This window comes from Salvia hispanica, chromosome 4 (assembly GCF_023119035.1).
Source record: "Salvia hispanica cultivar TCC Black 2014 chromosome 4, UniMelb_Shisp_WGS_1.0, whole genome shotgun sequence".
Classification (NCBI taxonomy): Eukaryota; Viridiplantae; Streptophyta; class Magnoliopsida; order Lamiales; family Lamiaceae; genus Salvia; species Salvia hispanica.
In genome coordinates, this window is record NC_062968.1 from 15,639,613 (window position 1) to 15,711,150 (window position 71,538).

A 71,538-nucleotide genomic window follows, 5' to 3' on the forward strand; every position below is an offset into this window, starting at 1 on the left:
GGAATTTATTAAAAATGTTTTTCTACCATACATTATTTAGATCCCAATTTTAAGTTTGATTATAATACCGATTATTTTTGGGAGCTATTAAATGATCAACCTATTTTTAAGGAAAACTAAATCGACGTTAGTGGTGCATTATGAATGTGTAAAATATATAATATTTTTACAACTAGAATTGTGAGAATTTCCATATAGTATTGAACCGATTTTTCATTGGAACCATTATTTGGAAATTAAATTCACGTAGATACAATGCATATAATTCCAAAATCAACCGTTTCAATCTCATTGATTGGCCTTCTGAAACGGCTGAAAATCAGCAGACTATGGCGTATGGTGTTGACCATCTCAGCCACTGCATTAACATGACCAATATCTACCCGCTTTTGTCGTGTTTAAGAAGATGGTAGTCTTGTTGCAATGTTGTGGCTAATCAAATCTTTTTGGATAGATAGTAACAAGTGTGGTAGAGAGGTGTTATATAGGCGTTGCAAAATCAAACGAGTTCATCGAAATATCACTGAAATCTTCAAACTCCTTTAATTTATGGGCAACAACGGAACCATTGATTACCTCCGCCTGCCTTCATTCACGAAAAAGTTTTCCGAAGATACTAGTTTGAATGAGTTGGTAAAGTGTTGTGGTGTCCTGCTTTGTTTTTTTTTACTCGACTTGTTTGAGACTGACTTAAGTGCTTAATCAATGTATTTGTAGCGCATTCCACCAGAATTTGTGGCTCTTCATGGAGCGGATCTCCCTTTCGATTGTCGTCTAATCACGCCGCGAGGAAGGAGGGGTTGGCCAGTTCGTCTGTTGAAGATTGTGAGTGGCTGCCATTTCCACGCTAGCTGGTCCGACTTTCGTATTATCAACGACATTGTACACGATGATGTGCTAATATTCACTATGGTCGACGCGGGCATTTTCCATGTGAAGCGCTATAATCAAATATATTATTGAATTAATGGAAAAAAATCTCTTATTCTGAAAAATTCGCATGTCTCGATCCCATATTTTGAAAGGTCAGCGAATTAAATGTCAAATTTCAAAAGGTCAGCAAAATTAATCCTTTTTTCTGAAATTTCTCGACGTGTTCCTATGGTATCGAAATCGACGTCATGGATGAGTGGAGAGAGAGAGTCTCTTCTCATTTAGAATTTGATTTTTACAAAAAATACCAAAATTTCTCAACGTGTTCCTATGGTATCGAAATCGGCGTCAAGGATGAGTGGAGAGAGAGAGAGTCTCTTCTCATTTAGAATTTGATTTTTACAAAAAATACGCTCCGTGAGTTAGTGGGATATCCATAAATGATTCAAATCAAATCAAAATGGATTGTCGGATACACCCTTAGCACGCAATATCTAATACATTAACATGCAATCCGTACTCTATTTCTACAAATCAATCTGATCAATGGCGGACGCAGGTGGGGTCGGGCGGGGTTGGCCGACCCCATCGTCGGTCTGTGAGTACTGCTTGGGAAGCTCTATAATAATCCGCCAACCCACGGCAGTTCTGCCTCCCGACCCCACGTACGACAACTCCACTTCTACGAAAAACTAGAGAATAAATGAGAAAAGAGTAGAGAAATGTAGAGAAACATTATTGTTGATTATAATAGGAAGGAAATTTAGAGAAGAAAATAAATTTAAAGATACTGTAAAAATTTTGTATAGAGGAAGCTCTATTGATGAATTTTGAAGTTGATGAATTTTGAATTTGAAAGAAAACTATAAACTAAGAGGGGGCGGCTATTTAGTAAATCTAGGAATATTTTCTTTATTTTTTTATTTTTATTTCATTATCTTTTAGTTTTATGCTATAAACTACTAGTAATCAATATATTTGACACTGTGTACTTGTTTATTTTGTGTAGCTAATTTAGCTTTAGTAGATCATATAAGTATGTTAAATATTAAAAAAATGTTAATTAGCATAGTTAATTGATTTAATTCTAAGTTTTACAAATTTTGTTTTCGATGGTAACAAAACGTAATATGGATAACAAAATAATAAAATTAATTATTTAATATATTTTTTAATTATTATTTAAATATTATATACTAATATTAAATTTTCGGTCCGACCCCACGAGCTATACTTTCTGGGTCTGTGATTGAATCTGATGCGTCTATATAGAGATCCAACGGATGTAATTGGTGGTACATTGTCACTATAACTATGGTAGCACTCAGAACTATAGAGATCAATTACTAACTAATTTACAATAAAAAAAATAAGAACAATTCTTAGCCATTTGATTAAGAGATTTAATGGTTAAAATAATGACAAGTGTATTATATTTTAAATTTAAATAATTAATAAATAAGTTTAAAGGGTATTAATGTCAATTCTCTCTCATCAAAATCATCTCCAAACTTTAAATTTACGTAACTCTCTCGATTTAAATTATTTTTTTTGTAAAAAATATATCAAATTAAAGGTAACTTTATTAGGATTCCAACTAGATATGAATTGCATATCTTCCGACGATTTTCGGATGATGAAATTTGATAATTTATATTTCAATTTTCGTACATGTTGATAAACAAATTTTATCAATAAATGCAAAAAAAAATCTCAATATAGTGTGTGTAAAATATCAATAAAACTGTGTTAATATTTTCGTACTTGTATTGATATCTCCATGTCATATTGATGATATTTGTAATACACTATATTGATTTTAAAAAAAAAACCACGAAAATTATCATATGATAACATAGTGACGGTATTACCCTTTTGTTGATATTTTGTGTACTATTTATTGAAATTTGTGAGCTATAATCTCATCTACTCATTTTAAAAATCTATAGGGGTAGATTTAGTCTTAGTTTTGGATTAAGGTGTTAGAGCACTCCCAATGGGGGTGGCGAAAATCCGGCGAAAAATCGCCGAACATCGCCGGATTATCGCCGGCCGTTGTGGTGAAATCGGCGATAATTCGGCGATAATCTTACCGTTATTTCGCCAAGCGGCGTTTTTTCGCCGGATTATCGCCGAGCGATCGCCGGCCACTGTGGGCGACGCTCGGCGATAAATCGGCGATATTTAAATTTTTTTTTTTTTTTTTTTGGCCCAACGGCTATTTTACATTCCACCCCTATAAATATTTCCTCCACTTCCTCCATTCATCACCCACAATCTTCATTCTCTCCATTTTCAATCTCTTCTCCCAATCTTCAATCTTCATCAATCTTCCAAAAATTATGAGCTTTTGGAAGAAAAATTCCCGCTCGGGTAAGGGTAAGGGTAAGGGGAAAGAGTCGAGTTCACAAATTCCCAACACGGATGAAGCAAACGAGCAGTGGATGCACTCGTTGTTGGCGATGGGTTCTCCTCCCGGCCAACTTCCATACGCGGGTCCGTCTCCTTTGCAGACTCCTCCGGCGCGGAGACTTTCTCCGTACTTCAACTCTGCCGGCAGAATGCCCTCTCCAGCCGCTTGGGGATAGATAGAATATTTTTGTAGTTAATGAAAATAATAGTTTCATATATGTTTCCAAATAAAAAAACCACGTTCGACTGGATTCATATCTATACAATATATAAAAGGGGAGTTTTGGAAAAAATTACAAGATTGTCATTTAATTTAAAAAATTATATTAAATTAAATATATATAATTTAAAGGCCAATAAATGTGTGATTGAGTGGAGTGAGTGTTGTGATAAGTGGAGTGAGTGAGAGGTTTTACTATATCATTTAAATTTGGTTTAAACGTTAATACGTTATGCTTCACAGGTAACCTTTGCCAACACGATACTACCTTTGGCAGAATTAGAAGCACAACAATTTCCTCTAATACAGTCTTGTGCCTTCCCAAAATTGGTGTCTTCTTCGGAAGATATTCGTAAAGCAATGATTGAAGCTGAGCGAAGGATTGATGCCCCATATTTCCGTATGCAGGTTTCACTTTCTGGGCCGTTGAAAATATTGTGATATATATAAAGAAGTTTTAAAAATGATGAGTAATTATTCATTGTGTTTAATATTGTGATAGATTTTTATCTTCCTCCTCCATGATTTAATGTTTAAATATTATTATTATTTGATTTGTTTCAAATTTATTATGCCTCAATGTTAATTTGTGTGGATTTTTTATTCGCATACAAGTTAAATTGTTGCTCATATTGTTCATTGTTCATATTGATTTTAATTTTATTTAATTAATTTAAAATTACAAATTAATGTGTTAATAGGAATAAGGGGAGTGATCAATTGCTAACTCATCACTTAATTGCTAACTACAACTAATTTAAGGCCATATGATTTTAGAAAACGTGTGGTCTACAATTTGCCACGTGTAATTTTCGTTTTTATTACTAAAATAAAAAAAGATGAAAAAAAACTGTCAAATTAGGGTTTTAGATGAAAATGTCAATATAGTGTTTCGGAAATATCAACACAATGCTTTGAGAATGTCAACACAATGCTTTAAGAATGTTAACTCATTGCTTATATTGACATTCTACATGTATTATATTGACATATTTTATATAGTATGTTGACATTTCTGCTTTACGAAAAACTTGAAAAAATTTTGAAATTTTTTTCAAATTTTGACGTCGGAACATATGCATGTATGATATCGTTGGAATCCTTATAAAATTATCTTTAATTTGATATATGTTATATGAATTTAACATTTTGAGATTTCTTTTAAAAGTTAGTTATAACTAAACATGTAGTTAATAGACATTAATACCCCTATTGATATTTTATGGAATTAATCCTATGACTTTATTGATGTTTTTTGTTGATCGTATTGACATTTCGTGGTTGATGATCTAGGCCCTTAATTTAAATATCTAATGGATATTATTTAGTTATAGTTAGCAATTAGATATTGAGTTAACAATATAACACTTCCATTAATACGTGCATAGCACCCATGATTCTAGTTTTAATTAAAGAATCACATTCCTAGAAATAATAAAACTCAGATATAAGAATGACTAATGTAGATAGATATTCATCTCTCCTTCTACCCAAAGGCCCGTGTTATATCTTAATTTAATATTATAATATGGATTCATAGAAATCCATCAAATTCACAGATCTAACTCGCGTATCTTTACTTTTTGTTATATTAAATTTAATGCAATTTTATATTTTTCTTTCTTTTGTTTTTCTAAATATTCTAATGCATTCGAAACTTACACAATTCGCAAATAAACGTATTTTTTTTAGTTTTTTTGAAATCTTTTAAAAGTATGGATGATACATCACTTAGGCTTCGCCTCTCCTCTAACTCCACACGTTTGTTGATAAAAAAGTCACCTTGAGTAATTATATAAAACAATAATTAGTTAATTAACTAATAAAAACTATATTCTATTACTCGAACGTAACCAAAACTTAAAATAATATGAATAGAACTAAAACGACAAATATATCCGAAAACTAAAAGCAATTTGAATGAAGTTAAACAGAACGAGAGGAAAAAACAAAACAAAATTCAACTAATCCTCGAACCCTCACCGGAGCCATCCAGAAGAAAATCCGCCACCACCTTCACTGGCGTTGCATTCCGACACTTTTCAATCTCCCTAGTGTTGTTTGAATCACGGCAATATTGTCTGTATATAAAGCTGGTGGTCATCTCAACCTTCAACTCCACCGTTGACCCTTCGGCAAGCCTCCGTCGTGCGTCGTCCCATGACTGCCCATGCGGTACCACAACCGCCTCTCGATGCGCCGTTATGAAGCCATCGTTGAATCCTGGAATGACGCAATTCCCGATGGGGGAGAAGCTTTGGTAAGAGGAGGCACCATACAAAGTAATGTTGAGATCGTTAGAATCGAGAGGATATTTGAATTTGAGGTCAATAACAATGGAGGTATTAGGGTACGAAGAGCTACTGAAATCTTCTCGAACGTGTACTTGTTGTATGTAGATATGCGATACCATGAACTCAGAAACTAAGATGTATATAATTATTCCAAATATGACACCACAAACACACATAATACATCTCCGTCCACACTTGCCACGACGATCCTTGTCAGTCATCGACGTGTCACAACTATCCTTATCAGTCATCGATTTGTCACAAAGATGCGTAGGAGGAATATCAAAAAATATGTCACAAAGAATGCGTAGACGAACCTCAAAAATTATACTCAAAGGAAGATCTAATACTATGCCAAATAAAATATGCACTGGAACGCTGACACAGCGTTATGAAACACTAAGGGCTATTTATAGGCAGAATAAGTCCCAGTCTTAATCCTATTTGGAAAAGATAACATAAATATACACCCAATTAAATCGAGTTATACTTTGATTCATACTAACCAACAAACAAATTAAATGATATTTACAAATTAAATAAGGATTGTTTTACGTATGGGGCTTGTTAATTTTTTAAATTTAATTTATACAATATGAGATGTAATCAGTTGCTAACTAATTATCAATTCAAAATTGAGACCAATTTTTAACAATTAGATTTGTGGTTAATATAATGCCAAGTGTAATATATTTTAAATTTAAATAATTATTAGTTAAATTAAAAGGGTATTAATGTCAGATCCTATACGTAGTAATTATACCTAAGTACTTTCTCTCTCCTCAATCATCTCAAATTTTTAAATTTATGTAACTCTCTCGATTTAAATTATTTTTTCGCAAAAAATATATCAAATTAAAGATAATTTAATAAGGATTCCAACGAGATCTCAATTGCATATGTTCCGACGATGTTCGGGTGATGAAATTTGATAAATTATATTTCAATTTTCGTACATGTTGATAAGCAGCTTTTATCAACAAATGCAACAAAAAATCTCAATATATTGTAGGCAAAATCTCAATATTATGCATGTCCAATCTCAATAAAAATGTGTTGATATTTTCTTGTCCTTATTGATATTCTAATGTCATATTCTTGATATTTGTAATACACAATGTTGATATAAAAAAAACATCCACGAAAATTATCATATGATAACATAATGACGATATTACCCTTTTGTTGATATTTTGTCTACTATTTATTGAGATTTGTGAGCTTTAATCTCATCCACTCATTTTAAAATCAAAGGATGGAGATTTAGTCTTGATTTTGGATTAGGGTGCTATAAGCATTAGAATAAGACCCCATATACTATACAATATATATATATATATATATATATATATATATATATATATATATAGGGGTGCGTTAGGCTCCTTTGCACCTTAAGTGTCCTATTTCCTTCTTAATCTCAGCCCTTGGATCCTTGAATTGGATGGTTGCGATCAATGCATTATTAGTCTATAATGTTGCATTATTAGTCTATAATGTTGCGATCAATGCATATACATATATATATATATATATATATATATAACGTACATCCAATTTTAAAGTTATAAATGAATTTCAACTAATTTTAAAGTTACAACGTACATCCAATTTGGTGTTGTCATGTGGCACAAAAAATGCAATATTGTAAACACTATAATGCAATATATAATTGTAGAAGCTATAAATGAATTTCGGCAGATTGCATTTTTGTTATATGCAGATTGCATTTTTTATTGTTGAGTTTTGCATTTTAGATATTGATTTTTTAATTTGCATTTTATATCTAGACGGATTGCATTTATATATGTGAAAATGCAATACTTAACAATATAAAATGCAATTTATGTGAAAATGCAAAACTCAACACTATAAAATGCAATTTACCTACAACTAAAATGCAATCTATGGAAATGCATATACAACTAGATTGCATTTTTGTGTTTAAAATATTGCATGTTTTGTGCCACATGGCAGCACCAGATTGGATGTACGTTGTGACTCTAAATAAAGGGGCACCCTAGTGCTCTCATATATATATATATATATATATATATATATATATATATATATATGGATGTACTAAGATAACAACCCTCTTTATTGTAACACCATACCACCATTTTAGGCCATTGGATCTGAAAATCGTGTGCTTGTCATGCTGCCACGTGTAAAAACACGGAGGGGTAAAATAGGAAATTTCTAATTTTACGTTACCAGATTGCAGTGTTGTTCATTGAATATTGCAGTCTTACCACAACAATATTGCAGTTTACCACGACTGCAATATCTAATACAGTAGACTGCAATATCTAATACAGTAGACTGCAAACCCGTGTTTTTTCACGAAACTTAATCCTAGGCGTCCATAGATGAGATCTAACGGACTATATTGGTGGTATGATGTTATTTTAACTATGGTGGCACCCTAGTGCACCCCTATATATATATATATATATATATATATATATATGGATGTATTCAAATCCTTTTCATATCTTTTGTCATTTTTCCTTCTTAATCCTAGCCCCACGATTTTGTCATCTGACGGTTAGATTAATGCCACGTGTCATTTAATAATGCACATCGGCTAATAATGCAACATTATAGACTAATAATGCACATTTTCATTCTAATAATGCACAACGGCTAATAATGCAACATTATAGATTAATAATGCATTGATCACAACCATCCAATTTAAGGATCCAAGGGCTGAGATTAAGAAGGAAATAGGACACTTAGGGTGCAAAGGAGCCTAACGCACCCCTATATATATATATATATATATATATATATGAGTGTGTTATATTGCTAACTCACACTTAAATTGCTAACTACAAATAATGTATAGACATTATATCTTCAAATTAAGGGTCTCAACAATGAGTATCAATATAGGGAATAAAAAATATCAATTAGGGTATTTATGTCAATTAACAACAATCTTAACTAATTAAAAGTTAAAACATTAAAAAAAACACCTTGATACTAAATTACTAATAAAAATTTATATTCTGACTGCAGGTAGTAAAATTAAAAATTTAAAATTATAAAATATTAATATAAATATCAGGTATTTCAGAATTAACATGTATACCCGGAAGGGTATGGGTATAATATAGGGTATTTTGAGATTAACGGGTATCGGGCCAAAATATGAAAACCCGACCCTTCCCAATTCCGTCGGGCAGCAGATACCCGATACTCGTCGACTATCGGGTCGGGTTGAGAATCACCCGTTACCCACTGCCCATTTCGACAACCCCTAAGTCAAAGTATAATGATGTTTTTGTCAAAAACAATATGATTGACATGAAGTCAACAAAATATTATTTTAAAATGACAAGTAACCCATTAATTTATCTATAACACTCATTATGAACTTAATCATAAAGCAATTAGAAAAACAATAAAAGCACTTGAGAATTTGTTATCTCTATGTCGTCTGTGAGAGACTACTTCCAAAGGTTATTAGTATAAAATATAATGCAATAAAATATTAAAAGGACAGTATTTATAAGAAAATAAAAATCAATCATAATCTAATTATAATTTGTTGAAGCCCAAAGTTCTTATCCGATTTAAATTTCTGGCATCACATCATCAATAAAAAAGAACTCAGTAATCTAGATAGCTTAGTGAAACATGATTTATACAACATTATATTGCCTATCTTATAAGCAAATGTTCGTTGAGAAGAAATAAAAAAAATTAATTAAGAAGAATAAATCTTACTATGATTTTTTGTCACACTTCAGCATCTATCCAATGTAGCTATAATTTTTTGTGTAGATCTACCAGGAGGATTGCTCGGATGAGCAGCAAACTCCGGTCTTTCGAGTTGTCAACTGCAGTCAGTTTTCCATCTGTCCATTACCTCCACAAGTCAGACTGTTATCTTTGCTGCATACATATATAGAACATGTCAGATGATTTTTCTATTCATAAGATGGCCTTTGGAGCTCCGAGGTTGCTAGTACGAAGGAAGAGCTGTCGAGGGATATCAAACTTGTGCAGATTTGATACTGCATCTTGTTGTATTGATCCACTCAAGGCTATCAAGGGTTCTATCCGAAAAGTTTGGCTTTCATTTTTCCGCTCCTTTTCTCTTCTCATTTCTTCAAGTATTGCTTTAGTAGTATCGATACCTGCTCAGTATAAAAGTCTCTTCACATTATATTTTTAAGACAGTTTTAATGATTAGAGTTTGTAGAGTTGGCATAACTTCTCGCACCTGAAAGGTAGCCTCCATGCACGTAACCAGAGAACTTTTCACTGGTATGCTCACCGGTGAAAAATATCCGTCCCACTGGAGCCTGGAGGTAAAAGGCGAACATCAAAATATTGTAAGTTAAATTACAGGGACATAGAGGGATCTTATTAATCTCTGTTTAGAATCAAGATGAATGAACCTTGATGTCGTCTACAAGCTGATGATTGGTGAAAATCGGGTAGTTACTATAGCTGCCACGCTGGAAACGGTTATTCCACCATCGTGGTACTAGTATGTCCATAGCATCTGGGATATCATGCCCAAACATGTTTCGTAGGACTTCCATTGCTTCTACAAGAGTTTCTTGATCTGATTGTGCTTCTATTCTTTTTGATTCTCCATTTGTCAAAGTTACTACTAGGATATTGGACCCCGGGTACGCATTCTCCATGTGCTGATGGTTATAGAGCAACAGCCAAAATCAGTTTTATAATCAATCACAATGAATCTCTCCCCTAATGTAACATCACATTCTGATAAAACTTTCTAGCACTATATGGAAGTTCTGGATGTGAATTTTGACTATTACAGGTGTCTAACATCACATAATTCTCTAATGTTTAAGAACTAGTTAGCTGGACAAGAGATCAAGAAACATAGAGGATTATAATTAGTTTCTGTTGATTGGTGTGATAGTTTTGTCACTTATTGGTAATAATGTACCAAAGCATGTTGCAATCAACTGATATGACCACCATTTTTTACGCCAGAAAATCCATGAGGGTGGCTAGTGTGTATTATTATGTGTTAGAAAATGACACAATTGCAGTTTATTCCATATAATTAAACTAATAATGGATAGATCCATTGCACATTTTGAAGGATATATCCGTCATCCTATTGTAATTTGTTTTATCAGGTAGTTTATTCATCAATCTTATTCCAATTTGTTTTATCAGGAAACTACGATAAACTAGCATGATACTAAATTTAACACTAAATAAACTAACGCACCAACTTAAAGGTATGCAGCAGAATTTCATTAGTTGCTCTAGATTTAAAATTAACTGCAATGATCAGAGCAGATTGCGAAAATACGAAACTTATACATTTAGCATGAAAATCAGTTCAATGCAAGAACTAGTCCACAAGCGAAAGCAGCAACATATTACATATGTAATCTATGAGTTGAAAGAGTATGAAAGGAAAAAAATAATACTCCATGAAATATCGGCTTTAGCATCATTAAGTGATGAAATAATTAATTTAATGTAACCTGCCAAAATGTGTAGTAGCCTCTTCGCTCGTGGGCGTAGACAAAAAACTCTTTTTCAGGACCACATGGCCAAAATTTGCGCGGAAACTTTAAGAAGACCTTTGTGTACACCATAATGTCACAGTTGGAGATAGCCTCAGTTTTCCATCTCTGTTGAATTGTTTATATGTAGTATTAGTACTTAATGCACAATGGTATTATTTCATGGCGCCAATACATCATTCTTTTGTCAAGGTACCACAAAAATAAACATGCAAGAATCACTTTTTCTTGAGTCAAATTGCCAGGTACGAGCTTATATGCTAGCAGCCAAGCCAACCATGAACCAACAGACGAGGTCCGGTCATATTTGCCTCCCCCAACTCAAATGGAAAAAAAAAGAAAAGAAAGGAAAGTGTATCTTGCCTGGTGACTGTTTCATTCATCCCTATCACTAATTCGAACAAATCACACATGAATCTTATGTTATGTACCTAATATGCTACAATAAAGCATGATGGACTAACTATTGCCTAACAAAACAAAATGAAGCACTCCCAAGTATGCCTCAAAATTCCTACACCCTACACTTGGCATGATCAGTAAATCCTGATACATGAGGCCAGAATTAAAATACTGTGGATTGATAACAAGCTAAGTTGCCCACTGTATTTGGATTCGAATATAATAAAGTGAAAAACAGCACAGGTCTACATGTTAGGGTCAATCAATAAATAAAACAAGCACATTTAATATGGTTGCTCACTGTCCATAATTAATTGTGATCTCCTTAAACTATTCTTATTTAATATCAGGTCCAGAATCTGCTCTTGGATGCTTGTTGTGCAGGTGAACCAATTAGGTAATCCTACTCTAAAATGGGACCCCATGTCCTGCTATTCACTTTGGAGAGAAAAGGAAATAGAAAGCCCAAATTCGAGTAATAATAAGTGGACCCACACTGTATCATATCCACATAATTATGGTCATATCATACCAACTCACGTAACATGGAGAAATAATTAAGATAATAATCACTAGATAAAAAAGTAAAGTACTGCCATGATTCAACACCCAAACATGTAAATAGCCGGCTGCGGTATGATGTCTTAGCAATCAGCACATTATCGTTGTTATGATGTTTCTGCAGTCTATAGGGATCCCACTTCAAAGTTACTACTATCACTTACTACCACTATTCTTATTGGTCATATTTTAACATAAAAGAATAAAAAAATAGAAACTTGACAAATGAAGGAAAGAGGGAAAAAGAGGAGACTTACGGGCAACGGTGGTGAGAAGGAGATGAGGTGGCTTTGAAGAACGCCAATGGAAACAGACAAAATAACGTAATGGGCATCGAAAACGGAGCCATCCTCCGTTTTCACCGATACGCCGTTTCTCGAGTGCTGCAATTCCCGAACAACCTGCCCCCAAATTTTCATGAAAACAACCATTCATCAAATCTGCATTTAATATTCGGATGCATCAATATCTATTCACCAACACAATGTTCTAGGCTCATAAAATTTCCATGTTCTCTTTTTTTACTTTGTCATGGGTAATCAAAACAAGAAAATTTGAGAAAATATACTCCTACCCCACAAAAGTTTTTCACTGTCACAGCATTTCCATGTTTTAACTGTTTCAAACTGTTGCCGAGTGGGGTCTTGAAAAATCTTGGAAAAAGTTGCTAACACGATGAATTAACCATCATAACCCCACCAAGTCACCAACACACTTTTGATGTTTTCTGTTCAAAGTATTCAAATTGAAGAACTGGAAAAAAAAGATACTAGAAGAAATCCCATATTCCATCTTCATCAGAATAAACCAATCTACAGTTGCCACAATCAATTCACCAGCTACTATCATAAATAGGTTTGACTAGAATTGGCCAGACAACAAAGCTAATAATTCCATATTTCAAGATTCAAGAATTTTCAAGAACTATACTCCTAAACAGTTTCTCAACCACTCCAGTACATAACACAGCACACAACTATTCATTAGATAAAATACTTGTACTAATATTTACATGACTGCTTTAGCCTTTATGTTAGTTAGTGTTAGACTGAATTAATTTTGTTTATATTTCAATATGGATCTTGACTAATACTCAGTTGATTGAACTATTACTTCATAGTTCATACCATTACCAGCCATTCATTGACAAGATGTCCTTTTCCACAAACTCAACAGCAAACAAACAAATAGAAAAAGGGAAGGTGAGCAGCATTACATGAACGTACTATTATAATCACTTTCTGTTATATTTCCTGCCCCCTCCAATTTCTGTCCTTTTCCCAAATTAAAAACATTTCTCAATTTTATTAGCATTTGATGGTTTAAATCATAAAAGACAAAATGTTAAATCAGAAGAAATCGTACACGGGACCAGAAATTATTAATCAAGAATCAGTTGTGTTCGTACTGAAAAATTATTTCTTAGCTTTTTTACCTTGTTGAGTTTTAACCTCGAGTCAGAGATTTCACCATCTTCAGTTGTAAAAAGAAAAGTCTCGGCCATTTTATACAGCAAATGCTCGTACCCTCTCTCATCTGCAACTAGAAACTCCCTATCACCGAAGTCCACGTAAGTCGATATTGGTTCCACCTCTGTAAAATACAAACAAAAAATTCCCTTTTATCCTCGGTCAAAAATCGAAATCGGAACAGAGAGTAGAAAGGAACAAAAATTAAAAAAATTACCTGCCATTTCAAAATCATGGAGAATAAAGTCAATTGCCAGCTCAATTGGAGTCTTCGGAGCTCTGAACGGCGATAAAAATAGGTAGAAAATTAGGAAAAAGGCGAATAAAGAATTCAAGTTGGAAGGAGGGAAGGAAGATGCACAGTACGACGCCGTTTCCGAGAGAAGCGATGCATCGACATCTGGACTAGTCTCCTGCTTCCGCAGCTTCTGAATTGCGGACTCCACCGCCTTCTGGTAGGACTGCGCCGCTACGCCGCTCGGGAATATCTTCCCACTTTTCAAATAAAAAATTAGTAAAAAATTGAATAATTAAGAAAGGAAATCGGTAATGGAGTGTCGTTATCAGGAAAGAGCATTACCTAATCCGATAAATTAAGAATGCAATTAACGCCGGAGAGGCAAGAACATGAATTCTATGTGCTTTCGATTTTTGTGTGTGGTAAATTAGAAACACGGAAAATAATATATTCATCCATGATATAAAGCTAAATCCTATAAAGGAAAAGCTAAAGAGAAAAGGTATGCATTAAAGCCCAATTGACTCGATTTTAACCGATAAATCATTGCTCACTACCCCACACCAAACGTCTCCATCTCTCAATTCATCAACCGATCAATTAAGCTGACTAATTAGAAACCGAATTACTCAGGTGTTTGATTGATTACCGCGGTCAATGATGAATTTCATTTCACCGAATAAATTTTGAAGATCGCCGCGTAAAATCAAACGGATACCTCACGCAATAAGCATGAACGTGTGTGTGGAGATTTGAAATTTTGGAGATGGAAACCTGTGATCGTAGATGTTGTAACGAGCGTTGCTGTAGTCGGAGAGGCAGGTGCGGAGATCGGAGTGTCGAGCGAGCTCCCAGACAGGATTGGACTGCTTGCCGCCAACACCGGCGATCCAGCCGGCGCCGAGCTCCACCGTGACGCCGCCGAAGTCCTCCTTCCTAATCCGGCCACCGATCCTGTCCGCCGCCTCCAATATGAGGACGTCGTCCACGCCATTCTCAGCCAGAATCTTCGCCGCCGTTATACCTACACAGAGCCATTCATTTTCGCAAACCATTAACCACTTATCACTCTACGCTCTCCATTTGGCATTTCATTTGCAATTTGCATACAACGAGAGAGAATAGACAGTGCCTGAGATGCCAGCTCCAACAATGATAACAGAGCATTTAGGCGGAATCTCCATTGAAATGATTGAAAACGAAAAGAAGAAACACAGAGAGAGTGAGTTGATTTGTTTGTAAAATTAGTGAGTGTGTTTTTGGGCGAGAGAGGCAGAAATAGCGGGAGTCTGTGTACACGTAGGGTGGGGCCCACTCTTCTCTAATCTGAATAACAATAGAATCAGTGCTCTAATTATTTCACTGACGTTTCAATCACAAATTTATTTTTCTATATTCATTCACTATTTCACTACACTAAGCAATGTACGTACCACAAAGTTTAATTGTGGAATCAATTTACTTTTTTTCATTTCACTTTTTTTATTATTCTTGACTTTCTTACATTCATTTAAATGTTACTTAATATTTACTGTATAAAATTAAAATAATTACTAAAATAATTGCATTAATAAAATATAAAATATTAAAAATAAATTTGGAATGAAATTGACTTTTATTATAGAGTTTTGAATCTAAAAGGAAAAAAATCATTCCCACCCAACCCCAATGCGTGGGGCACATGCTCTCAATGGACGCCCACACCGCTCCCCGCCGCCGCCCGTCGCTCCTTCCTCAGCGGCAATGGAGGGCGGCGCCCGCCAATATGCAAGGCGGCACAACACTTCTCCATTCCCCTGTTGAGGAAGAAAAAAGAAGGAAAATATATTATTTTCAGCGTCTAAAAAATAGTCTCATATTTCTATTTCCACACATCAATCCAAATTTTTCATATTAAAACTAAAAAGTTTCTCCTAAAATTAAAATGTTTCTCCTAATTTATTCCTCACTTTTTTATCTTTCTCATTTCTGCATTATCTATATTTTCTTTTTCTCCCTCTCACTTTACACTTTATCTTTCTTTCGCATCCTTTACTAATCTCATGTGTGTTAAAACTCTGTCGATCACTATTGAAACTATCTTTTGTGCTTGAATTGAGTATAGTACTTTAAAAGTGCAAAATCGTCTTAAATATACAAAGTACAAAACGAATGCAAAAAAGAAGCGTCTCGCTTGGGGAGAGACAAATGAAACAATATTTAAGTTTAACTGAACGATATCTAGAATATTTTGATAAATAACTTTAATATGAAAGTGGTTATCACATAATAAATTATACCCTCTCGGTTCCTTCGCCCCATATTAAGTGATAGATTTCTCTACGGTACGTGTTTGGGAAAATTATACTCCCTCCATTCCATAGTAGTAGAGACATTTCTTTTGGCCACAGAGATTAAGAAAAAAGTGTGTTAAGTGAGTTAAATAAAATAAAAATAAAGTAGGAAAAGGAAAAAGGTAGAGAGATGAAGAGAGAATAGAGTAAGAGAGAGTAAAGTAAGTGAAAAGAAATGTATTTGACTTTTACTAAAAAATGAAATGACTCAACTACTATGAAACGTACCAAAATGACAAAATAACTCCACTACTATAGAACGGAGAGAGTAATAAATAGTTAAAAGTGGAGAGAAAGTAAAATAAGTAAGCTCGTATCTACATTATTTTCTTACTTACTTTATTTTGTCTCCACTTTAACTACTCCTTATTATCATCTTTGCAAAACAATGGCCAAAAAGAAATCAATCACTTGAGTTGGGATGGAGGTGTATGAAAAATGAATTAGAACTTTGAATGGGATCAAATGCAAGTTTAGTGCGTATAATGGATTATTAGTTTAAAAATATAATGTGAGTGAGATTAGTCAGTGGAATGTGAGATCCATTATCAGAAGTACTAAAAAAATTAAATGAAAAGTTTATTGGTGGATGAACAAAAATTGTAAAATGAGAGTTTATTGGTGGACGGATGGAGTATAATAACCTAAGATAAATCTCAACCATTAGATCAAAAATGAATGGGATTAAGTGAAGCGGGCCGCTAGGTTGGACTCTCACATTAAGTTGGGCCGAAACCAATTATTAGATTGGGCCAAATATTTCATATATATATAATTTCATTTAAATTTTATATTAATTGTTTAATTGAATAATTGCTCTCGATACAGTGTATCTATATATGAAAGGTAGGGACTGTTGTCTGCTCTCCATGACTGTATATTTGATCAAATTGGTTTGTGCTTAGTGTGATAAAAAAATATTTTGCATAAAGTGGCTGGTAAAGTTTATAAAAGGAATATATATGGCTACTAATACCTAATTCCTTTTCTCTCAAAAAGTGATAAAAATCTGTGATTAGTTATTAGTTAATGTAAGTAGGTCTGTCGATAAAATTGTTAAATCTCTTTGCTGGTGTCCCCCCCGCCCTCAGTTTGGTCTACATATTGAAATGGGCAATCTAAAGTTAGTTGGTTTCCATTAAAGCTTAATTTATTATGTATAACTAATCACAATAAGAAAAGTTTCCTATTGGCCATTGTTGCTTTCAAATCAAGAACTTCGTCCCACTTTTAGAATCCCAATTAAAATATTTCATAAATGGTAATATACCTCACATTTCATTATCTTTTTTTCCATATAAAACTAATAGAAATATAAATTTAGGACATAAATTTCACTATCTTTTTTCACTAACTTTCATTTACATTTTTTAAAACTCGTGCCGAACTCAGATGGGACTTCTAGTGAGGCGGAGAGAATATTTCAAATTGTAAATTATTTGTTAATAAATTAAAAAACTAAGTCTAGATTAGTTCATAATATCTACCGGCAATATTTAATTTTTGTACCACACACACATACTCAGATTAAAGTAATGGTTATATATAAAAAGGAATTTTTAGTTTTGTTAATATTGCAGTTATATTCACAATACTGCCACGTACGGTTCCAGATCAAATTAATTATATTTTATTTTATGTTATGGTGTACTATATAATATTATATGGTATTCATATGAAAGTAAGGTGCACTTAAAGGATTAACAATTCCTTGATAGAGGTCATGAATACGACTTCACCAAAGTAGCATATTAATTTTTTATTTAGTGGATAATAACTAACAAATATCGTTGCTTCATGTTCCACTCAACCGTATTAAAAAAAATTAATTGCGTTGGTTAAGATAATGACGACAACATATTAATAACGATTTCGGATGATCTAAGCCAAAATCTTAAGAGTTAGAACTAGGTCATTATCATAAGTTACTAATTATACTATATATATGTGATGTACAAATAAAGGTTTATATAAATGATTTCCAAATAAAGGTTCGATGATGTAGCGTATTTATGTCGTCCAATTATGAATCAATTAGGTTAGGTACAATAGTTCTATATTAAGTTACTACCTTGATCCTCAAATTAAAAATATTTATTTTTATTCTGGTATATTCATAAACTTTGTTAATTTTTATTTTTTGAAAATATATACATAGTATTACATAATTATAACATTTAGTTATTACTAATACTACAACTAAGATAATTATTTTTCTACTCATAATACTTCAATAATTTTATTATTTGTTTTTTTCTGGTAATGTGTGAGTATTATTTATAAATATTTCTGTCCTTCAACGATGATCTAAGAAGTTCGTATCAATATTAAAATTTTTAATTTAACTAGAGGAGTGTTAAAATGGGCAAAATCTATCTTGGTTACTTGTATATATATAATTGGCCCATTTGGCAAATGGAAACTGGTTGAACTTTCTTTATTTGTGAGTGCAGCGTAGCACATAACATTATTATTTATCTTAGGTATTTTCCTATATATTACTGTTAAACTTTCCCTAAATTTTGATTTTTGATATCATTTGTAAAACTGCATGCATGTTAGTTATTGATTTTTTAATTTGATTTAATTTAGCAACTAGCTAATGTTTCAATGAATATTTATTGACACGGTTAACTTGAAGTCGCATTAATTATACTAACAATTAACAAAGCAACATTGTTTTAGGCTTTAGCCATAATTAGCAAGCATGTCAATACTATTATCTGTTGGAATCTTGACCAATTGTAAAATAAGAGCAATTCAATAATTAAACAATTAGCATAAATTTTAATATTGGCATATAACATCATAATTTGTAGAGTTAAGGAATTTATACTCATTTTTTTATTTCTATTTTTGTTTTGAGTTGTGAATGGCATCAGCACTAGTAGAAATTGATGAGCGTCACATATATAATGGTAATTAAAAAGCATGTGAAATTGGATCTGGTATATCGACAAGAATCTAGTGGTCAAATAAATTGTATAGTATATATAATTCTAAAATGCAGATTAATATTTTTTCTACTAAGATAATTAAGTGGGAACCAGCCATATATAGATACGCGGCTTACCAAAGTCAGTGGTTGGCTGAGTGAAGTAGAGCAAAGTAATTTGTCTAACCCTTAAAGCTAAACATAAATATAATATCGTACAATAAAGTTAATGCTCATATTATTTGTACTTTTGTAGTAATAACATGATAGCATGATGAGAATATAAAAGAGGCTAAATTATCGAAAAAATTTACAAAGTTTGATTAAGTTTTTGTCAGTCACAACTTTTAAAAAATCACTAATTCTATAATAATTTTAACATGTTTTTTCAATTGTCCCATTTATTTATATTTGGAATAAATTGTGTATGATGCGGAAAAAGGAAATCTATTACTATTTTTTTGCAAATTTATATATCACTCATATCAATGGGATGATTGAAAAATATTACTATAATTTACGATATACATGGTTGTTTATTTAAAGTTGTGATATTGACTAAAATTTAATTAAACTTTGTATAATATTTATGACAATTTACTCTTATAAAAATGATAAATATCAATAAATCTCGTATTCACTTATAATAAAAATATTTGTAGGATTTCTTTTTTAACAGTAATTAAGAAAAACTCACGATAACTATTCAATTAAATGAAATTAATCATATTATCTTGTACGTATAAAACAATTTAATAGAGTGGTCAAGCTTAGGCCTGAAAATTTAATCCGCGGTTTCGGGTATTCTTGACCCAATCTCAATATCCGACGGGTTTTGGGTATCGAAACCCGAAATTATGGGTTTCGTGTGCCTTACTTTTTCAAGTTTCCTTCATGCCGCTGCTGCTGCTCTCTTTTTTCCGTTTGCTCTCTTCTTCACATTCGTGTTCGGTTCATGTCGCATTATTTATGTTCTTACTTGTTATCTTTTGAAAATACTATATAGTTAAGGGGAGTGTTATATTGCTAACTCAATACCTAATTGCTAACTACAACTAAATAATAGTCATTAGATATTCAAATTAAGGGCCTAGATCATCAACCACGAAATGTCAATACGATCAACAAAAAACGTCAATAAAGCCATAGGATTAATTCCATAAAATATCAATAGTGGTATTAATGCCAATTAACTACATGTTTAGTTATAACTACATTTTAAAAGAAATCTCAAAACTTTAAATTCATATAACATATATCAAATTAAAGATAATTTTATAAGGATTCCAACGATATCATACATGCATATGTTCCGACGTCAAAATTTGAAAAAAAAAAATCAAAAAATTTTCAATTTTTTCGTAAAGCAGAAATGTCAACATACTATATAAAATATGTCAATGTAATACATGTAGAATGTCAATATAAGCAATGGGTTAACATTCTTAAAGCATTGTGTTGACATTCTCAAAGCATTGTGTTGATATTTTCGAAACACTATATTGACATTTTCATCTAAAACCCTAATTTGACGTTTTTTTTTTTATCTTTTTTGATTCTATTAATATTAACGAAAATTACACGTGGCAAATTATAGACCACACGTTTTCTAAAATCCTATGGCCTTAAATTAGTTGTAGTTAGCAATTAAATGATGAGTTAGCAATTGATCACTTCCCATATAGTTAATTAGTTATGCTTTCTCCATTTTATTTATATGTTGATTTCTGTCTTAAAAAAATATTTTAATCTCTTTTATGTTTCAATTTATATCAAAAAAATTTATTTTAAAATTAAGTAGTGTCTATCGTCTAATGTCTATTTTATATAATATAGAATTATAGTCAATAAATAGTATAAGTATTGTATAATTTTTAATAAATTCTATTCTCGTCACAATTTAATTTATATAAAAGAATAAATTTTAAATATAATAATTCCGGGTTTATGGGTACCCGATTAGTTGGGTTCGGGTACCCGCATCAGGTATTAGGATACCCGAATTCACATACGGGTCGGATATTGGGTATGATATTTTTGAGATTTCGAGTTCGGGTATCTGAATTTTCGGGTTTGATACCCACAGGTACCCGAATTTACGCCCCTAGTCAAGCTTGTAAACACCGGCATTATACTTCACTAATCAGTAATCATCAACTGATTAAACTCATCCCGATTTAATCCGGAAAGTTAAAACGCATGATACTATTTTTTTATGTCATATCTTATTTTATTTTCTTTACCTATATAAATGAAATCATCCTTAAATTACAAGTGGTAACTGGTACGTGCACGTCTGTTTCTACTTTGTAGCACTTGAAATAGGACTTTCACCTTGGAAATAAGTGACAAGTCAATTGGAATAATCTGTGTTCATATATGTCCAAAACATGAATTTCTTCACATCAAATAAGCATTAGAAATTTCATGCTTGCAAAGTCATGTTTTAGCTTTTATATTTCCAAAAATCATTGACTTCGGCATGCTACTAATGATTGTATCTTGTAAATTCTTGGTTGGTGTTTTGTAGAAGCTAAGTTTGCCACATTTTATCAACGGAAGATTGGAAAGGGCTTCGCCCACTCAAATTTAGATGCCTTCTTCATATGATTTTAATTTGTTTCTAGACTTGGTAAATGATAGTAGTATATTATTCAAGCTAACCACACAAAAAAGTCTGCCATGCACTTCCTTAACTTCAAAGATCCGTTTGATCTGAATATAATTCTAAATATTTTTTTTGAAACATATAAATTCCAAATATAGAAAATTAGATATGCCAGGTATGGTGAGGGATATTATTAATATAGTGGGTTAAATTAATTTGAATGAATTTAAGATTTTTGTATTATGACCCATAAAATGAGTTAGTTAAGTCCAAAAAAAATTTTCTGCTTATTGACTTTTAATTAGTTTGGGTCATAATAGTAAGTAACTAGTACGTGATTATCCCCTATTTACTCATATTTATCCCCCATTTAAAATAACAATTAAAAATAAATATTAGCGTTTAAATAAGATTTGTAGAAGGGGTTTTTTATTAGGCTAAATAAAGTCAAATCCACCTCCATTGTCTTCTCAACATCAATCTAACCTTAGGGTAGATTCTCCTGAATTTTTTATGTCGCAATTTACTTTAAATTTTATTTCGACTAATTTATCTCTCTTTGTAGATTTAAAAAATGAATCCAAGACAGTTGTTAATGTAATGGAGAAGATAACCTCTGAACCAATGTTTTAAAATTCGGACCGGCCGGCGAATCGGCATCGTTACTGGTTCACTGGTTCAACTGGTTCACTGCGAACCGAAATATTATTATAAACATATATAATTAAATATATAATATATAAAATATATATTAAATAATGAATGATAAATGTAATTAATAATTTATCATTAAAACACATTTAACATTATGTATACTTATATAAAAATATATTACACAGATAATGGTAGTAAAATATATTGAATATTAAATTTATACGAATATTTTTTAAAATAAAATATATTTTAAATATACTAAAATTTTGTTGATATTTTATGATAAAAACAAATAAAGTTCATTTTTTTTCAAAATATGTTTTATTTGATGCAATAATATAACATATATATAAAATGTAAATGCATACTATATATATTAAGATTCAATAAATAACAAATGCAATTAATAATATATAAAAATATTAAACCTTATGTATAACTGATTATATATAAATAATAATAAAATTTAGTGAGTGCTTAGATATAGTTATAGATAATATAATTAATATTTATTTATTAAATTTGGATTATGAGTTAGTGTAAATAAAAATTTATCATGTTTAATATATAAATTTAGTTAATGTTCATGTCATATCACTCAAAACATTGTGGTGGAGTGGTAAAGGTGTTACCATGTTGCTAATTTGACAAGAGGTGGGTTCAAGCCTCTTGACAACAAAGTTTTAAGCATTTTTTGTGAAAATCGATTTTCGGTTCGTGGTTCATCCGATCCAACCACCAGTTTCACTGGTTCAAGGCAGCTCAATATAGAGGCGGTTTATATGAGCAAACCGGAACGGATTACTTACCGATTCACGGTCGAACCGGCTAGTCCGGTTTTTAAAACACTGCTCTGAACCAAGCGAAAACAAGTTCTCCAAAATGGTGAATGGAAGCTCATAGGAGCGTTGGGTACTCTGTTGTGCCACTCAATTGGGCTGGGCCTATATCTCACTGGGATGGGTCAGGCTAGCCCACTTGATATCTCAACTAATCTTCAACGAATTGAGTTAAGTGGGATTTTAATATAGTGGGTTACATGAATTTGAATGAATTTGAGATATTTGTATTCTAATTATGGCCCATCAATTAAGGTAAGTCCAAATATTTTTCTGCTTTAGGCTTTTAATTAGTTTGGGTCATAACAGTAAGTAATTAGTAGTACGTGATTATCCCCTATTTACTCATATCTCCCATTTAAAATAACCATTAAAAAAAATAATAGGATTAAATAAAACTTGTTGGAGGGGTAACATTTATTTTATGATTTTCCTTTTTTATATCATGTTATTATTAGGTTTAAATAAAACTTGTAGGATGGGTATGATTTTAGGGAAATCTTGGGTAATTCCCCTTAATTTGTATATATCGCAATTTACTTTATATTTTATTTTACCATAATTCGTTTTCGTTTGCTGCTGTTAAAAATTGAATCCAAGACACTTGCTAACGTAAAGGAGAATATAATCTCTGAGCAAAGCAAAAACGAACCACCTCCTACGTCAAACGGTTCTCACAAATGGTGAAAGGAAGCTCATATAGGAGCGTTGGACACTCAGTTGTGCCTCTCAATTGATCTTAGTTTCTAAAGTTTGATCTAAGATGAATATTTACAAATATTTTTTCAAAATATAAATTCCATTAATAGTACAACATTAGAATAGGCTAGGTATGATAAGGGATATTGATATAGTGTAGGGTTTAGTGTGTAAATGAATTTTATTCATCAACATTTGAATTTAAGATATTTGTTATATGGCTCATTAATTGAGTTAAGTCTAAATATTTTTCTGTTTGTGGACTTTTAATTAGTTTGGGTCATAACAGTGACTATTACTGCTGAACATGGCAATGTTTTAAAAACCGGATTAGTGAGGCTATCGGTTCACGGTTCAACTAGTCGAACCGGTCCAACCACTGGTCGAACCGTAATACTGTAACATTTATATATATACGAGTATATAATTAAATACATATTTATTATAAAACAATTGATTTCAAAACATGTAAATAAACAAGCAGTAATATAATATATAATTTAATTTTCAATAATATATAGATACATAAGTAGGTATAGATAAAGCATATATATATTAATTCTTAATAGTAATGTAAAAATACATATTCATAGTTTATTACTGTGTATTAATTTTCATGTTATGGACACTTCTCCCATTATATATAATTGTTATTTTATTTTAATCTAAGCATTAGTAATCAAAACTTTATTTAAAAGTTAATTAAGATTTACTACATTAATTTTAGTTATGATATAAAATATGAATATAACTTTTTAATTATACATATATAAGGTAGTGAGGATTGCTTTGTTGAGCGCTCAAAATGAGCGCCAACATGAGCGACATGATTTTTCATCATTTTTTTCATTTTCTCTTTTGTTTTTATAGTTTTAAATTAATTTTCATATTTTCTTCACAGATTCTCCATCAATATTGAGTCAAAAAATTATACGCACAATTTTTTTTCCCGTACAGTACAATTAACAATTTCAACTGCTCAATTCACTCTTTCTATCAATTATTTCTCCAAATTCAGATTCCATAACACTTTTTTCCGAAATCAAATTCCACTACACATCTCATATCATAATTTCTCACTTCTTATATATCAATAATCTCATATTCGCATAGAAATGTAAATCTCACATAGAGAAATTGAAATTCCCCAATGTTTCAAATTCAGATTTGGGGATAATAATTTCAAAAATGGATATTCAAAATTTGAAAAGAAATCAGACATCCATAGGCATTCTAAGTTGTCTGTAATGGGCAATTGAAAGTAGCATCACTGAAAGAAAATAAGAATTGCGCAAGAAAATTTAGGCACAGAATTGGAAGAGGGAATTGCAAAAAGAGAGAAAGAATTGATTGAATTGTAGAAGAAAAAAAAAACGTGGGGAGGCGTCGATAATTGAAGAGGGGAGGCATAGATGCTTGAAAAGGGAAAAAAAGCGAGAATTGCCTAAATTATAAGAATAAAAAAAAAACAGAAAAAAAGGAAGAGAATTGAATAAGGGGCGCTCATATTGGCGCTCATTTTAAGCGCCCAGCAACATATCATTTCTTTATAAGTAGTATATAGTTGATGGTTGATATAATAAGAAGTAGTACATATTAACAAAACAAACTACATCCATATTAAAAAAGTAAAGGCAAATCCTTTATCAAAAAATAAAATAAAGACAAAAGATTATAAAAAATGACTATAAAACAAGCTTTTCATTCCATATTGGGAAATGAAATATAATCTTGTGGAATACTTATGTGAAGAAGAACACAAATGATATTTTAAGTATAATTTTTATAAATTCGCCCAATACTAAGTATGCTACTTTGACTAGTCATACCAAAATTGTATGATAAATGTGTATCTATTCATTTATAAATAAATAATCATTGAGATTTTGTACTTAGTTTAACCATCAAGAAGTATTTAACTCAACGTGATCATATTCAGCATTATACACGTACTCCAATGTAATCAACTTTCCAAGCTACGAATAACCTCGAATTATTTCACAGTAACAATCATTAAGTGTGCATTTTCCATTTGTGGACTAGTTATAGCATCTAAATTTTTTTATTTAAGATTCAAGTCGCGATACTTGCATAATACAGTATCTTAAAAAAAATACTACTAACAGTAGAACATTTTGAAACAATTTTAAATTTTAAAGCCATTTTAAAAAAAATATTTACACAAATATATACTGGGGAGTGATCTATTGCTAACTTATCATTTAATTGCTAACTACAACTAATTCAAGGCCACATGATTTTAAAAAACGTGTGGTCTACAATTTGCCACGTGTAATTTGCGTTTTTATTAATTAAATCGAAAAAAATTAAAAAAAACGCCAAATTAGGGTTTTGGATGAAAATGTCAATATAGTGTTTCGAAAATATCAACACAATGCTTTGAAAATGTCAATATAGTGTTTCGAAAATATCAACACAATGCTTTCGAAAAAATACGAAAATTCTAAATTTTTTTTTCAAATTTTGACGTCGGAACATATGCATGTAGTATATCGTTGAAATCCTTATAAAATTATCTTTAATTTGATATATGTTATATGAATTTAAAGTTTTGGAATTTCTTTTAAAAGTTAATTATAACTAACTTGACATTAATACCCCTATTGATTTTTATTGGAATTAATTCTATAGCCTTATTGACGTTTTTTGTTAATCGTATTGATATTTTGTTATTTTGTGGTTAATGATCTAGGCCTTTAATTTGAATATCTAATGACTATTATTGATTTGTAGTTAGCAATTAAGCATTGAGTTAGCAATATAACACTCCCCAATATATACTACTAGTAATTTAGTTCGACTAGCTATATTATTATAACATGAGAGTTAATTTCTTAATGAAGCCCTCATAAGATAATTCAGATCAACAATATTATGAAATACACTCAACGATTGCAATATGCCAATTTAAAGACAATCAACAACTCCATAATTTGATCCCCACACACAAATGACAAATAATAGTAATCAATAGTGCAAAGCAACGACATTCATCTCAACAATGGCAAGAGCCACAGTGAAGTTGAAGAAGTAAGTCTGCAGCGTAACAATCCCCCTCGCAAGGCGGAACACCCCCGTGCCCCCGAGGATGGGAAGCTCCCGGTAGCGCTCCCCGATGGGGTTGCGGCCGAGGATGGCGAGCGTGCTTCCGTTGTACTCTCCGTCCGTGAAGATGAACGTGACGCCCATCAGCATGCTCACCTCCTCCAACGACGACGTGGCGTAGAAGCCCTGCGCGTAGCCCACGCGCTTCGAGGATATCTCGGGCCCCACCGTGAGGGGGTCGTCGGTGATCGTCAGCACACCAAAGTAGGGAGGCTGGTCAGAGAAGACGGGGGCGGTCGCCACTTGCACGGCCGAGAGGTTCTTCTCCGGGTTGCGGGAGTTGTGGTAGTAGAAGTGGAGTTTCGTTACCTTTGGTTTCGATTGCTTTAGATTTTCCATCCAATTTTCGACGGCTTTGGGGGATTGGTTTATGGCGTTGGACATTGATAGAATTGAGCAAAGGATTAGGGTAGTGTGAATTATTGAAAGCTTTGCCATTTTTGTGTGTTTGGTTAAGCTTTTTGATCTAGTGTCATATTTATAGCCTTCTCCTTGCATGATTATGTATAGGGTGTGTTTGATAGGCCAAGGGTAGCCATCAATTTTAAACAAGTATTTGGATGTGGAGGTTAACGTTCGTGGACGGACTAAAATGGCAAATTAGGATTATAACTCTCATTGTTTTTCTATGTTAACTTATGTTTGAATTGGTGTTGTAATTGTATGCAACAAAAAATTGTTGTAAAATTGGATTAGTTTGTTGAATGGATAAATAAACATAGTCGGATAAATAGATTATCATAACTTAGCATGTAATGAAAGAAATAGTCATCTTTATTAAACAATTATTGACGAAATACCAATGGATATAACGTCAGCGTAACTCGCAAAATTCACCTCGCTCGTCAGGCTACCCTTGGTCAAGCAAAGCCGGTTGTTTTTTGCGGAAGGTTGAGTTACCAATGTCCGTTTTTCGTTGGCAGTACGTCGAGAAGTTCTACGACGAGTGAATTTCCATCATTAAAACTTTACCGACCGTGATATTTGGCAAAGATGTGCTACAAATCTGTAAATTTTTGTTACCAATTAACGGAATCTTTAAAGTTTTATAATGTGTACAATTTTCGGCACATCATTTTGTATAGTGATAACATTAAATAATATGTAGATTAAATGACATACTTAGATTACAATATCCAAAATAATTTATTTTGTGAACATTATACTTCTATTGTTAATGGACAAGCAAAAGTCGACAACTATGGCGGGAACAATTCCAATTTCTTTTGCTACAAAATTAAAAGAAGAGAAAAAGGAAGTCCCAAACATTAATTGTGTCTTACATTAATCATAATTATCATATCAATAAAATATGGAGAATTTTGAATTTATTACTGATCAGCAAATCACATAAAGATGATTTGGTGGTTGGTTTTGGACAAACTACAATTAGCTCGCATAGATTGTATTTTTCAAAAAAAAAATATATTGGACTATTTTTTTTAAAACTATATTGGCTACATGCTACAGCAGTACAGCAGTCTTATTATATGCATGGAATGTCACTTGTAAATCATTTTGGAATGTTAAAAGTAATGTATAAAATGAGTCATGCGTGAGAATGTCATAAAAATAAACAAAGGAGTATAATTTTATTTATCGTGTCGCATTCAATAACTGGACACTAGTCACCATTAAATTAATAGTACTAAATTTGCGTAAGGGAATTCTATCAAGTTTTGGGCTACCTTCTATTTATATAATCCCTCCGTTTCCAGAAAATTTGTCACATTTTTTCATTTTCGTCCGTCCTACAAAATTTGTCGCATTTCATCTTTTTACCATTTTCGATAGTGAATCTCGTATTCCACTAACTCATTTCCACTCACATCTTATTATAAAACTAATATATAAGAGTAGGACTTACATTCCACTAATTTTTTGAACTCACTTTCCATTATAGTATTTCTTAACACTCATGCCCCGGTCATAAAATTTATGGGGGATGGAGTAATTATATATTATGTACAAATAGTACATACTACGTACTATTAAGATGCCATCTCGATAGTTAGTTTAAGAAATCCATATAGGCAACAAAATGTTGCGATGGATAGCATTGATATCGTATCCTAATTAAATACAAATACATATATAATCAGAGTTTCTTATTTTATCTGACTTAGGAATGTAGACAATAAACACTTAATGCTTTTTTTTTTTAATTTCAGTCCTTATATAACACAGCTAGTCACAAAATAAGACATAAGTGTCTCTTGTATGTTTTTGTAAAAAAAAAAAGTTATATGCCTTTTGGTGGCACATTGTCGTTTTTCCTTAGTTTATTACATTATCTGAAGGAACTAAGCACATTTTGAATTATTCTATATTGAAGTTTAGTGATATAGCATTAAAACTATAGATATAAACGACATATTTAAAATACTATATCTAAATAATGAAATTTGTGAACATTATACTTATTATTAGTGGATAAACAAAAATAGCAATAAAATATGGAGAACTTTTAATTTATTATTGAACGCATATCATATAAAGATGATTCGGTGGTTGATTTTGGCTAAATCTATTTTTAAAAATATTGAATTTTGGGGCTTCTGGCAATTATTTTCAGAAAATGGTTGCTGCAGGCTTCGGCTGTCTTATTAGTTAACGGGTTTGAGATAATAATAATAATAATAATAATAATAATAATAATAATAATAATAATAATAATAATAATAATAATAATAATAATAATAATAATAATAATAATAATAGTTTTAAATAAGAGCGTAATGGGTGTGGAATTAATATTCACGTGAATTCGTGTTTTGCACACTTTAATAACTTAGAGCATCCCCATCCGTGCTCTTAGCTAAGAGCACGGAAGTGGGCCCGGACCCACTTTTACTCATTGTCCTTAACTAAGAGCACAACACCCACATCCGTGCTCTTAGCTAAGGACAAGCTCAAAGGTCCCACCATTCCATTATTCAATTTAAATACTCCAATTATTAAAAACATTTCTACATTATAAAAATACATTCAAAAATAAAAATTACATAATTAAAATCTTTAAAAGTAAAAATACATAATTAAAATCCTAGAAAATAAAAAAAATACATAATTAAAATCCTACAAAGATGAGAATATGAGAAAAAAGATGAGAGAATGTGATTTTTTTTGTGTTGAAGTGGAGGTATTTATAGATGAAAATGTGAATTTTGGTGAAAAAAAATTGAAAAATAAATTAAAAGTGGGTAGAAAACGAATATAATTTTTTGGAAAGTGGAAAAATATTTTTTTTTATTTAAAAACATTTTTTTAAATAAATTTCGAATTTTAAAAAAATAAAAATAAAAAATCGAATTAGCCGTTGGCCAATCAGACGTTGCCACGTATGGGTGCTCAGCGGCACGGACGTGCTCTTACTCAGCGGCACGGACGGACGAGCTGCAGCGGCGGACGGACAACGGGTGCTCAGCGGCACGAACGGACGGACGGTGCTAAGAGCACCGCTGCGGATGCTCTTAATTTACGGATTTTCAATCAAAAATTTGTTTTGGTACACCAAAAGTGAACCATGATAGATTGAAATTGAATGTGTTGAGCCTCTTTTTTAACTTAATGGGTAAGAAGTTGTCTTAAAATTCTGTCTCACCATCTGAAGTGCTTACAAAATTAGCACGGAGAACCATGGTAGATTGAAATTGAATGTGTTGAGCCTCTTTTTTAACTTATTGGTACGAAGCTGTCTTAAAATCATGTCTCACCATCTGAAGTGCCTTAAAGTAAATCGTACTACTTCCGTCCTTTGTAAATAGAAATTATTTTTATTTTGATTCATCCCTTAAAATTAGAAACTTTCGATTTTAGGAAAAATATCTCTAATGAGGTAGGACTCATTCTCTAGTATATAGTATATACTCCCTCCAATCCATAATAGTAGAGCCATTTTTTTCATTTTGGTATATTCTATAATAGTAGTCATTTCCCTTTTTATTAAAAGTCAATATTTTTCTTCTCACTTACTTTTTCATCTCTCTTACTTTATTCTCTTTACTTTTTCCTTTCTTCTACTTTATTAGTAGAGTATCTTTTATTTATGCATACATCCAATATTATGGAACAATGAGAGTGTAATATATACTTCAATCATTTTTTTTTATCTTTCTCTTAATTACTTTACTAATTGTACATTAACTATACTGTTTCAGAATTTTCTATTTTTAAAAGACGAAGATAGTATCGTAGGATTCTTACTAGAAGATAGGCTCCGTGGTTTAAAGTTTAAAACGCAGTACAATAGACCGAGAGCCTTGTCCATTTCAAGTTGGAAAAGGAGTTGTTTTTCTTATTGGTCTGATTATGTAACACTGTCATAAAAAATTATAATTTTCTTTGAAGTACTCTATTAGGTTACTAAAAATCCTCACTCGTTAACGAGTTAAAGTACAACGTAACTAATATATGCTTAGTGTTATTTTATATCATTGTCATTGAGACATCACAACTATATTTTTGATATATGCTTCGTTCTAGGTTGTGAATATTTATTTACTTCTAAAAAAATTGACTAAAGGTTGTTTGGTAACTTAGCCACCATTAGTCAACAAAGTAGAAACATTGGGATCACTTGTTCATTATAACTCCAAAGTAAAGAAGAAATACTACGTGACCATGACCAATGACCAGTTTAACTATTGTTCATGATCAAATTAAGTTGTTAGCTTATTAATTAGCTGCGTATAATTGATTCCTTTTTTGCTTACAATTTACCATCATAATGTTTGTCACACATGAGATATACTATATATCAAGAAATTAAACGTTGCAAGTGAAGATTTGACAAACACGAACACACGATGGCATTAATCAAGAAAGAGAATCACACAAATTTTACTCACAAACACAATCAAGGAAGAAAATTAAAGCAAAGAAATAATCAATAATGGAAAACGACGGCGTCTGCCTGGATGGAAGCTTCCCTAGTGGCAGGGTTGAAGAAGTACGTCTGGAATGTGATAACCCCACGCGCCAACCGGTAAGCCCCCGTGCCGCCGACGATGGGCAGCTCGCGGTACTGGTGGAATATGGCGTTGCTGCCGAGGACGGCGAGGGTGCTTCCGTCGGTGAAGGAGAGGGTGAAGTAGTCGACGAGGATCACTTCTTCCAACGACACGGTGGACGACATTCCCTGCGCGTAGCCCATGTGCGCGGACGAGATGTCCGGCCCCACCGTGAGAGGATCGTCCCTCATCACGGTCAGCCCGAACGAGTTAGGCGTGGTCGTGTTCGCCCTTGCGATTGTGGCAGCGGAGGGGGCGGAGCCGCCTAACCGGTGGAAGTAGAAGTGGAGTTCGGTTACCTTTTCATGCCTTTGTGGTAGGGTTTTAAACCACTTCTCCACTGCCTTGGGGCTTTGGTCAATTGCCATGCTTGAAATGGCAGTGGCCAACCAAAGTATACCTGTGAATATGATCACTGATTTCTTCATAGTTTTAGGAGATTGATTATTTTGTATGTCACCTTCTTTGATTCGTGTAGTGTTTGCAATCCATGTATGCCTTTATAGTGTACAGGGATGGAATAAGATAAAAGCTCATTTGTATATGCTAGATGCTAACGCGTCAAAAATGGGCATACTTGAAATTCGCACGGGACTTTTGTTTAAGGGGTAAAAAGGACAATTTACCATTTATGCAAAACTATGTCATTTTACCCTCCTACCTATACATTTGCATTGTGGCCACGCTATCAACTATAGTAATTACTCCCTCCGTCCGCGAATATTAGTCTCGTTTTTTTCATTTTAGTCCGTCCACAAAAATAGGAGTCCTAGTTCATTTTTACCATAAATGGTAATAGGGTCTCACCTTCCACTAACTCATTCCACTCACATTTCATTTAAAATTAATATACACAAGTGGGACCTCTATTCTACTAACTTTTTTTTCACCTACTTTTCTTAACATTTCTTAAAACCCGTGCCGCTTAAGAATGAGACTCCTAATGGCGGACGGAGGGAGTAGTTAATACTCCACTCTACACTGTACACAAGTAGGGAACATTCGTCGATCTTGGTCGGATTTGAGGCCCAATCAGTTCACCATCGTATTTCTAGTGTGCAGTTTAGCAAGCATGCATGTGCTAAAATGAAATATTTGTTCAAAGAAAACTCATGGTTTTTTCTTTGCATGAAAAAATTAAATAAAACTCGTTCAATTTATGGTTTAGGACACCAAATATGATTTATGGCTTTGCTTTTTAACTGATTGAGTCTTAATTAAATGTCACTCAATCATTCATATCATCAAATGAATGTCACTCAATAATCCTCAATCCTTTAGTTTAAACCGGAATATGTCATCGGTGTAATTAATAACTCGATATATGCAAGTTCATCACATTATATGGAGTATTAACTTTAAAGTTTAAAAAATTATGTGATATTAGTAGCTAATAACACTTATTTTAATACATCCTCCATTTTCTAAAATAAAAACTCTTTACTTTTTAATCTGTTTCCTAAAAATAAAAACTTCCCATTTTATGAAACCTCGTTAATGAGGTGAACTCATTTTCTGCTAACACGCATTTTATTTTTATCTCTACTTTACTAATCTTGCATTAAAATTTATGTCGTTTAAAAAGTTCCTAATTTTGGAAACGGAGGGGGTATGTGACTGATTGTATGGTATGCTTTGTGACGTCTATCTGAAATTTGTTATTATCCTCGTGTAAAACGAATTTGGTGAACCTTTTTTTAGTTAGTGTGGGAAGGTTTAGTTATTTGGCAAGCTGGTCGTCAGGTCGGGATACAGGTTTGTATTTGCATGATGAGCCATCAATTGGGGTACGAAACTTGTTAGAGCGTCCACAGTAGGGGCGCCGCGGCGGGCGCCCCGATCGCGGCTAAGCCGCGGCTGTGTATTGTGGTGGAAGAGGCCGCCCCGGAGGCGGACAGCTTTTGTGGGGCGGAAGGGCTTTCGCCCCGAATGCGCCGAGGACGAGCCGGAGGAGAGAGAAACGCGGCGACTGCCGCGGCTATCTATTGCACGACGAAACCGCCGCGGCGGCAGCTTTTGTCTCTAAAACCATGAACTTTGCTTAAAATTTGGTATTTCCCATGAACTTTGAAATTGGTATATAATATCACGAACTTTGCATTTTGTTTGGTATTTCCCACGGCATGTTTATTGCTATATTTGACTAACTTACGAGGCTTTTTTATTATACTTGGCACAATTAAATCAACGTAGTTTTCAACGTGACTTTTTATGCTACATGTTATGAACTTAAAAGGTGGTTTCAAATATTATAAAACATATCAAGGTTGCCTATATTAAATAAGATTTTGATGAAAATATCTTATTTGAGTGAGTTTGGGAAATACCAAACAAAATGCAAAGTTCGTGATATTATATACCAATTTCAAAGTTCATGGGAAATACCAAATTTTAAGCAAAGTTCATGGTTTTAGAGACCAATTTCCCTTTTTATAAATATCCCACCAATTTGTTTTTATTGCACGGAGTTTTTATTTGTTTTTATATGTTTTTTTATATAAAATGTTCGTTGTACAATTTTCCGGTATCCATTAATACAACGAATATTTGGTCTCATTGCTTTTTTTAATTTTATTATTATCTCGTTTTCTAATTATTTTTAGTCCGATAATTTTAATTCTAATTAAAATATACAAAGAATAAAAATAAAGTGAAATGTGGCTAACAAAAGTGTCCATTATTGCTACGGAAACTTTTTTTTGTGGCCGTGGACAAATCAGAAGTGGCTATGGACAAAAAAAGAGAAGTGTCCAGGAGAAAGTGTCCACCCTATTGTGGATGCTCTAGTAGCCACATTTCACTTTATTTTATTTGTTGTATATTTTAATTCAATTACAATTAAAATTATCGGACTAAAAATAATTAGATAAAAACGGCTAATAAAACAAATTAAAATTGAAAACTAAATTTTCGTCGGATTAAAGTAAGGGAAAATTTACAACGAAAATTTGATCTACGAAAAACCACACATGTTCTTCACGCTACGCCGCCTCCCCTACGTGCCCAGACCTCTTCAATCAAATCGACCTGGAGTTGGTCATGTGTTGTGCTCCTGCGTATATCAGCGAAACGTTGGATCAGATATTCATTACTACGTGGTACACCCATCTGTATCGGCGCGGAGGCAACGCCGTGACTTGTACTTGCACCATCTTCCGGTGCCCAACGTTCTGCAGCAAATCCTTCATCTTCTATTATCATATTGTGCAATATGATACATGCTAGCATAATATTCGCGACATCATCTTCGTGCCAAACTCGTGCCGGGCAGCGTATCATGGCCCATCGCGCTTGGAGCACACCAAAAGCTCGCTCAACATCTTTCCTAGCGGCCTCTTGTTTTCGCGCAAAATATTGTCTCCTCGCTCCAGCCGGTTGGCGAAGTGTCTTGACGAATACGGGCCAACGAGGGCATATTCCATCTGCCAAAGAGTATCCCCTGCGATACTGCGTGCCGTTTGCTACGAAACTGATCTCTGGACCCTCTCTCCGGCACTCATCATTGAAGAGAGGCGACGACTGCAGAATGTTGATGTCGTTGTTCGAATCTGCAACACCGAAACACGCATGCCAGATCCGCAAACGGTAGTCAGCAACGGCTTCCAGTATCATCGAAGGATGTTTGCTTTTGAAACCAGTAGTAAACTGGCCTTTCCATGCCACCGGGCAGTTTTTCCACTCCCGATACATGCAATCAATGCTGCCCAACATCCTTGGGAAACTGTGCACCGCACTGTGCATATCTAGCAGTCTCTGGCACTCATCAGGGGTTGGCTTTGGTAGGAACTCCGGACCAAAGACTTCCCGCATGCCCTTACAAAACTGTCGGAGCACCTCTAGACTAGTCGTCTCACCCATCTGTAGGTATTCGTCGAACATATCAGCCGGTCCGGCATAGGCAAGTTGCCTTATTGCATAGGCAAGCTGCCTTATTGCAGAGGTGCATTTCTGAAAAGTAGATAGTCCGATCCGGCCAGTGCAATCACTCCGGAGGTTGAAGCAACCGTACCGGTCCGCCAATGTCGTCGCTATATGGGTGAAGAGCGGTCGCGACATTCTGAAACGCCGACGGAAAATCTCAGCTGGGTAACGGGGATTAGCGCTAAAGTAGTCTGCCATAAGCCGCTCAGCCGCTCCGACATGGTCTCGTGGGATTGTCCGACGATGACGAATCTCACGAGGGATCGTCGCCGCCGCCGCCGCCGCCGCCTCATCCTCCTCGTCGGCTTCCCTCTGCACCTCTTGAATCAAAGAATCCCATGCTTCATTCCACAAATCATCCATAGCAATGGAAATTCACAAATTTTTAGAGATAGAAAAATTGGATAGAAAGTGAAATGGGTGTGAAGATGTGTGTGGAGAGAAGATGAAAATGGGAGGAATATTTATAATAAAAACAATTAAAAATCCAAAATTAAAAAAATAAAATAAAATAAATCGGCGACCGCCGCGGCGGTTTCGCCGTGCAATAGATAGCCGCGGCGGCCGCCGCGATTCTCTCTCCTCCGGCTCGTCCTCGGCGCATTCGGGGCGAAAGCCCTTCCGCCCCCAAAAATCGTCCGCCTCCGGGGCGGCCTCTTCCGCCACAGTAGACAGGCGCCGCGATTGGGGCGCCCGCCGCGGCGCCCCTACTGTGGATGCTCTTATTGAGCGATCGTTTGAGAATTGCATATGTTCGAGCTAGATAGGTTGTAATATTTTCTAAAAGGACCTGCCATCTCTTGTAAGAAAAGAAAAAAAAAAAAAAAAAAGTACGTTGTACTTAATCATCTCTCAATTCAAGTTTATTCTCTTCTGAATAAATTTAACTGCATGTGTGCCAATGTACAACTTGGAGCAATTAATATATTTTTCTTGAGTGCGCGCCCTCCAATTTTGATTTCAAGTTTATTCTCTTCTGAATAAATTTAACTGCATGTGTGCCAATGTACAACTTGGAGCAATTAATATATTTTTCTTGAGTGCGCGCCCTCCAATTTTGATTTCATTTATGTATAATGAATGATTAGAGAATCAACAAAAATTAATTAAAAGTGCCAATCTTCAATTTGATTTCGGTCTTGTCCTCAATTAACCAATCGGTTGGGACACAAGGCAGATCCATAGGTAAGATAACTGCAACAATATTTATGAAACTGGAGTACTATATTTCAAGAGAAAAAAACAATGAAAATGACAAATGTATGCAAATATTTTGTTTATATATAGTCACTTATAAATTAGGGTGGTGTGTAACTGTTACATGCATGTATGAAAAATGATGTTTCTTTTGTGAATTGCATGTTTCTACACAATTCCTTCGATATTATGGCCGTACGTTAGCTAAAATTATTAATTTTATCACACGCATGTAAACTCCTTGTGGAATATTGAAGGAATACATATAAGAAGAAAGCTAGTTGATATAACCTTAAAGTAAGATACGAAGAAAAAGGAATAAAATCCGGTAGTTGGTGTTTGTGATTTTCCTTGATGTTCAATTTGCATTGCCACTAAATACAAATTATTAATTTTTGATATATTCTTGAAGTATATAGAATGAGCTAGTTAGATTTATAGATTATTTGTTGTATTGATTACGTAGATAAAATATATGTATTCATTCATTGTGCAATATATACGATTTCATAATACAATATATACAACTTCATTTTACAATATAGTATAAAACTTCATAATTCTATTTGTGCGATATATACTGTATGTCTGTATTATTTTGAGCAATATACTAATCCATTTAAAATCAAATGCGTATTCGTTTTACAATTTTTAAAACTTCATTTTGAACAAAAATACCGACTCATTTTACAATATGTATAGTTTCATCTTGAATAAAATACATATTCATGTTGTAATATATTGATTCCTTCATTCCTTGTAAACAATATACAAATTCATTTGATAAGTAAAATACAGATAAAGAATTAACCAATTTACGGGACTACTATATTTTGTATTTTATAAATTAGCACATAGGCTCTTACCGAAATATTAAAATAACGAAAGCTACGTATAAAATTTTTAGGCAAGCATAGGCATAGCTTAATTATTTTTGCATGAAAAGGTAAATGAGAATGGTGGGAAAAACCTTTGTATCTTGTGATTTTACTTTTTCTTATTCCAAATTTGATTAATGAACATTTAGAAACTTTAATACAAATAAGTGTTACAGAAGAAAACAGAACAGAGGGAGGAGCAACAGAAACCGCAATTCCAGCCGTGTATTTCTCTTCTCTACTTTCCAATATTAATATATGCAATGCAATGCATAACCAAAAACTTGTGTGAAGAATTTGTTGCTCCATTTCCCTTATTCCATTTGCCAAGAAAGAAGAGAGGGCAAAAGGAATGGGGAAACGTTTGGAGCTTCTGGATCTGGGCTTCAGGATTGTTTCCAGATTTCAATCTCACTGCCCCCAGACTGCCCGGATGTACTACCACCCTCCCTCCGAACACAACCGCAACGACACTGATGCCGCCACCAACGGCAACGGTCAGGATGTCATGCCTCTCGCTGATACTATAAACTTCATTATTTATACCGTTGTGTCCTAGTCTCTCAATCACATTATTACATCTTAGGCACCATTCATTAGTATTCAACACCACCACTCTTCAAATCTTTATTTTTGCTTTACTTTTGTTCTGTGCTGATTGTGATGGAAATGAGAAACTAGGAGTACTATATGTACGTACACCCCTTCCCGAATATAATAAATGCAGTTTTGAAGCCCTTATATTACTAAATCAGAACCATGACAAGTAATATACTACTACAATAAAGCAAGTAGTTTGTCAAAGCCTAACTAGTATTGTAGCTAACACTACAATAAAACAAAGCCCACATAACATCATAGCTTGTAAAGCACACACCATTTAACAAAATATCGAATTCACCAAACTTAACTGAGAGGCAAACTGCACATACCTACCATCACTAGCGCATTTACTCAGCCTCTGTCAGGGGCTTGCGAGCCAAGAAGAAGTACATAGATGTGAAAATTTCTTTCCTGAAGATTAACGCATGTTTGTGTCAGCCACTAAAGGATGAAATATGATAGCAGAGAAAGCAAATTATGACAATCAAGCCTCCAAAAGTAATCCGTGTTTGAGATCTTGAGGTGCCGATCAACATACTATCATTTACACTGACAGATGTTTTGAATTTATTTGATCATCTATCCTTATTTACTTAGTTAAGGATGGTAATCTTACCTTCCCCCATCAACAAGTCCTTCTGCAGCTTTCTCTAAGAAAGCTTGAACCCGTTGGCTTCCCTTAGGAGCAATCCAAACTTTTTCCAGAGCAGCCACCTGAATAGACAAATATCAAAGTGGAACTTTCTTCAACATTACAGAATCTATCAGATGAGACAGCAAATACTGAGCACAAGCTATTAATCCTTTAACATGGAGTAACGAAAATATTACCAGATTTCTTGTACAGAAACGTCCAAGTGCTGTTAGGCGAAAACTGCTGAGAGAGAAGTAGCTTGCATCTATGGGCAAGTACCATGGAACAGGTGAGTTCACTGCAAGATCTTTCTCCCACACAACCTTTTGAACAAAAAGATTTATTCAATTATAATATTTTAATTTCTGGGATATACCAGTAGACTCAAGTGGTGTGTCAAAATTTTGCTATTTACCTCAAAACCTGCTTTCTTTACAGCTTCAAGGCACTGGCTTGTTAGCCTTATGTCAGGGAGGCCGTTGCCTAGTTCGATTTCAGCCTGTACAAAGAGAATATTAGATGGACCAAGATAATTGTGATGGAGCGTACTTTAAGAAGCATTTCTACAAATACTAATCACCTTAATCTTCTGGTGTTCTTTATTTTTAGGATCATAAGCATCAGTCATGCACCACTCGTATGCAGCAAAACACTGACCAGGTTTGAGTACCCTGTATATCTCCTTATAGCAGCCAACCTGGATGAAGGTAGCAAGTCAAGGAGCTTCCTAGTATTTAGTCGGAATAGTGGGGCATTCATATCCAAACATTTGCATATCAAGCTCAAAATAAAGAGAAAGTCCATTAACATACTGCATCAGGGGCATGGCATGTTGCTTCAATTGCATACACTGCATCATAGCTGTTGTCAGGGATTGGCATCTTCATGAAATCTGCCTGTATTTTTAACATAAAAATTCTTAGACAAGTAAAAAAATTCAAGATAAGTATTCCATAGAGACTTCAAGTTAAACATAACTGACTTTAACAAAGTCACAAGTCTTGTCCAGTCCAGCAATCCGGTTTAGCACCTATACCATCCAGAGAAATGCAAAAGGCGATCCCAGGAAGGAGAAGGGGAAAAAGGCAGTTCTAGTTTAGAGATGCCCATAGGAGATAATGATGATGATAATACGATATCATATTCTATGTATGACTGTAAAGTTTTAACTTAGCAGAAAGATGTGCTTCAACACAGGTACAAGTAATGCAAATGCAGTTATCCAATTAAATAATCAACATAGAATTAGACACATACCTTTCCCCTAGATATCTGGTATTCATTGTTATTGAGACCTGTGATTGATGTCATGCTGCAAGATGTAAATGCAAAGCAAGAGGTTGAGCAGAGCAATGACAGAATAAGTACGGTTCAAGTGTGCAAAATCTAACTGAAGTGCAAATAAATCTTGATAGTAACAAGCTAACAAGATCTCACACTTCATAATGATCATAGAGCAAAACAGAATCAACATGCTTATTATATATACATGATAATGATAGCCGTTAAGCCACTTCTGCCACCACCAAATGGATGGAAAACGAAGCACCATGGCTGCATAACCGTCCATCAGGAGAAAATGAATATTTTGGATTAAAAATCTGAAACTGTTTGTATCGTCTTAATTGCTTGATCTAAACTAAAAGATGTAGGGAGAAAAATGGCTTGTCAAAACGAAAGCAGAATGAATTGATTTCTTTAAATCACCTAAATCGAGCAATTTCTCTTAATGGTCCACCAATTCCACACCCGACGTCCAAGACCTACAGACATGGACAAGACTTCACAATTATTTAAATCAGAAGAAATGTGAGTCCATGGTAGCTCAGAAAAGAAGCCTAACACACCTTCTGTCCCGGTTTCAGGCCAAGTTGTAAAGCAAGGAAGTGCTCATGCCGCTTGATGCTCTCTTGAAGAGACTCACCTTTCCATCTGTCGGATATTACATTAATCAGATTTAGTCATTGTTACAAGCTGCGATTTAAAGAATCTAAAACTTGCTTGGCCTAAGGCCTGAACATATTATAGTGTAACATAGCACTTTCGGCAGCTTAAAATGACATGATTTATTGCTGATGGGTCAAGAAATGATCACATTAACAGGGTTAAAGTCATATTTGACTGCATCCTCTACCAGCAAGTCAGCAATGGGTCCAGATATTGAGACTTTTACGTCAACTGCATACTTGTTACTTAGGACTCACAGGATGTATGGAGTTAGAGAATTCAGTAGTTTCTTTTATGGTACTACTTCAAAGTGTTAAGATAAGGTTGCTATTTTGAGAAAAATATGGTGAATTCACGATCAAGGAAAGTGATTATCATGCAGAAAATCATTTACCTGGGTGCAAAATGGAACGATTCTCCCCATCCATACTCATAGAAACTTGTGACGAGATCATAGTATTTATTGACCTGAGAAACAAATGGCCAAGTCATTTTTCAAGCAATGTTTTTATCTAAAACAAAGTAATGTACACTTTAATCTTAACACCATTAATCAACCTCATAACTACAAGGGGACTAAATTTGTTTTTGTAAAGGAGGCCTATGTACACCCTCGTCAACAAGAGGAATACATAGAAACTCTTGTCTACAATATAATTAGTTTCTGAGGCTCTCAGTTAACACAGGAGGTGAAAACTTTTATACTGTATATCAAATATCAAAAGGAGAACTAGTGAAATAGAGTGAACACAGATGCAACAGCTTGTGGTCTTGTTACTTCTATATCCATCAATATCACTTTCTAAAAGCCAGTGATGCTTTAAGTCATCAAAACAACCAAAACGCTCTAGTATTAAGCTTTTTAGATCATGGATCAATATAAAATTATTAAAAGCATTAAAAAAAGTAGTAAAGTACTGTAACATTGAAACCAAGAGTGACAAAATAAGAAATCTCACCATGTCTGTGTAGTTAGCTTTTCTGTCTTCCTGATCACCTCCGTAGCAAACATGATACTTTTCGTACCTGATTTGCAAAGAAATGAGTAACATTAAAACCTTTGGTCTACAAATAAAAGAATATTCAATGGAGCAGAAATGCAATAACAGAACAGAAGATTCTGAAAGAGCAAGTTCATTAGTAACTCTTTCTAAAATAACAACTATGCAATGTGCATACTATTTGAAGTATGTGAAACAATTCATAACTTTACTATTTTTCATTGAAAAAACAGAATTTTTATCCCTCTGGCCTAGAAGCATTTTAATAAATTTAGCTCAAAGTGATGCTGAACACTTCCTAAGAATCGAAAGAAAAGGTTCGGGATAGCATGCATCACATCCATATCATACAGGTTAAATACAACATTCTCTCCTTGAACACGAAGATTAGGCATGTTATTCATTGATAGTTCGGTATTAAATCAAGGGAGGCATCCTTAACTCAAGGGCATCTGCAGTGCCAAAAGAAGAAAAGGCAAAAATGAAGTACTCGGGTTAATTAGCATCTTTGTGTAAATTTGACTCCTCTCCAGTTAAACACACATGTGCACACACGCAAAGAAGCAATCTCTGGTTCGTGAAAACATCTAATACAGGTTGAACATAAGCAAAGGGCCTAAAGTTTCCAATCTCCATTAGCTTCCTCTACAGTTTACTCAAGTCATATAAATTTAAAATAATGGTTCACAGAAACAGTTTTTGCAAATAGAACAGTTCTCCATCACTCTCACTATTCCATATACAACAAGAAGACTAGAAAATTCAAAGTAAGTTGGCAAGGAAAATTCCTGGCAAATGGAACCACTTTACCATCTGTCAACGTGATGTTTCACTCAATATCAGACCAACCACACATTCAAATTCATTTTGCTATATGTCCATTACTTGCTACCATGTATGTCACTAGGAGACAAAGAAAAACGAAGAAAAAAACAAGAGGCTGCCCGTTTTTTCAACAATGCCAACAATGAGAGGTGCTGCTTTATTGGTCCTAGTGAATGTTAGAAAATTGAGGCATCATAATTGCCTTGAAATTAGACTACAAAATTAATTATGAGAAGCCATTGGAAGTAATTAACAGAGGAAGGAATGTTGTGATGCTTTGTAACTTGTAAGTAATTAACAAATGAAATCATGTGATTGTGAGTATTCAAGTTCATGAATCAGCGCATCTCACACACACACACACAAATCTTCAGATACAACATTAGAGAAATGAGGGTTATACTTGTCAACGGCGGAGAGAACATCATCTTTCTGAATCTTTCCGCCGACGCCAGATGCCAGATCCAATGTTCCCGCCTTGGACATGGTGGTTAATCACGAATCCGCAGCGGAATGTGGAAGATCTGAGACGAAAATCGAGTGAGTGTGACGAACATTAAAGAAAAATCATACTGCAGGAGAGCTCACCTCACGCCCACCAAAGCTGCTGGAAAGAGTCCAAAGCGTTGAGAACTCTACAACACTGATCACAAAAGGAAACAAATACTAAAAAGGTGGGAATTATAAAAGGTGACACCAAAAAAGGCAATTGGAGCATCAGATACAGTGCGCTTGCCACGTCAAACCATCACGACCGTCTACATGATTTCGATCTGCCGGCTACATCTTCAAACACTTTATATTAATTTCAATATTTACTATAATTAAGGAATATCTACAAAATAATGTTGATATGGACTCATTTTTCATTAATTTACATAAGGCCAATTATAAACTATTCAATAATTTGTTCCTAATAATTAGTTGTATTTATCTTTGTTTTTTATATTTTGGTGTAGGATCTTCTTCAATGAATGGTTGTGCTCTAATAAGCACTCTTTTAAAATTCTTAATAACCCTTTTTCTGTAATAAATACTCCCTCCGTGCCGCTTTAGCAGTTTCATTGATTTTTCTGCACTCATTTTGTAAAAATGATAATAAATAGTTAAAGTGGAAAAATAATAAAGTAAAAAAGAGAATAATATAGATAAGACTCTTCTCTATATTATTCTCTTTTTTACTTTATTATTTCTCCACTTTAACTATTTATTATCATTTTTACAAAACGAGTGCAGAAAAGTCAATGGGACTGCTAAAGCGGAACAGAGGGAGTAACAGATAGTACTATTAGTTATGATTAGGTTAGAACCAGCATTTAATTTCCAAATTAATTTCTTGGACTCCACCGATATAAAAAGGAAAAAATATATTTTCTCTCTTATTTATTTACTTTTAAATAATAATATTTCAAATCTCATTTTTTTTGTTTTACTCTTTTACTTTAACATTAAAATTATATGTTAGCTACTGAAATTGTTGATAATGGACAGAAGGATGAGAACGAAGGAGAAAAATGACAAAAGTCCTAACTTTACTAATCTCCGTAGAAAAGTTAGATATACAATAACGTAGAAAAGTTAGATATACAGTAACGTAGGATATCCTTGGGTGAAAACCTTTTACAACTAATTTCTACAAGTAAAAAGAAAAAGGTAGGAATTTTCAAAATCCATAATGACAGTATCTTCAAAAAACTTTTCACTTTCACTTTTCCTAATTATTACAGAAATAAATAAAATCTTTTTATTTTCTCAATTTTATTAAAAAAATCATAATAGCAATCTATTTATTTCTTCCAAAATTCTTTTTTATATATGTATAGATATTGATTTAAATCTTAATCAATCTAGACATTGTATAAATATTATTAGCATGAGTTCATTTTTTATTTCTAAAATCTTGATGTGGCTCGACTAATGGTGTAAGTTTTACTATTTTTTTCAGTGATATGAATGTTGTTGTTTTGAGTCCTTAGAATTCATGGCTACAATGCAACAGAATATCCTTTTTTTAAAAATAAATTTTATTACTCTGAAGTTGTTTTGCCTATGCATATTCACTAAGTTTGTGTTCAGAGAGCACGCATTTGTTGCGGAAAGGCTCGTTGGGAATTATTTTTTCCACCACCCATGCAGGTACAAAACAACTTTTTGACATACAATTCGTTTGCGTAGATCTCTATTCGTTAGCATAGCAAATATATTGATGGGATGTGAAGAATATTTTCAACAATGCTTTGATACCACTGGGCGGGACGGGCCCTCGATATTGCAAAAGTGCAATTGGGACATTGGGTGACGAGCATGGGCGGATCCAGCTTGCAAGGAGATGGGGCAATTGCCCCTCCTCACCCCCTACCTCACTCTTATACATGTACAATACATATAAATTTTCAATTATATACTCCAACTATAATAATTGCTCCTTTTCAAATACATAAATTTTTCCTATATACAAATTTTTGTCCCTTCTCAGATGAAATTCTAGCTACGCTCCTGGTGGCGAGTGTAAAGTTTTATCGCAGGATTGTGGAGACTTATTTCATGACACGTGTCTGGAAAGACCCCCCACTGTTGATACCAGTTGCTGATGAATTTACATGAAAGAGTTCACAGCTTTCCCGACATGCTACGAAGTGTTTACTGCATGCATTTAGAATGGAATAATTGTCCGAGTCACGGAGAGGTGCTTACAACAACAAATTCATGGACAACATTTGACCATCATTATTGAAGTTGTTGTTGACTAATGGCTCTAGATCTAACATGTATTCTTTGGTATGGTCGGAGGAATAGTGATAAATCAATATGCTCAATTGGTCACTGATCTTTGATGAAAATTTTGTCGTTCGGGACCCAATAATCAAAATCACTACCAATCGCCGACAAAATTGAATGTGCTACTATTTGGCAAATGAGATTTATCCAAAATGGCTAGTGCTGATAGAGTCAATTACACATCCAATTGATTCAACAAGAATATTATTTGCTCAAAGATTAGAGGCGGAACGAAAGGACGTTAAGAGGACATTCAGTGTCTTGCAAATAGATTGTAATATTTGAATATGTTATTCTTTTTGGATGATAAAAAATAAGTATCCAAGTAAGTTAAAAAATATAAGTCAAAGACAAACTTAGTTTTCTAAAGTTATAGAATAATACTATTATGTTTAAAAATATAAGTCAAAGACAAACTTAGTTTTCTAAAGTTATAGAATAATACTATTATGTTTCTAGATTGTTGATAAGAATGTTTAAGGTAATTATTTGAAAAAATATGAAGTATATAATAAGTTCCCTCTTTAGCATTAGAATTTAAAATGACAAACATTCTTATTGCGATCTAAATAGAGTGAAACTAATAAATTAAAATACTTGCACTTTAAAAGAGATTGTAATGAAAATTATGTTTGATGAAACAATAATCTTCTACTCATGAAATTTAATGTTACTACCGAAGAAGGTTAATGTGAGTAGAATTTAATATTACTACCGAAGAAGGTTAATTGAAAGGACATAAGTAAAACAATGTATTAGTATGAATAAGTTAAAAAAAAACACTAATTAATTGATAGTTTAAAATCCATGACTAATTATTGGCTACAGATTCATTTTTTCGACCTATAATTTAATTGTCTCTATTCTAGCATTCAACACGAAAATGTGGTCAACGGTTTCCACTGTTGAAAACTGATCGGCGTCTGATTACAAACTATAAAATATAATGTCATTCAAAACTCTATCTCTTATTCATCCCTTAGTCATCTCATCCCTTAACTATTCATGGTCTCATTGTACTTTTCAGCCTATCTCTTGACTAAGAGACAGCATCTGCATCCCTCCATCTTTTAACCATCTCATCCATCAACTATTCATTCAATTTCATTTTTTATTTTTATTTTCAACAAATTCAATTAATAAAAACACATTTCATTAAATAAAATAAAATTACAAATTAAAAACCTAAAAAAATAAAAAAGACATAATTTGAAAACCTAGAAATAACAAATTGCACACTTAAATTCAAATATAAAAAAATGGAGGCAAAGAAGCAGAAGAAGAAGTTATCTAATGACGATCATCTAACAGAGAATGAAAGAAGAATGGATGTGTGTTTGGGCGTAAAATGGAGAATGAAGAGTATTTATAGAATAAAAAAATTTAAAAATTCGACCGTTGAACGGTCATATTACCGTTTTTATTTTTATTTTTTTCAAAAAATCGATTTTTTTTTTAAAAAAAAATTCAAATTATGACGTCATAATTACGATGCCCACTTGCGGGCCGGCGAGTGGGCGTCACGCCTAGCGCCAGCGCGCGCCATGTGGCGCTGGCGCGTGGCGAGCTGTCTCGTCGCGATGCCCTTCCGCGCGAGACACGAGACGGGTTGGCTCGTCCCTTCGGGACGAGATGGAGGTTGCAACGCCATCTCGTCGCCGTCTCGTCTCTGCGGGACGAGATAGGGATGGCAACGAGACGGGTTGCTGATGCTCTAAATGATCATTTCTATCCTCTAGTGATTAGGGCGTGTTTGGCTATGTGGCTAAGCTCATGACGAAATACATCTAGTTATGATTAGGGAAAAGTTGTCTGATGGTGTCATTTGGATCTCTCATGTGTGGAATGGTAGTTTTGTATCTTGGTCATAGTTACGTCATATTTGGTTTGCTAAATTGTACTACTTCCTTCGTCCTAGTTGACTTGTGCACGGATTTTAAATAATGTAAAAAAAAGTTAACGTAAAAAAATAGTGGAACGTAATTGTTGTTTTTATTAATTTCACATTTATCCTTTGGAAATCAAATGAATAATATGCGCCCATTTTTTTGTTATTTCGTCGTTTTATATTTTCCAACCTTGATACTCATTCGTCGAGGTCTGATTAGTGGGTTAATTTATGTGACACACACCTTGGTCCAAAGCTGGAAAACAAGTTACACATGAGCTTTATCTTGCTTAATTTTATACAACACAAGTATTGCTCTTTAAATTTCACACTTCATAATGTATACTTCGTATATGACAATACATCATGCATCCTTTTCCTTTTATTCGACTGGCTCAAACGCCTTAGAATCAATTGGGCTAGAGTCAAGCAACATTTTAAATTTTTAATTATGCAAACCATCCTCGAGCATCTACATGGCAGATATGTCAAGTTGCTCAATTTGATTCATATGCAAAACTCAACGTCACCCATGACTAGATTCTCAAAACTAATAGTAAATGTTAAACTCCACAAATTAGCTTTACCCAGTCATATGCCATCTTGTGAATTAGAATACAATATGAATTAGATGTACAATTCTGTTGTGTGAATAAAGATCAAATTAACTAAACAGTAATCCCTATTTTTTAAAAAAAATCTGACTGGTGTGTCTTGGTGATGTATTTTGAGCAAGATTCCCTCATAAAAGCTAAATTCCCATTAGTTGGATTTTGGTACTCTTCTACTAACAACACGTAAATTCAACATTCCAATTTAATTAAATTCACATTTCACAATAGTTTTGGCCATTTGAGTGCAATTTCTAAAATTCCTAACACTAGACAAAATTTCCAAGAAACTATAGCATCAGCTATCAAGTAAATTAACATGTCGACAATCTTTGAAAATGGATTAATCCCAAGTCTGACGGTGGGACCACTGGCGAACCTTTATGCAATTGGGTTGGGGCTTTTTAGCTCCTAATGAATTCATTTTTTTTATTTTTTTCTACTACAAAGTTCTAAAATTTATTCATATTTTATACACATTGTTATATAAAAGCCCCTATTAATAATCTAAATTACCTATAAAGTTATTTTTAAGATAAATTTTGAAAATTTAACCCATACTCACGTTCATTTCTGCGTCCGCCACTGGGTGGGACTGTTGTATTGTTTTCTCTCACCGATCATAAAAGCTCCTAACCTTTGCGTTTCCTATGAACAACGTGTGATGCAAAATGAGGGAGATGTAATTTGATAGTAGTAATAATTAATTTTCATACTGTAGTCTATCACTGAATTTTTTTAAAAAAAATTAACTATACATTTTAGGCTCCTTTCCTCGAGCCTAAAAATTATACGTACATTTTAGGCTCCTTTCATCGAGCCTAAAAATTATGAAGCCATGCCCAGTATATACATTTGTATATATGAGCATGAACATAGGTTTGAGTTTTCACAAAAATCAATTGAAAATAATTTTATTTTTATCCATATTAGTACGTAGGATAGAAAAATTCACCTCGTATGCTTTTCAATATTTTTGAAAATAATTCCCCGCTTCACAATGTTAGTTTCCAGTCGGTTCTCCCTTTTTAGACAAGCTTCGAGGAAATATAATCGCATGATGATATGCATATTCTAATTTATGCCTTTCTTTTACTTTTCTAGCATTGTGCTTTAATTAAATCGGGGTTTTGATTTATGAAAATAATTAAATTCGAAGACTTAATTCACACGAGATTGCAGAATTTTGGTTCACTAACATAAATTAAACTAGCCAAACTAATTAATTAGCATTTAAATACTGACTAAGCTTTAATTCAAAACATGGACTTAATGATTCTTTATTAAACCCAGCCCAACCATGGTATAGTTAATTTTTTTTAATTATGAAGGAGCCTAAAATGTAGTATAAAAATATATATTGGGCATGTAGGAGATACATTTTCAAATGATTTTTGTGAAAACCCAAACATATAGTATATAAAATTAAAATGAAAATGTATAAAAATTATAGTACTATATATTCCCAATTTAAAATGGATTGGAAATACAAATATACAATATGCAATAATTACAATAATACAAGGAAAAAGGTGATTCCTAAAGAAGTTGAAAAAAAAGGATTGGGTTTTGCTTATTCGGATGATTAAAACGGGCGAGATCCGAAACGAAAAGTGAAGCCGGATTGAATTCAAATTTCAAAATTCAAATCTGAGGCGCCGTACCATCACTCCGCCATTTTTAACCCTCATTTCCTCCCTCTCTCCCACACTCTCCATTTTCCCCAAAAGACACTCTCTCGTTGTCTCCCCTCTCTCAACCAAACCCTAATTCGCCATGGCCGGAGCCAAGAAGGCTCCCCTAACCTCCAGCAACAATGCCAATATTCCAATCGCCGCCGCCGCCAGCAAGAAAACCATCGAGCAAATGTACCAGAAGAAATCGCAGCTGGAACACATCCTCCTCCGCCCCGACACCTACATCGGTTCCGTGGAGAAACACACACAAACCCTGTGGGTCTACGACAACGACCAGATGGTTCAGAGATCGGTCACGTATGTCCCCGGTCTTTACAAGATCTTCGACGAAATTCTCGTCAACGCAGCCGACAACAAGCAGAGGGACCCCAAGATGGACTCGGTGAAGGTCACCATAGACGTCGAATCCAACACTATTAGCGTCTACAACACTGGGGATGGGATTCCTGTTGAGATTCACCAGGAGGAAGGGGTCTATGTGCCGGAATTGATATTTGGGCATTTGTTGACTAGTAGCAATTACGATGACGATGAGAAGAAGACGACGGGTGGGAGGAACGGCTATGGGGCTAAGCTCACCAACATATTCTCCACCGAGTTTGTGGTCGAGACTGCGGATGGTAAGAGGCAGAAAAAGTACAAGCAGGTATGACTCGTCTCTGAGATTTTGTAATACTTCGCCATATTTTCTTTTCTTTTTTTTTATCTTGATTTTTGTTTCCCCCAATTTCTAGGTTTACTGTCCATGTGTGTTTTTCTGAATTTAAGTTTGCCATGCTCGATTGTGTTATCCCTGTTTGAGATACGTGAGGATTAATTTACACATTATGTTGAGGCAATTTCGAATTGATAGGATTCACATTTATGCAGTTCTTAATTCTCATTTGTGTATCTTATAAATGGTAGGATTCAGTCTCGTAATGATTCTAACATGGTCATGGTGTTATTCAGGTTTTCTCCAATAACATGGGAGCAAAATCTGAGCCTACAGTTTCGAAATGCAGAGCTAGTGAGAATTGGACTAAGATTACTTTCAAGCCAGATTTGGCAAAATTTAGCATGACTTGTTTGGAGGATGATGTTGTTGCCCTAATGAAGAAACGTGTGATTGATGTTGCTGGATGCCTTGGTAAAACAGTCAAGGTGGAATTGAACGGACAGATGTTTCAGTTCAAAACGTTTTCAAATTACTGCGAACTTTATTTGAAATCTGTAGCTGCTTCCGACTCAGACCCGCTCCCTAGGTAATTGCCTTTTACTGGATTAGAATTTTCTTCACGACTATTTGCTAACAGATTCATTCTTCATATGACAGATTTGAGGAGCATGTGCATGATAGGTGGCAGATTTGTATAAGTCGAAGTGATGGACAATTTCAACAGGTACATCATCCATGGTTTGCCTTGATCTGTATACCAATCAGAATGTTGTGCCTAATTTATCTGTTGGTTTGTGCAGGTCAGCTTTGTCAATGGAATTGCAACAACCAAAGGCGGGACTCATGTTGATTATGTTACTAATAAGATAGCAAGCCATCTTGTTACTGTTATAAATAACAAGAACAAGAAGAGCAAAAGCATTGAGATCAAACCTCATAATGTGAAAAATCATTTGTGGGTATTTGTCAATGCACTCATTGACAACCCTGCTTTTGACTCTCAAACAAAGGAGACCTTGACACTCCGAGCAGGAAGTTTTGGCTCCTCTTGGGATTTCACATCGAAATTCTTAGACAAAGGTTATTTTTACTTTTCCATAAGCCTATCTTCCATACAATTTTCCATCCGGATTTTCTAATGCTTCAAATTCGTACATGCAGTGGCTAAGTCGGACATAATGAAGAATATCGAGGAATGGGCCGAGTTCAAACAACAGAAGGATCTTAAAAAAACAGATGGATCAAAAAACAAAAGGGTCCTCGTAGAGAAGCATTCTGAAGCTCATGAGTGGGGTAAAAAAGAAGCAGATCAGTGCACGTTGATTTTAACAGAAGGAGATTCTGCCAAGGCACTAGCAGTAAGTTTTCATTCAGATTATAGCTCAGACAGAAAGAACCTATTTGAATTTGGTAGGAAGCTTATGAACTTTATCTTTCCAGATTGCTGGGCTCACAATTATCGGGAAAAAACACTATGGTGTGTTTCCTCTGAGAGGAAAGTTGCTCAATGTGAGGGAAGCAAGCCATACTCAGATAATGCAAAATGCTGAGTTTACTAAGCTCAAGCAGATTCTTGGTCTCCAGCATGGTGTAAAATATGATGATAACAAATCACTCAAGTCACTCAAGTATGGTCACGTGATGATCATGACTGATCAGGTTTCTTTCTTATCTATATTGATTTAGTTTACCACAGCCATGACACAGATTGCTGGTTACTTCCATACCATTCCGTGTTACAGCATTCTGTTGTATGCTAGATTTTGATTTCTTTTGGTCGTTTAAATCCACTATTTGGTCGCGTGCAGGATCATGATGGTTCCCACATCAAGGGTTTGTTAATCAATTTATTCCATTCATTCTGGCCAGCATTGCTCAAAGTTCCTTCATTTCTTTTGGAGTTCATCACCCCTATCGTCAAGGTTCGAAAATGAAGTGGGCAAGCTTGTGATTATTATTTTGACAAGCTGTGATACTTTTTACACTAATTTCTTACCATTTCTTAATTCAGGCCAAACATAGGGATGGAAGAAGAATAGAAGCGTTTTATACCATGCCTCAGTATGAAGCATGGAAAGAGAGATTGGGGCCTGATGCGAAAAATTGGACCATAAAGTACTACAAGGTTTGCCGTCCTCTGGGATATACTTGTGCTTGTTTGTGAAATTCAGCATTATTTGCTGTTTAACTGATAGTAATTAAAACTATTTACATCCCCTCAATTTAAACTATACCACTGTTCTCTATGTCATAATAATTACAGGGACTGGGAACTAGTACAGGTGAAGAAGCAAAGGAGTACTTTCGAGACCTTGAAAAACACAAGAAAGATTTTGTTTGGGAGAACGATGAAGATGGCGAGGCAATTGAACTTGCTTTCAGTAAGAAGAAGATAGAAGCCCGAAAAAGTTGGCTCCGACAATTTGAGGTTTGAAGCTGGATTAGTGCACTGTTCATTTGCCACATTTAGATTTATCGTCCCACTCACAAGTATTATGATTTTCAATTACTTTCAACTTTCTTGTTGTGCAGCCTGGTACATTCCTTGATGATGTGGACAAACACATTAAGTACCGCGACTTTGTTCACAAGGAACTGATATTGTTCTCAATAGCAGATGTTCAGAGATCAATTCCATCCATGGTTGATGGATTGAAACCTGGACAAAGAAAGATACTTTTCTGTTCTTTCAAGAGGAACTTTATCAAGGAAGCAAAAGTGGCACAATTTTGTGGTTATGTATCAGAACATTCAGCTTATCATCATGGAGAGCAGAGCCTTGCTGGTACCATAATTGGTATGGCTCAAGATTTTGTCGGGAGCAATAATATAAATCTTCTACTACCAAATGGTCAATTTGGTACTCGAGGCCAGGTATTAATTCATCTTACTGATGTTACTTTTAGCCAAAACTATTGTAGTATCTCATGATATGTGGGCTTCTACTCTCAGGGTGGCAAAGATCATGCCAGTTCTAGGTACATTTACACGCAACTAGCTCCAGTAACAAGATTTTTGTTTCCGAAAGCAGATGATATTCTACTGAACTATTTAAATGAGGATGGGCAGTTAATTGAACCTACATGGTAAGCTTTAATAATTCGTGGGATATGTTGTTATGAGGTTCTGGGGATGATTTGTATCTGATGCTGTGTTTTCACTACAGGTACATACCAATCATACCAATGGTTTTAGTGAATGGAAGTGAAGGAATAGGCACTGGATGGAGTTCCTTTGTACCTAATTACAACCCTGTTGACATTATTAGAAATATTAGGCACTTGTTGAATGATGAACCAATGGAGGCAATGCATCCATGGTATAAAGGATTCATTGGTTCAATTGAAAAAAATGTGGTGAAGGATACCGGAAGCTACACTGTTTCTGGAAATATAGAGGAGGTGGATGAGAATACTATAAGGATTACTGAGCTTCCAATCCGAAAGTGGACTCAAGATTACAAAGAGTTTTTGGAGTCTGTTTCAGCTGACAATGATAAGAGCACAGATCCTTTCATCAAGGTATGTAAAATGTTAATCTTGATAGTGTAGATATGAAAGAAAATAATAAGTATATTTTTAATTATTCTTTGTATATCAGGAGTTCTGCGACAACAGTGGTGGAGAAATAGTACATTTCTCAGTTTGTATGTCGGAGGAGAAACTTCCAGCTGTCAAGCAAGAGGGTTTGCTAAAGAAATTAAGGCTATCCACTTCTATCAGCACAAGTAACATGCATCTTTTTGACTCGCGAGGTGTAATAAAGAAATATGACACTCCTGAACAGAGTACGTGGCATAATATTGAATTAACTAAATCTGTTTATGTTAAGCTTAGATGTGAAGGACTGATTTGATCTTCTCTCTATGCAGTTCTTGAAGAATTCTTTTATCTAAGGCTGGAATTCTATGACAAAAGAAAAGCAAGTTTTTATTACGGCTAAGATATTTCCTTCGTTTTGTTCTTATGCTGTCTAGGATATGCTTTGGCTTTTTCCAAGTGAATCTATAACTTACCAATTGTCTAATTCATTGCAGAAAGCTGTGTTGGCCATCCTTGAGAAGGAGATGTTGAAATGTGACAACAAGTGTAGATTTATACAAGGTGTTGTTGAAGGTAGCATCATTGTGAGCAACAGGAAAAGGGCTGATTTGTTTCTTGAGTTGAAGGCGAAGGGTTTCACTCCTTTTCCTAAGAAGGAAAATGCTCCTGAAGTTTCTGTAGCCGGCGCATCTAATGATGCAGAGGAATCTGAAGAGTCCAGTGAAGTGCCAATAGCTCAGGGTGTTTCTTCTAGTGATTATGACTACTTGCTGTTGTTATCAATTAATACCTTAACTCTTGAAAAGATGCAAGAGTTGCTTGCTGAGAGGGCAAAGCGTGTGGCAGAAGTTGAAGACCTGAAATCAACATCAGTGAAGATGTTGTGGATGAGAGATATTGATGCTTTGGAAGCCAAACTTGTTGAGGTGAGATGTAAAATTGATTCAGTTGGTGATGTTTTGTTTTACTCAAATCTGGCTGTTGCTGATATTAGCAATTGTATAGGATTTAAATAAATATGAGAAAAAATGGGAGGAGGATAGAAAAAGGATACATGAGGGTGCATATGCAAAAGGACAACAAAAAAATCCACGAAAGAAGACCCAGAAGACAACAACCAAGAAGGAACCTGCTGACGACCCTATGGAAGTTTCTCAGAACACTATTCCTCAAACTGGTTGGTTATAACAGAATATTCTATATAACAATTTCTTTATATAGTTATGTAATAATCTCCATTTCTATTATCAGATAAAGCTGCCGAAGTCAAGAAACCGAGAGGCAGGCCACCTGCTAATAAGAAGAAGGCACCAGCTGCTAAGGTAAAATGCATGATTATCATCTATGAATTTTAGTTTCTATGAATGCTGTGTGCCCTATTGAAAAATTGTGAAGTGTGAAAGAATGAGACTAGATATTGATAAGAATGCTGTCTGCTCTATTAAATATTGTGACAATATATTGAAAAAATGGCAGGTCACTTCAACTGCCGATGAAGATGAAGATGAAATATCTGATCTTAGACAGAGAATGGCTGCTTACAATTTTAACTCTTCTCCTGATCGTTCAGAAGGTAAATAGAATGGATAATTCTTTAGTAATATATTTGGGCTATTCTTATGCATACTGGAAGTATTAAAACTAAGAATGGATAATTCTTTAGTTATATGAGTATTTATTATGAAAAAAATAAGCCAATTCACATTTGCACAGATATGGAATCAGGGGTGTCCCAGGTGCCAACTAACAATCAAGCAGCCAAAAGGGGTGTTGCAAAGAAGACGACGTTATCAAGTGTTTCAGAGATTAATGACAGTGATGATAATATTGTGGAAATCATTGATGATGATTTTGAGATTGAAGAGAAGAAAAAGAAGGGCGGAAGAAAACCAGCAAACGGCAAAGCAGTAGGCAAACCTCCTCCAGCTGCGACAAAGAAAAGAGGTCCAGCTAGCAAACAACCTCAGCTTGTTGGGCAGACGCTGATCACCCAAGTACTGAAGCCTGTAGAAGTTTCTCCGGATAAGAAAGTGAGGAAGATGAGAGCATCACCATTTAACAAGAAGAGTGGTTCTATTCTTGGAAGGACTATCAATGTTGATGATGATGAAGAAGAGGATGCTTCAGAAGCCTCTGCTTCTACTTTGGGAAGTGGGACTGATGCAGCCCCGTCGGTAGTTAGACCAAAGAGGGCCAACCGGACTCTGACGACGAAGTATGTCATAAGTGATTCTGAGAGTGATCAGGCTGATGATGATGATGACACTGCTCATGAAGAAGACTCTGACTTCAGTGAAGAAGATGATGATTAGATTACGTTTGCTTGTTCCGGGACAAGGTTAAGGCGTATTTGTATGAGTCTTTGTGTATGGCTGACTTTGCATCATGTTATGGAATTCACCTGCCTATAAAATTGTTTCCATTTTATAGGCAGAACCAAAATTTTATCTTATGATTTTGATTCCATTTTATGGAATTCATCATGTTAGACCAAAATTGGTTTGTTTTGTCTATTACTGTGGCAATTGGTTCCTCAACTTTTATTTTGTATGACTGGCTAATTTGTTACTCTCTTCTAATTGAGTTAGTTTTATCTTCCTGTGTTAGCAGAAAATTTTACTACACTTTAATCATTGAAACTTGTCTTGCATATTTTTTGTTATAATTAGAACTATAGAATTTAAGTTGAGATTAAGTCAAGTCTTTTTTCCCCCTTTTATTTGTTGATAGTTGATGGTATTTTTTTTCGTATTCTTTTTTGTTTATGAGGGGAAGTTGTGATTATTTTTCGTATGAATATTTGCAACTTCTAGTCAATTTGTATTCTTTTTATTTTTTTTTCATTATAAATTTTCATTATAAATTTTTTCGTATGAATATTTGCAAAACTCCCAACAACTTAGTCAGGGAATAATAAATTTTCTTTTCGATGTGTAAGTAAGTTAAGACATAAAATTTTGTCATTGTTTTACATATTTGGGTTAATTGTTATGATAAATAGATATTTCTAATTTGTTTTTCTTTCTAAAATTAAATAATCAATCATGGTAAAATATTTGAGTCTCAATCATCTCATCTAATAAATTTGAATAAAATTAAAACTGAGTTGATAAACGAAAAATCTATACAAAGACAAGATCATAATAATATTGTAGAGGAGAGAATGGGTAAGTTAGATAATCCATTCATTCCATAAAAATAGTCTTCTTTTTTATTTTGATCTGTCCCAAAAAAGAAGCCTTTTTTTTTTTTTTTCTATTTTTGGTAAGCCCTTTTTTTCTATCTCTCGTACTTTACCAATTTCGTATTAAAACTCGTACTGTCTCAAAGTTTCTATTTAACGCGTGTCAGCTCATCATCAAATTGCTGAAAAAAATAAGAAATAAATACGAAGAAAATACCATACAAAAGTCCAACTAATGAATTTGGGAACTTGTGGATTGAAAAAATAATACCAAGTCTGATAGCATATTCTGTTTCATTACAAGGAATATTTCCAACCTATACTGGGAGATTAGCAACCCTTTGTACAGATTTCAGTTAGTACTACACTGCATTAAACAAGACTGATAAACCTACAGATCGACCAACAAACACATTAGTCAATCCGCCCACGATACAAAACACCAGACGAAAACTCCCTGCCACATTACCAATGAAACTGAGAGTTCATCCAACACTAACCTTGTCAATCATGTCCTGAGATTCCTTCTTGTTGCTTCCATCTTCAAAAGAAGATCCTTGATATCTGTTTCCATCCTCATTTTCATACTGAAGTATTCGTGATAGCCTCTTTCGAGAGCCTGGAGCTCTTCCACCTTCTGCTTTCGCATCTCCTCAGCTTCAGCCAAACGAAGTTTGGTTATCCGGCTTGTGTATTCTTCTTCAATTCTTTCGCTTTTGGTCACTGAAATGCGTTTCAGAGCTTCAGATTCCTTTCTTGCATCCTCTGCACGTTGTTGAAACATCTTAGCCTCAGCCTGTTTGATTCTCACAATGCTCTCCAGTTCATCAAATATAGGCTCTTTTTGGGCAATTTTTGGGATATCCATGTTCACTGTGTATTTATCATTCTTATTGGTGTCGTAGTCATGGATTAAATCGACCGGATCTCCCAAGAGAGGAGCCTTTTCTGGATAAACAGTAGAGCAAAAGAGATTTTGTATTTTTACTTTTAGGCTTGCCCACTACACGTAAGTTCATAAGATGCTCTTTCAGCTGCAATATAATGCATGTTGGAATGAGAAGGTAGAGCAAACATACCAGTGAAAAAGTTTATTATATGACTCTGCACCTCCTGAAAATCTGATCTGTTAGCCAATCTAGACAGCATCCGCACAGCAATTTCATGGAGTTGTTTCCCTCTAACATCCTCACTGGCGTAAAATATTCTTCTCACATATTCAAGTTCTCTAGAAAGATTTTCTGCAGTCCACTCTTTGATGAAGTTCTGAAAAACTTCCTTTACAAAACCAAACATCTCAGAGGGATGATCACAGGCAACACAGTAGAACTGCATTTCTGTGGTGCCTTGAGCACCGGATGCACTGCGACCATTTCTTATATGAGATTCTCGTAACCCACAATCTGCATGGCACCAATGTAAGCATACATCACAACCAACCCAACTACAGGTGTTAGATGCCATGTCAAACTTTGAACACACAAGACACATGCAATCCCTGCAAAAGTCACTCCGCTGCGAACATATTTTGCAGTCACATTCATCCACAGGAAGAAGACTGCGGCAATTGAGATTTCTACATCGCATATTGAGAAATATTTCTGCCAAATCTGAGGTTGCGATATCATATTTCGGCAGAACAAATTCACGAAGCCCTGTTTTCAAAGCCACCAATATCTCCAACTGGGTACGATTTGCATTTAGTAGCATATCCAGAGTAACGTCTGACCTCTTCTGTAATGCCTTCTGCAAAGCACTCAACTGCCACTGCTTTACAGGGTTTGAGATTATATCACGGGCAAACTCTTTAATAGATGGAACGTGCTTCGCATTCATGTCATTAAACCTCCGAGCCATTGTATGTATTGGTTCAGAGACAATCATGGTGACTATAGACTCAGCAAGGTCAGTGCCAACTCCCAAGTCTTGATCTTTACTATCCCTGCCATTGTTCATTTCTAAACTACCTGAATCTTTCTCAGTCCGAGATTGCCTGTGGTCTTTCAAATATTCTGGTCCATGATCATAAGTGCCAAAACCTTGAGCTCCAGACAACTGTTTACTACTAAATTGCCTTTCAAGACCAATCGGCATCTTGGAGCTTCCTCCAGTAACTCTCATATTTTGCTGGGCAGCTTGTCCACTGGAGTTGCCTTGGGATACTTGAGACTGCTGATTCAAGACATTTTCTCTTGATGGCATTCCTTGATAAGCAGAACCCTCCTTACTCTTAGCCTCCTCCAAAGACAAGGCTTTCCAGTCCACCCCTTGAAATAGTGGCTTGCTACCAACAGATTTCTCGTAATCAAGTGCATTATGAGTCAGAGAACAGCTAGGGTTGTGAGTAAACTGATGGGACCCAGAAAACGACATTGAAGCTGTAAACCCATCAGAATTTGTTCGAAACGAGCTAGCAAATGATTGAACACTCCTTGTATGACTAGGAGAACCCGGAGCTTGTCTCTGAGAACCAATTGGCAATAATACATTTGGCAAGCTAAGAGAAAGGTCAAGAGCCAATTTATCATCGTTAGGCTTACTATGAGTTGATTGCTCCACTTTCTCTGGCTTTTTAATTGGATCAGTTGAGAAAAACTGGAATCCCCTGGTACTTGGGCCTTCCATTTCAATGTCTCTACTTTCTATGAGGTCCTTTGGTTTGTTATCAACCTCCAAATTCTCTGTGAGGAGAATACCATCAGAGGGCAATAAAGCAACACTTTTGCCCTTGTCTTTCATACTTGGGGCTGCTTTCTCTGTAGTAGGCAACTCGTTTTTGCCCATTGCCTGGACACTTCCTGCCACTTCCACATCATCTGCATTGACTTGATTGTTAACAATCCTGTCTTCCTGTTGCTCCTGTAAAGTTGATAGTTTCTCATCACATCTGCTATCTGCAACCTCCTCCAAGCAGCCTTCAGTTCCATCATCCCTTGCAAGGTCACCACCTTGATTTTCTCCTTTTGCATCATTATCATCTCTATTTTCCATCACCGCTTGGATTGACGTATCCCGATAATCAGGCAAGTCAGCATTTTGGCTAATAACATCTTCAGCCTCCTTAGATTGTCTGTCTACAGCTTGCTCGTCACAGCTGTCCCCTTTAGTCATGTTCCCCTTTTCTACTGATGAGGAACTCGCCTTTTCCAGTGAAATTTCGTTTTCAGCCTGGGGTTCATTATGGAGCTGCTTCTTAGGCGAAGTCTGTTTATCAGCAGCTTCCTCTTCAATTGGCTTCGCAAGAGGCACATCGGGTTGAGGATCAGGTTCCAGCTCTCCTTCTTCTCGTTCACTGCTTGGACCGCCACTCTCTACTTGCATTTCTTCAGACTTCTTGCATTCAACACTCTTTGATCGCTCACTTCCTGAATCCTTGGACCAGGCTGGAGATTTTGCATCTCTGAATCCCTGGGGAGACTTTGCCTTCCCAACTTCCTTTGATTCCACTCTAGTTCCTCTACTTGCCTCACTGCCACTCCTGGCCCCGTCATCAACATCTTTCCCACTACCGAATCTCCTCCACGATGCACCAATACCCTCCCTTTTAGGCCTATCCCTCTCCGACCTAAACCCCTTGGGAAAGTCTCTCCTAGGCGCAGAAAAGCTCTGAGAACGATACATCTGATCCATTCCATAACCAGCCCTCGGCGATGAGCTCAATATCCCTCTATCGTTCCCACTCCCATTCCCATTCCCGTCTTTATGGCGATCATAACTCTTTCTCCTCTCATAACTCTCCAAATCATAATCCGGCCTCTTCCTAATCAACTTTGAACTCTCCCTCTCATCTTCTAACCGATCATACCTGGCTGTTGATGAGGATAAGACCTTCCTCCCACTCTCAGATGGTCTGTAGTAAGAGCTCCTGTGCAAAGACGAAGATGAACGCTGGGGAGCAGCCTCATCTTCTCTTCTCCCCCAATCTTTCAGAGCACCCTTCTCCCCGTACGAGTGCAGATCATCACTGGACCTCAACCTCTTCATAATTTCCAGTCTCAATAATCAATTATCACAAACATAATAACATTAAATTAAGCAAACGAACCACCAAAATAACCTCCTGCGGTACAACAACACTGATACAATTAACCAACAGATCGACTCAAAATTTCAAATCAACCACTAAATGCCGATTAACTGAGCTGACAGAATACGAAGCAAGTCATATCCTCAATTGCAGAAATTGATCAACAATTAAACAAAGAGAAAGGAGGCAGAAGCGTCAGCTCTACTTCACCAGCCTAACCCTAGTCTCGCAACAAAAAAGCCTCAAATTCGAAGTCGAAGCTTTAGGTAGAAGGAAAGGAATTGAATGGTGGGCGGAGAGGAAAGCGGCGCGTGGGGGATTTGTATGGAGTTGGGGATTTGATTTGAGTTCAGTCAACGGGAAATGTTAAAGTAGTGGGGTTGGGAGAAAGATGAAGACTTGAATACGCAAAGTGCGCATAATAGCACACCGGTCAAGGCTTTGGGAACTGTAAACAATCTGGTGGGGCAGGGTGCGTAGTGCGCCTCATGTGCACGTTAGATCAACCGAGATTAGTCAACTGTTGTTTGAAAAAGTTAAAGTTGATCGGTTGGGAGGACTTTCGACGTCATCGTTTTGTTTTTTATTTTTATAAATATTAATCTTTTGCTTTCTTCAATAAATTTATGGACTGACGTTGGGTTAAGCAAATTCAAATTCAAATGCTTTACGCAGTCAAACTTCATAACATGGATACAATCATACAACAGTTAAATAAAAATTGAATTAAATTTCGACAACACCAATTAATAATCAATAAATCTATGGTTTATTTTGTACAACACCAATTAATATTTGCAGGGAGTGTAGTGTTAAAAAACATGAAATTGATGAGTGGTTGAAAGCATTGATTTGACGCCTGAGAATTGCTATTTGACTCTTGTTTTTTGTCCAGATGAGATCTAATTCCACATGCACAGGCAAACTCCAATTTTGCCCTTATTTTATTTAATTATATTATTTGATGCTGCGTGTGACCAACAATAATGGATTATTCTTTCCGTATGCGAATAGGAGTCCCGATTCATTATTTCTATAAATGGTAAACCGTTCTACATTCCACCAACTCATTTCACTCACGTATCATTTAAAACTAAGGGTAGTCACAATGATGGCTGATAGGTGATAGCGAGAGACCTACGATCGACCACCCAATCATGGGCTCCCATTGTGGAGCGGGAGCCGGATTCCATTCTTCATCGCCTCTCCGCCCCGAAACAGATCCATCGGTTGAGGCGATTTCATTTTCTTTTTTTATTCATTTTTTATCCCCTATATATACCCCATTCCCCAGCAAATATTCACATTCATCCCACTTCATTTTATCTCATTCTACATTTTACTTCTCTCTAGTCACAATGTTTTCAATATTTTTATCAAGAGTTTTTGTTTATATTTTTCTACGGAGTATTTTTTTTAAGTGTAGGATGTTTTCTTTTTAATGAAATTTATTTTTTTTATTAGCTGTCTTTGATTATTTTTCCTGTTATTTTATATCGTTTTATTTCACATTAACAATTAAAAGTAAAAAAATATAAAATAGTGATGATGTGGAAATGAGATGAACTCTGAGATGAGCTTCTGATATGATAGGAAAAAATGTAGATAAACTCTGAGATGAACTCCAGATTTTAAGGCTACCATTGTGAGTGCCCTCATATATACTCCCCTAACTTTATTTCTTTTAAGTGGGGTTCATATTCCCCTAACTTTATTTCTTTCACCTATTTCTTTTTAATATTTTTTAAAACTTGCACCGAAAAAAATAAGACAGACTGCTATTCGTTGATGGAGAGAGAAGTACAACCTAGTGTTATGTCTTCTAATAAAATTGGACATACTCCAATTCAAATCACCCATGTTAGCTCTAGAAAAGAAAAAGAAAAACAAATCAATCGCAATGATAGTTATACTAGATTTGTTTTCTCATTTTAGCTTTATTATAACTTTGAATTTAAACGTTCATTTTGATATTTATTATGCTAGTTTTCTCTTCTTTTTCTCCCTCTTGTGAAAGTATTATTGAATTCGTTGGGACGTAAATGTGAAGTTATATTTCGATGTTTATGTTATTTTAATTCCGGTGTTCAGTGTGTTTGTATTTGTACATTCAGAAACAATGAGATGTCCATTTTCTCATTTTAAAGTCCGTTGGAGTATTTTAGTATAGTAGTACTAGCAATAGTGACTACTACCTCCGTGAGTCCTATTTTTATATATTAGTTTTATAATAAAATATAACTATAAATGAGTTAGTGGAATATAGGGTCCACTACAAAAAATGGTAAAATGAAAGGTAACAAATTTTTAGAGATAAACTGAAATGAAAATAAGTGGCAAATTTCCCTGAACGAAGGAATTTATTTTCTCTCTTTCTATAGTGGTGCAAAGACACGTGACTTATGGACTACATTGATTCTCATGTGCTATATCTGATTGGGGATATTTTGTTATGTCAAAAGAATTGAAAATGTTAGGGTGAATCTATTTATATCCATTCTTATTCACATCCTCGTACTAATCTGTATCTGATTAAGTTTATATACTGATCTGGATTACTGAATCCATGCCTAACATACAAAAATCGCGAGTGATGAAATTAGGTGTGCTTATATCATACACATGTGTGCTGCTAAATTTGGTAGTACTCCTTTCATTCCATACGTGACACATTTTTTTAGGCACGGGTTCCAAGGTAGTGGTATTTAGTACTCCTTACGTTCCATAGTAGTGCAGTCATTTTACTTTTTAGTAAAAGTCTAAGGCCATCTCCAACCATTTACATTAAACTCAAACTCAAACTCAAAATTTTGGAGTAAACACCATATTTGGTGTTATTTCATTGAAAAACTCAAAAATAAGTTTGAGCTTGGTGTATGGTTGGAGAAATTATCTACACTAAAAATGAGTTTTGGTGTACGATTAGAGATGGTCTAACACATTTCTCCTCGTTTTTTACTCTATTCTCTCTTTATCTTTTTATCTTCTTCATTTCTTACTTTATTTTTCATCTACTCAATTAACACAATTTTTCTTAAATCGTGTGCCGAAAAGAAATGTTTGTATTATTGCGGAACAGATGGAATAGTTTTTATAAGGAGAGAATAAAAAAGTAGAGTAAAGGCCAAAAGAGGTCTCCAACATATGACCGTTTTATCAAGACCACTTTTGGCCTTTTAACAAAAAAAAGTAATGAGATAAAAGTAGAGAGAAAAAGGAGAAGATGTGATAATGGTGGGATGGAGAGAGAAGGTTACTCTGAATTTTACCAGTTCATAACAACTTATTTGTGTGGATTTAAATCATGTATAGTAGTACCAAATAGGAGTACATTTCAGATATAGTAAAATAGTGTGTTAGAAAAGATGATTTACATGTTGAACTGAAAACTCAAAAATGGTCAAACAGATACAAGTAGAGATAGAGACAGAAGGAAAGTAGGAAAGATGGAGAGTAATATGCATACATACATTTCAACTATCCTTTTTCTTCTCCACAACAATTGAATTGAATACTCAAACGTCACTACCTATAATTTTGATCAATTCATTCATTTCCCCTACCAACGTGTAATGGAGTCAGTAAGCACCACAACCCCTCTGCTTCCAGAGATAAGCCCGGAGGTCGCTGACAATTCCGCCACCGCTATTCTTGTCCTAAGCACCGTCGTGGCCGTCGCAGGTTCATATGCTTTTGGCTCTGCTGTGAGTTTTTGATCGCATACTTTTTACTTATTATCTTCCGTTTTACTCCAATTTAATTGTTCCTCTTTCACACTTTTGCAGGTTGGATTTTCGTCGCCTGCGCAGCCAGGAATTGTGGATGATCTTGGATTAACAGTGGCTGAGGTGAGTCAGACCTCAATTTTGCTTACACAAATAATAATAACTACTTAGAGAGGTTAGGGATTTCATTTGATGACTTGTATCCAATGGTTGGCATGAGGATCTTATATGAATACAAACTGTCAAATAGATGAATGAGCTCTTAATGAAATTTGGTGGCTGTTAAGTTTTCTGTTATTTTGCTTCATTTACAAACTGGTGGGAAAATCATCAATATTGGTGCAATAAGGATGGTTTCAATCAAGTACGTATAAGAATACCTTTTAACAGAGTAGTTTAATTGCTGTAGAATGTTTAGATTTCATTTGAGTCACTCCCTTGATCAAACTCTTGGCTTAAATGACCCTAAATAGTACATGGTTACAGATTAAATATTTGTACTATTTATGGTAAACAAATTATATACTTGTCTTATAACTTATTTTCTATACCTTTCGTTCAAATTCCACTTTGCAGTATTCATTGTTTGGGTCGATATTAACTATTGGAGCTATGGTAGGAGCACTAGTTAGTGGGAAGATAGCAGATCTCTTAGGAAGAAAAGGAGTAAGACCTTTTCATTCTTACATTCTATGTAGTTGAGTATTTTTCAGTTTCGTGTATGTTACTCTGTCATCTCTTGTAATACTGGCCAAATAATGTAGGCAATGGGATTAGCAGAGCTGTTTACTGTTGTTGGATGGCTTGCAATAGCATTTTCAAAGGTACCTAGTACCTACACCCGAATTCTTTTTTTCACTGTACACATCTGATGAATTAACTAATTTATGCACTCAATACAATGTTTTTACGATTGAAAAGAGGACATAAAAAACAACTTCTTCTAAATCCAATATTAGAGAAAAAAAAATATAAATCAACCTCAGTCATGCTATGGTAGTTATTCAGCAGAATACCTTTTAATCATCAATCTATTGCAAGAGTAAAAGAGTTGATTCAAAGATGACTAGATGGAAATGAAAAGCTTCAATTATGAAATAAATAGTTGAGTGCTAGGAAGTAGGAACTTACATATAGAGCAATCACCTTAGTGAAATATCTAATTCTGATGAGTAACATATTTATCTACTTGAACAAATCTACAAGATATGCAGCATTTTCTTAATTAGAGTTATGCTTAACAACTTTTTTTGCATTTATGACCTCTCATATCCTTTTATCGCTTATCCTCTGTGAGATAAGTAATGACTGGTGAGCAAATATGCTTACAAACTCATGTGATGAACATTTATCGGTGTTTTTTTTTTATATATATTTAACATTGTCTTACTCGCTGTGAACAGAATGCTTGGTGGCTTGATATCGGGAGGGTGCTAACAGGATTTGGAATTGGAATTCTTTCATATGTGGTACATCTAGTTTTAATTCCAATTGCTTTGTATGTTGTAATCTATAAATGTTTTCAGCTTTGAAACGAACAGGTACCTGTATATATAGCAGAAATCACACCTAAGGACCTCCGAGGAGGATTTACTGCAGCTAATCAGGTACGCAATAAATCTTGACCACTCTTTCAAATTCAATTCATGTAGTCATTTTCTATGTATACTACTGATATAAACTGCTTCTGATGTTTTAGTTGTTAATATGTTGTGGCACTTCCATAACATATCTTGTCGGTAACATCCTCCCCTGGCGCCTCTTGGCTTTAACAGGTAATTTCATTTCCATGGTCTTTGCAATAGTCATTAGTCAAGAGAAAACTACATTTACTCCGTGACTTCATTTCAGGAATTATTCCATGCCTTGTACAGCTTATAGGCCTCTTTTTCATTCCAGAGTCTCCAAGATGGCTGGTAAATTTGTAGAGAATTTTGGTGAAGGTCAGTAAGTTGAGAGGGTGTTGAATCGGTCGTACTTATTTTCTTCACAGGCTAAGATTGGTCGGTGGGATGGGAGCAAAGCATCTTTGGTATGCCTCAGAGGAAAGAATGCCAATATTTTTGACGAAGCAGCAGAAATTAGAGTAACTATTTGGTTTTCGATTCCGACTGGTGGATGTATTTAGGTGACCTTTTTTTTTGTTCTAACTATTTGACTTGGATACTTTGTATACATATGCTACCAATCACAGGATCATACAAGAACTCCTGAGCAAGTCAAGGACTTTGGATTGGTGGACTTGTTTCAAAGAAAATATGCTCACTCTCTCATAGTAAAGCTTTGTCGATTCCTTAGCTTGAATTTCATAAATTCTGTGACATGAGATTTTTTACTGAAAAATTCCCAATTTACTCAGGTTGGAGTAGGGTTGATGGCACTGCAACAATTTGGAGGGGTGAATGCAATTGCATACTATGCAAGTGCAATATTTTCGTCTGCAGGTAAACTAGTTATTTCGTAGTGATTCAGATGACTAAAAGATACACTAATTGTTGGGTTTATTGGCAGGTTTTTCATACAAAGTTGGAACAACCGCGATGGCTATTCTTCAGGTTAGTGGATTCCACAATTCCTTTTTTCTCCGTACAGTTTAGGCGTCACTCCCCGTACTAACAATATATTCCCATTTTCAGATCCCAATGACCATTTTAGGAACACTCCTAATCGATAAATCTGGAAGACGACCACTGCTACTGGTACCTGTTCATGCGGCTAGTTCTATGTCTTTGTATTTGTTCATCTCTGTAAAGATGCAGAGTCTGATTCTGCAGGTTTCTGCCGCTGGAACTTGCTTGGGCTGCTTTTCTATTGGATTATCATTCTTGTTACAGGTGACACACATACACAAGTCTAATTTGCTGCATATTGGTTGAGTAGAGAGTTTAACTTAGCTTTTTCCCATTGTAGGACTTTAAGCTTTGGGATTTCAGTCCCTTTCTAGCACTTGGTGGCGTCTTGGTAATGCAAGTGCAACGTTACTTGCCGAACTTTTTGTGTATCTAAAGTTAGTTAAATAAGATGTTAATTATGTATCTGATCCGATATTCAAGGGGTCATTTGCCTTAGGCATGGGAGCTATTCCTTGGGTCATAATGTCCGAGGTAGACAGTTTAAATCCTCAAACATCCACTAAAGTTGAAAAGTACTTGATACATCTCATTGCTCTATTATTTCAGATATTTCCCATACATGCCAAGGGTTTAGCCGGCAGCCTGGTGAATCTTGTTAACTGGTTCGGTTCTTGGATTGTTACATATTCATTCAACTTTGTAGCACAGTGGAGCTCTGCGGGTGAGTCTTTGTTCCAGTTTGTGATTTTCAATTGTTGGTGTGGAAAAAAGAGTTGGATCTGAGAGTGGTGGTTTTGGTTCAGGCACATTTTTCGTGTTTGCAAGTGTATGTGGTCTGACAATGGTGTTCATCACAAAGCTGGTTCCAGAAACCAATGGCAGAACACTAGAGGAAATACAAGTATCCATCATCTCATAATTGTTTTTACACGACTGTATTAAAGGATATGTTGATCATGATATAATGAATTTACTTGTTGAAACTGAGATTCTTAAACAAGAGAAGTCAAGACTCAAAACATATTCATAGCAAAATGTTCTTTCCTTGATTAATCTTTGAAAATTTCACAAGCAAGATGGAACAAGGAATAAGAACTACTCGGTAAAAGGTAAGTTTGGTTGTAGATAAGGATGATATTCAGCAATCTTCAACGAACCCTCGATCGATAAGTGCAAAGTCCAAGTCGCGCCTTGAAGTCGACATGTTTCTCACGAGGCAACGGCTTAGTGAAGATATCAGCAAGTTGTTGAGAATCTTTGCAGTATTTCAGAGAGACGAAACCACCACTAACCAACTCTCTTATCAAATCCAACTCAACATCGATGTGCTCTGTTCTTCCATGCACAGTGGCTTCTTAGTGATCCCATTCCCACACATAATCTCAGTTGCATCCTCTTGTTCTTCATCCAAATCACCCAACTGCCTTCTAAGCCACATTGCTTCACTCGCTGAAGTAGCTGCGGCCAGATACTCTGCTTCCGATGACGAAAGTGTTGCCACTCCTTGTTTCCTCGAGCTCCACGTTACTGCTCCTGATCCGAAACTGAAGACGAAGCCAGACCTACTTCCCCGATCACCGTCACAATCGCTGCTCGTGAAGCCACTCAATTTGAATTCAGCACCATTCGAATACCAAATCCCCAATTCGCGCGTTCCAGCTATGTAGCCGAGGATCCTCTTAGCCGCTCCAAAATGTTGATTCGTCGGCTTACGCACAAATTCAGAAACCCTAGCAACGGCCAATGCAATGTCGGGTCTGGTACGAGTCAAACAAACCAGACCTCGAACCAGACTCCGAAATCTCCTCGCATCAGCCTTGCCGCTGCCATCTTCAGCCCGCAGATTCTCATCGACACTCATCGGAGTAGCAATCGCGGCTTCGCAGTTGGTCAAATTGAAGCGGTGAAGGAGATTTGCTGCGTACTTTGCTTGGGAGACGAACACACCGCCTTCTCCCTGCTTGATTTCTAACCCTAGAAAATGATGCATCAGCCCTAGATCCGTCATTTCGAACAAATTGATCATCCTCTCCTTGAATTCGGTGGTGACGGAGGGAGATGCTCCCATGTAAATAACATCATCCATAAAAACGCAAACGGCGAGCAACAGATTGCCGCCGGCGACTGCTCCGTTCCTCTTGGTGTAGAGCGTGGGATCATTTGTGCTTCTTTGAAAGCCGTTTTGGAGAAAATAGGAGTCGAGATTGGCGTACCATCCCCGCGGCGCTTGGTTCAAGCCGTAGATGGCTTTGTTCAGTTTGCAGACCATGTTCTCCATGCCAGGGGCGAGAAATCCTTGCGGCTGCGACATGTAGACTTCTTCATCCAATTTTCCGCAGAGGAGATCGGCATTGACGTCGAGTTGGTAAATAGGCCAGTTGAGATGTGCAGCTAGGGCTAGGAACATTCTCAGCGTTTGAGGAGAGAAGGCTTCTTCCTCTTCGTCGGAGTCTGAGAGTGCCATACTCATTCCAGTTGCCATTGTTGCAGGTTTCTGGTTTTGGATATTTTGAAGGAAGGAATGATTGGAAATTTGGAAGTGGAGGCGGTTTTTAGGTGCGTGCTGCTTCTCCGGTTACGTGGGTACACTTTATAATGCACGATTTCTTTTTTTGAGTTAATGTAAACAATTGAAATTAATGTATTTAAATTAGGAAAATTTACCTGAATTTAAAATTACAAAAGTCTCAAGACGAATCTCTCAAATTTGTACAATTATATAAATTGACATTATTTTAGTTTATGAAATTGAAGAAGATAACGATCCTTCAAAGATACTCCATTGTATAGTGATTTTAATTATATTTTTAAATTGATATAGGATATTTACTCCGTATTACATTTATTTGTTTCATTTCGCAACACATTCTATTTTCTATTTATATCAATTTCAAATTTTACAACTTTTAACACTCAGTGGCCTGCACAGCGTGTGCATTATCCTAATCACATAATCGTTTAAGATTTGAAAGAAAAAAAAAACGCATTTAATTATACCATAATTTAAATGATACTGTAAATTAAAACAATAACTTAATGTTAATAATTAACAATTATTTTATCCACGACGGTTAATGTTTTCAAACGGCCACATAAATGACACTCAGGGCTACATTGCTTTCTATTTTTATTTTTGATCATAATTGACATTCCGGGCCACATTAGTAGCATATTAATTATACTAGTGTTAACCCACGTGCGATGCACGATATAATATATTTTTTATCACATATTTTTAAATTGTTATTTGATTAATTAAAATATGAAAATATAACTATATCAAATTTAAAAATAGAAAAATATACATATAATAAAAATTCAATAAATATATGCTCCTCGATGCATTTTACACTTAAAGACATAAAATTAAACATATTTGAAATGGAATCAAGGCAGACATAATTATTTGGACAACGATGAAGAGACTATATCAAGTGTTAGACACATTTAAAAAATATGTTTAAAACAATCCTTCATATTTCTCAACTAAAAATAATGTATATCACACTTTTAACAAAATAATAAATCGATAACTCATAATATTCAAAATGTCAAAACTATGACCATAAAAAAATTCAAATGATAAACTATACAAAAAATATTACATTCATTGGTTGAATTAACATATTATATTATTGAA

The 71,538-nt window shown here is 34.7% G+C and overlaps 8 protein-coding genes across 15 annotated transcripts; 2 read left to right on the top strand and 6 right to left on the bottom strand.

The window, feature by feature from the left end:
- Positions 1–9,409: 9,409 nt before the first annotated feature.
- LOC125218873 (polyamine oxidase 1-like) lies at positions 9,410–15,267 on the bottom strand. 2 transcript variants are annotated; one of them, XM_048120660.1, is made up of 10 exons: positions 15,136–15,267; positions 14,778–15,027; positions 14,132–14,260; positions 13,983–14,044; positions 13,732–13,889; positions 12,554–12,697; positions 11,292–11,441; positions 10,215–10,469; positions 10,037–10,118; positions 9,410–9,950 (listed from the first exon to the last, which is right to left on the bottom strand). In XM_048120660.1, exons 1-10 carry the CDS (start codon positions 15,185–15,187, stop codon positions 9,745–9,747), a joined length of 1,488 nt encoding a protein of 495 aa, XP_047976617.1. In that variant the 5' UTR covers positions 15,188–15,267; the 3' UTR covers positions 9,410–9,744. The 2 variants fall into 2 exon arrangements, with proteins under 2 accessions (XP_047976617.1, XP_047976618.1); XM_048120661.1 differs by lacking the exons at positions 14,778–15,027; positions 15,136–15,267 and adding an exon at positions 14,346–14,760.
- An 11,697-nt stretch (positions 15,268–26,964) lies between these two features.
- LOC125224536 (dirigent protein 22-like) lies at positions 26,965–27,652 on the bottom strand. The gene has a single exon (XM_048127951.1). The coding sequence runs from the start codon at positions 27,633–27,635 to the stop codon at positions 27,060–27,062; it is 576 nt and encodes a 191-aa protein (XP_047983908.1). The 5' UTR covers positions 27,636–27,652; the 3' UTR covers positions 26,965–27,059.
- A 4,332-nt stretch (positions 27,653–31,984) lies between these two features.
- LOC125185174 (dirigent protein 1-like) lies at positions 31,985–32,687 on the bottom strand. The gene has a single exon (XM_048081671.1). The coding sequence runs from the start codon at positions 32,635–32,637 to the stop codon at positions 32,086–32,088; it is 552 nt and encodes a 183-aa protein (XP_047937628.1). The 5' UTR covers positions 32,638–32,687; the 3' UTR covers positions 31,985–32,085.
- A 2,498-nt stretch (positions 32,688–35,185) lies between these two features.
- LOC125220456 lies at positions 35,186–36,493 on the bottom strand. The gene has a single exon (XM_048122625.1). It carries the CDS (start codon positions 36,491–36,493, stop codon positions 35,186–35,188), a length of 1,308 nt encoding a protein of 435 aa, XP_047978582.1.
- A 2,427-nt stretch (positions 36,494–38,920) lies between these two features.
- LOC125217903 (cycloartenol-C-24-methyltransferase-like) lies at positions 38,921–43,952 on the bottom strand. Of its 2 annotated transcripts, XM_048119473.1 has the most exons (14): positions 43,804–43,952; positions 43,619–43,739; positions 42,349–42,415; positions 41,784–41,857; positions 41,290–41,374; positions 41,150–41,205; positions 40,700–40,754; positions 40,425–40,472; positions 40,255–40,338; positions 40,023–40,139; positions 39,858–39,941; positions 39,640–39,765; positions 39,425–39,522; positions 38,921–39,219 (listed from the first exon to the last, which is right to left on the bottom strand). In XM_048119473.1, exons 2-14 carry the CDS (start codon positions 43,699–43,701, stop codon positions 39,156–39,158), a joined length of 1,041 nt encoding a protein of 346 aa, XP_047975430.1. In that variant the 5' UTR covers positions 43,702–43,739; positions 43,804–43,952; the 3' UTR covers positions 38,921–39,155. The 2 variants fall into 2 exon arrangements, with proteins under 2 accessions (XP_047975430.1, XP_047975431.1); XM_048119474.1 differs by lacking the exon at positions 40,425–40,472.
- A 6,233-nt stretch (positions 43,953–50,185) lies between these two features.
- LOC125222601 (DNA topoisomerase 2) lies at positions 50,186–56,985 on the top strand. The gene is made up of 19 exons (XM_048125304.1): positions 50,186–50,835; positions 51,141–51,433; positions 51,505–51,571; positions 51,648–51,927; positions 52,009–52,205; positions 52,288–52,506; positions 52,656–52,769; positions 52,859–52,972; positions 53,111–53,275; positions 53,380–53,721; positions 53,800–53,933; positions 54,014–54,368; positions 54,448–54,634; positions 54,719–54,768; positions 54,884–55,315; positions 55,395–55,566; positions 55,641–55,711; positions 55,866–55,962; positions 56,103–56,985. The coding sequence occupies exons 1-19, from the start codon at positions 50,269–50,271 to the stop codon at positions 56,699–56,701; spliced, it is 4,455 nt and encodes a 1,484-aa protein (XP_047981261.1). The 5' UTR covers positions 50,186–50,268; the 3' UTR covers positions 56,702–56,985.
- Positions 56,986–57,829: 844 nt separating this feature from the next.
- On the bottom strand, positions 57,830–61,967 carry LOC125221871 (protein OBERON 4-like). The gene is given in 2 exon segments (XM_048124184.1): positions 57,830–58,549; positions 58,552–61,967. Coding segments are annotated over 2 exon segments (3,474 nt in total). The 5' UTR covers positions 61,558–61,967; the 3' UTR covers positions 57,830–58,081.
- Positions 61,968–64,986: 3,019 nt separating this feature from the next.
- LOC125222805 (sugar transporter ERD6-like 5) lies at positions 64,987–68,895 on the top strand. 6 transcript variants are annotated; one of them, XM_048125625.1, is made up of 18 exons: positions 64,987–65,304; positions 65,386–65,448; positions 65,902–65,991; positions 66,090–66,149; positions 66,729–66,794; positions 66,867–66,932; positions 67,025–67,100; positions 67,177–67,241; positions 67,319–67,411; positions 67,520–67,600; positions 67,685–67,769; positions 67,837–67,880; positions 67,962–68,024; positions 68,085–68,159; positions 68,236–68,286; positions 68,379–68,429; positions 68,505–68,619; positions 68,702–68,895. In XM_048125625.1, the coding sequence occupies exons 1-18, from the start codon at positions 65,173–65,175 to the stop codon at positions 68,815–68,817; spliced, it is 1,392 nt and encodes a 463-aa protein (XP_047981582.1). In that variant the 5' UTR covers positions 64,987–65,172; the 3' UTR covers positions 68,818–68,895. The 6 variants fall into 6 exon arrangements, with proteins under 6 accessions (XP_047981582.1, XP_047981585.1, XP_047981580.1 ...); XM_048125623.1 differs by having other exon boundaries at positions 64,989–65,304; positions 68,236–68,285; positions 68,369–68,429; XM_048125627.1 differs by having other exon boundaries at positions 64,992–65,304; positions 68,100–68,159.
- The last annotated feature ends 2,643 nt before the right edge of the window (positions 68,896–71,538 follow it).

Coding starts and splice junctions, on each gene's coding strand:
- LOC125222805 (XM_048125623.1), top strand. CDS start 65,173: ATGGAGTCAGTAAGCACCACAACCCCTCTGCTTCCAGAGATAAGCCCG. Junction 65,305..65,385: donor CATATGCTTTTGGCTCTGCT/GTGAGTTTTTGA, acceptor ACACTTTTGCAG/GTTGGATTTTCGTCGCCTGC. Junction 68,286..68,368: donor CTAGCACTTGGTGGCGTCTT/GGTAATGCAAGT, acceptor TGTATCTGATCC/GATATTCAAGGGGTCATTTG.
- LOC125185174 (XM_048081671.1), bottom strand. CDS start 32,637: ATGAAGAAATCAGTGATCATATTCACAGGTATACTTTGGTTGGCCACT.
- LOC125218873 (XM_048120660.1), bottom strand. CDS start 15,187: ATGGAGATTCCGCCTAAATGCTCTGTTATCATTGTTGGAGCTGGCATC. Junction 15,028..15,135: donor TGTTGGAGCTGGCATCTCAG/GCACTGTCTATT, acceptor GGCTCTGTGTAG/GTATAACGGCGGCGAAGATT. Junction 14,045..14,131: donor CTTCTCTCGGAAACGGCGTC/GTACTGTGCATC, acceptor ATCGCCGTTCAG/AGCTCCGAAGACTCCAATTG.
- LOC125222601 (XM_048125304.1), top strand. CDS start 50,269: ATGGCCGGAGCCAAGAAGGCTCCCCTAACCTCCAGCAACAATGCCAAT. Junction 51,572..51,647: donor GTGATGGACAATTTCAACAG/GTACATCATCCA, acceptor TGGTTTGTGCAG/GTCAGCTTTGTCAATGGAAT. Junction 53,276..53,379: donor GTTGGCTCCGACAATTTGAG/GTTTGAAGCTGG, acceptor CTTGTTGTGCAG/CCTGGTACATTCCTTGATGA.
- LOC125220456 (XM_048122625.1), bottom strand. CDS start 36,493: ATGGATGATTTGTGGAATGAAGCATGGGATTCTTTGATTCAAGAGGTG.
- LOC125224536 (XM_048127951.1), bottom strand. CDS start 27,635: ATGGCAAAGCTTTCAATAATTCACACTACCCTAATCCTTTGCTCAATT.
- LOC125217903 (XM_048119473.1), bottom strand. CDS start 43,701: ATGTCCAAGGCGGGAACATTGGATCTGGCATCTGGCGTCGGCGGAAAG. Junction 41,206..41,289: donor GCCTGAAACCGGGACAGAAG/GTGTGTTAGGCT, acceptor CCATGTCTGTAG/GTCTTGGACGTCGGGTGTGG. Junction 39,942..40,022: donor AAGAACACCAGAAGATTAAG/GTGATTAGTATT, acceptor CTCTTTGTACAG/GCTGAAATCGAACTAGGCAA.